The 72,089-nt window shown below is 34.0% G+C and overlaps 5 protein-coding genes and 1 non-coding gene across 34 annotated transcripts in view; 3 read left to right on the plus strand and 3 right to left on the minus strand.

The window, feature by feature from the left end:
* LOC108329631 (phosphoinositide phosphatase SAC8) overlaps positions 1-733 on the plus strand; it is a 7,678-nt gene extending 6,945 nt beyond the window's left edge. Inside the window, exons 19-20 of the mRNA XM_052872942.1 lie at positions 139-205; positions 299-733. Of these exons, the coding sequence (XP_052728902.1) occupies positions 139-205; positions 299-426 (195 nt within the window). The 3' untranslated portion in view covers positions 427-733. The remainder of the gene's footprint in view (positions 1-138; positions 206-298) is intronic.
* A 7,358-nt stretch (positions 734-8,091) lies between these two features.
* On the minus strand, positions 8,092-35,388 carry LOC108328939 (uncharacterized). 29 transcript variants are annotated; one of them, XM_052872943.1, is made up of 11 exons: positions 35,235-35,388; positions 33,643-33,829; positions 26,441-26,514; positions 25,247-25,404; positions 24,659-24,829; positions 24,429-24,523; positions 23,576-23,668; positions 19,829-19,896; positions 19,653-19,721; positions 17,415-17,481; positions 15,783-17,266 (listed from the first exon to the last, which is right to left on the minus strand). In XM_052872943.1, exons 5-11 carry the CDS (start codon positions 24,672-24,674, stop codon positions 17,258-17,260), a joined length of 417 nt encoding a protein of 138 aa, XP_052728903.1. In that variant the 5' UTR covers positions 24,675-24,829; positions 25,247-25,404; positions 26,441-26,514; positions 33,643-33,829; positions 35,235-35,388; the 3' UTR covers positions 15,783-17,257. The 29 variants fall into 29 exon arrangements, 5 of the variants coding, with proteins under 5 accessions (XP_052728906.1, XP_052728905.1, XP_052728903.1 ...); XM_052872946.1 differs by lacking the exons at positions 15,783-17,266; positions 17,415-17,481 and adding an exon at positions 8,092-8,412; XM_052872945.1 differs by lacking the exons at positions 15,783-17,266; positions 17,415-17,481 and adding an exon at positions 15,565-15,776.
* On the plus strand, positions 22,010-23,147 carry LOC108328938 (protein RESPONSE TO ABA AND SALT 1). Its single transcript, XM_017562848.2, has one exon. The coding sequence runs from the start codon at positions 22,019-22,021 to the stop codon at positions 22,712-22,714; it is 696 nt and encodes a 231-aa protein (XP_017418337.1). The 5' UTR covers positions 22,010-22,018; the 3' UTR covers positions 22,715-23,147.
* A 9,678-nt stretch (positions 35,389-45,066) lies between the features above and the next one.
* On the minus strand, positions 45,067-45,139 carry TRNAA-AGC (transfer RNA alanine (anticodon AGC)). Its single transcript has one exon. It is a non-coding gene; the product is annotated as a tRNA-Ala (tRNA).
* A 113-nt stretch (positions 45,140-45,252) lies between these two features.
* LOC108329385 (uncharacterized) lies at positions 45,253-58,489 on the plus strand. The gene is made up of 24 exons (XM_052872530.1): positions 45,253-45,458; positions 45,590-45,720; positions 46,547-46,631; positions 46,769-46,822; positions 47,153-47,244; positions 47,379-47,482; positions 47,897-47,972; positions 52,944-53,397; positions 53,964-54,302; positions 54,394-54,597; positions 54,705-54,803; positions 54,893-54,965; positions 55,131-55,258; positions 55,370-55,694; positions 55,750-55,988; positions 56,075-56,199; positions 56,341-56,458; positions 56,634-56,689; positions 56,792-56,885; positions 56,974-57,160; positions 57,253-57,333; positions 57,407-57,516; positions 57,601-57,663; positions 58,146-58,489. The coding sequence occupies exons 1-24, from the start codon at positions 45,411-45,413 to the stop codon at positions 58,251-58,253; spliced, it is 3,393 nt and encodes a 1,130-aa protein (XP_052728490.1). The 5' UTR covers positions 45,253-45,410; the 3' UTR covers positions 58,254-58,489.
* A 4,735-nt stretch (positions 58,490-63,224) lies between these two features.
* On the minus strand, positions 63,225-64,229 carry LOC108327317 (uncharacterized). Its single transcript, XM_017561034.1, has 2 exons — positions 63,821-64,229; positions 63,225-63,682 (listed from the first exon to the last, which is right to left on the minus strand). The coding sequence occupies exons 1-2, from the start codon at positions 64,227-64,229 to the stop codon at positions 63,225-63,227; spliced, it is 867 nt and encodes a 288-aa protein (XP_017416523.1).
* Between the last annotated feature and the right edge of the window lie 7,860 nt (positions 64,230-72,089).

Here is a 72,089-nt window from a genome sequence, read left to right on the forward strand (position 1 = left end):
ACTAATTAGTTATAGAAAGAATACACACTGCTAAATTCGACAAGCCATTTCAGCACATGTAAATTTAAATAGTTTTTACGGACAGAAAATTACATCACACTTCATTGACATGTTTTATGGAAAACTGTATACATGCAGTATCTCCCTGTTGCATCAGCTTTGATAATTGGAGGTTTGACAGCAACAACCTTCACTTTACAGCAAGGTATATAATTGTGTTTCTTGCATCTCACAAAAAGGGATGTTTGTTTCTTTTTCTTTTTTTCTCATTTTTCTAATTTTCATGTTTATTTTATAGCTGGCCGAAATACACACCACTATGTTTCTTCTGTACTCTGTGCTGGAATAACTGCTGGTGTTATGGCAATTGTCAAAGCTAATGGAAGACATCTATGCTCAAGACCACGTTTGTGTGGTCTCCTGTAATATAATTCACAAGCATTTGAACCGAGAGTAAAAATTTGTGTAGTCTCGTTCCAGAGATTGTACATATAATGTTTGTGTTGTTTAATATTTCGTTTTCAGACAGCAAATTGTTTTATGTGAAAACCAAAAAATAAAGTTTAGACATGTCTTAGGTTGGCAAAACCGAAAAAAGAGAGTATTGTTTTTCAAAGTTGAAAGATTTAAGGGGGTGTTATGAACATTAGTATTTACTTTCCACACAAGTAGCCCATATTAGTTATCAAATGGTATGGATGGATGTGAATTGGTTTGCCCACCTTTTAAACCATTTGTGTGTATATTATGTTAAGACTAGGACGATTTATAGTTGTATAGAATTATTAAATCATATTTATGTGGATAAATTTTAATGATAACGAATATAAATGTGTCCTATTACATAATATATTATATTGTTTGGGTTTCCTGATGGTATTCTATGAAATTAAAGTTGTGCCACATCTTCTAATTCTTTATGTCTCCAGCAAGAGGGTGTTGTACATCTTGATCATTAATTGTTAAATGTAGTATGCATTAAAGTAGTAATGGCATTAAGTTTGTACATAATATTAATTATATTAAGTTCAAATTTGTCCAAATAAACTTTGTATGTGTAATCAACTTCAGAAGTATTATTTTTATCAATAAGGAACCTTATGATCTCAATAATGTTTAAAAATCTACGTCAAGAATTATTGTACAAAGAAGAAAAATGCAACCTCCGCACTGGACATTAAATCAGAGGCTATATCAAAGAAAATTAATATAAAAGATGAATAATTATGTTATTAAGCATAAAGTGATTTTATCAGAGAAGGTTATATCAAGCAATAGTTAAATTCTTGATGATTTTATATGTAGGCCAAAACTTCCAAGTGTTCGTTATCCAAGCTTATAGAGATATATTATGTTCCATAGTTAAATCTCCAACCCTCAGTAAAGCATATAAAACACATCATCGACTAAGCTATAAGTTGTAGATAATTCCTCATACCCTTACACAGATGTTCAATCGGATCCTTAAAAAAGCGTGGTGAATTCAGAGAAGGGAGAAGATACAACCCAAAGGAATCCAAGGAGAAAAAGGAAAAAGTCATATGAAGAAGCTAGAATATTTCAAATCATAATCAAGATAAAGAAAAGAAGAGAAAGATCTTCAACAAAAAGAGCTTTGGGTATATAAAGGAAGAAATCCATGTTGGTTTTATGGCAACCACAATGTCTTATCAACATTTTGAAGACTTTGATGATGAGGTAGAATTTAATGATATTCATTCCATTACTCAAGAATATATTCAAGAATATTATGAAGTTATTTCCAATACTTCTAGAATAACTAATGCTTTGAAATGCCTTGTAAAGATTTAAAAAATGTGTCTAAAGAGCTAGAGCTTTTGAAAACTAAACTTGAAATACTAGATGATTTTATCAAGGAAAACCTTGAGCTCTTAGACAAAAATGAAAAACTAAGAAAAGAACAAGAGTCTGAAACAGAAACTTCATACTCAAAGCACAGAAGGTATGATGTATGAAACATTTACCTTCACTTAAAAAAGTGTTTTTAGTAGAAAACGTAAAGCATAACCTACTTAGAATTAATTAATTGTATGACAATAGGTATGATGTTTTCAATAAAGACCAGTGTGTAGTTAAAAATTGTAACGAGACTAAGTTATTTATTGTTAGCAATGTAAGTTTTATAAGATTGGCAAGAATGAGTTGTCAACTCAAAAAGTTGCATGCCTTATGACTATCAAGGAAAATCATTGAATTTTACATAGAAATTATGACCTTGGTAGTTTGAAGTTACTCTCAAAATAACAAAAGGACAACCTTGTAAGGGTTTTACTAGTAATGTCATTCAAAGACAATATTATTTGTAAAGTATGTGTAAAAGAATACGTACGAAAGAGATTTCCTAAAAAGAATGAGTACGAAAGAGATTCCTTAAAAAGATCAATCTACCTTGATATTCGAAATCAAGCAAAACAAATGTCAACAAAACATTAAATGATGAAAGCTAAATGTAGACTATATGAGAAGAGTTTGACCATTTCTAGAAAAATAACATATTGCTACTTGTAAGTCCACCAAAAGACAATTCAATAGTTCAAGCCAAATGACTATTCAAACAAGTTAGACGAATAGGTAAGGTATGAGAAACAAAGTTGTGTTAATGCATCCACACAATAAGAATAAAAAGTTTGATGAGTATGATGGGCGAACTAAGACTCTTCTTGGGTTTACAAATAAAACAAGTAGACAGTGCCATATAGGCGCATTAAATGAATTACGTCAAGGAGCTTCTAAAAAATTTTAAGCAAAGTCTATAGCACCATCTATGGTCAAATGGGTTCACTCCTCTATTTAATAATTTATAGGCCAAACATAATGTTCAATGTTTATTTATGTGTTTGTTTTCAATTTAACTTAAGAGAAGCATATCTTATTGCAATTTAATGCATCTTTCATTATTTAATATATACTACTAATCTTGGTCTATACTTTAAAGAATAAGAAACCTTTAAATTCCAGGGATAATATGACGTAAAATACATTGGAGACAAAATAGGAAGAGAAAACACGAGTGGAGAATGATATTTTTGGTAGAAACTTGGTATATTGGAGGAGAAAAAAATAAGACTTAAACAGATTAATCAAGAAGATTTTTATTCAATTGATTGATTTGAAACAATATATTAGTCTCTATATAGAAAGAACTTAAACCTTAAAGTAATGATTACAAATAGATATCTAAAATCTTCTAACAACTTCTAGTAGCACACTTAACATTCTATTATCAACACTCCCTTCACACTAATGAATGAATATTTATCATTCTTAGCATTCATGAGATCATGAAATCATTTAATGGGAATGCCTTTGATAATAGGGTGTTGCTGCTTCCACCACCACCCTATACTTCATCCACTTCCCCACATTATTTTAAATACAATTATATCTTTAAGTAAAAAAGATTTTTACTTTTACCCTATTTTAAATAATTTGAAATCCTAATTTTACTTTCCCAGCACCCACCCACGGAACTCTCTTCCCCTTTCCCCATTTCTGTTTCACCTCCCCAACTCCTGCACTTTCATTCATTTTTCTTCCCAGTTTTTTTTTTGTTTGAAAACTTCCATTGCCGCCGTGGTGTGAAGAAGCATCGTCGTCGTGGTGTGGAGGAACATCGAGGAGCGTCCAGACCATCAACCAACGTGAGGAAGTATACATCAACGGAGGTGACATCCTTCAACGGATGTCCTCTAATAAAACAAACCCTAAAATAAAAAACATAACCTTTAAACGGAGGTGACATCTTCAACGGATGTCAACATCCGTTTAAGATAAAACGGATGTCGACATCCGTTTTTCCTTAAACAGATGTTGACATCCGTTGAAGGATGTCACCTCCGTTTAAAGGTTACGTTTTTTATTTTAGGGTTTTATTTCAAGGTTTATTCGAATACGCACCTGGAGGAAGCACGACACGCACTGCACCACGAGAAGGAGACTGCTTAATAATCCTTGCTTCATATAAACTTCTTTCACAAGATCACCATGGAGGAATACACTTTTGATATCTGATTGATGAAGTGGCCAATGACAAATTGTTGCCATTGCAAAGAAAATACGAATAATAGTCATCTTGGCCACGGCAGAGAAAGTATCACAATAATCAAGACCATAAACTTGAGTGTACTCTTTAACAACTAATCAGGCTTTGAGCCGATAAACTTCACCATCAAGGTCGACTTTAATTGCATACACCTATCGACAATCAATTGTTGTTTTGCCTAGTGGAAGGAGAACAAGCTCCCAAGTATTACTATGGTCAAGAAGAGCATGCATTTCTACAATCATGGCTTGTCTCCATCTAAGATGATCAAGTGTTTCATTCACATTTTTGGGTATAACCACAAAGGACACTAAGGATAAACGAGAATAATACGCAGGTGACAATCTATGATAGCTAAGAAAATTATAAATGGGATGTGAATTTCGAGTGGAACAATTACCATTTTTGAGAGCAATGGCCTAGCTTAAATCATCGTCACCAGGAGTTATGGTATGAACATTGGTAGACATGCAAAACTTCTTGGTTTCAGGAGAATAACACTAGTATCCTTTTTGAAACCATGAATAGACCAAGAAGACAAATTTGATAACACGAGGAAAAAGCTTGTCCAGCTTGGGAGACATGTCATTAACAAAACAAACACAACTAAAAACCTGAGGAGAGGTGTGAAAGAGAGAATCATTTGGAAAGAGAATGGAAAAATGGACTTTATGATTAAGATAGGAGGATGAAATCCTATTAATAAGATAACATTTAGTTAAGATGACATCACCCTAGTGATAGACAGGAATATGGACACAAGTACGAGCAGTTTCAACCAAGTATTCTTTCGACTATACCATTTTATTGTGGTGTATGAGGACAAACAAACAAATGTAGTATACCATGTGAACTCAAGACTACAGGAAAAGTGGATGAGAAGTACTCATTGGCATTGTTACTTCTTAAGATTTTGATTACTTGACCAAATTGATTCTTGATTTCATTCAAAAAGAATGTAAAACAAGGTAACAATTCAGAATAATCTTTCATAAGATAAACTCAAGTACATGTTGCATACTAATCAATGAACATAACAAAATACCTAAAACCAAAAAACGAGACACAACTAGGTCCCCAAATATCAGAATGGAAAATAGAGAAACTAAAATTACATTTTGATTCAGACCTTTAACGGAAGGTAGGCCTAACATGTTTTCCTAAGTGACATGACTCATATTCTAAGGTTTGAAGACACTAAGTTCAAGATACATTTTTTTTATTTTGACAAATAAGGATGGCCAAGCTGATCATGTAATATTTTAGGACTAGGAGCTGCAACATATGACACCCGTGGACGAGATCCAAAATGGTATAATTCTCCAACTTCATATCTGTCTCCCTAAACCACGCTCTTGTATAACTAAAGATTTGGTATTGAAATTTATTAAACAATTTAATATTTTGGCTAATTGCTTTAGGGAATTAATTTGAAAGGACAATTAGGGACAAAAAGGATAAATTTCAAATTTAGAGATGGAGACTGAGAGACTTGATCGACTCCCTTTGAGGAAGTTTTAGAGTCATCTGCAAAGTTATGCAATGAGGTTTTTCATGAAAGGGAAGGGTTGAAAGTGGAGGTATTACCTTAGATGTGATCAAAAGCTCTCAAGACAATTACCCATGAATTTTGACCTTCCATGAATTGAGAAATGTAATGTGTTGATGTACTTGGAGATTCAGATGTTTGTGCCAAGATGTTAGATTTTAATCGTACATACTCTTGGTATTCATCCTTTGTGAACTTGGAATTGGTAGTTTTAGCCTTAGAGATATTGGCTATTTTGGAAGGAAAGTCATGCAAGGAGTAGCAATTCTCTTGGGTGTGATCCATCCTTTTACAGTAAGTGCACTAAGGTCACCCCCGACCCCATGTCTTTCTCCTCTAGTGCCACGTCCTCCTCTTCCTCGTGTGGCAACCATGACAGAAGGTTCCACTAGTTCATGAGTTTTCTAAGTCATTTTAAGAGATGCAAGCTTGTTTGTCACATCATAGAGTCGTTGAATATCATTGACATAGATGCTTTGAACTTTCTTCTAAAAGGAGTAAAAAGTTTTGAAAGCTCTAAGGGACGTAAGAAATCTTTGTTCCATTGATTGCCATAACAAGGCACACAATTGGAAATATGCTACTATCCATTGTTCAACTTTTTCAGTAGGCACACAGTTCCATCTTGTTGAAGGTGATCATCATGTCCTAGGCCAAGAAACCACATTTTAATGGCAACAAACCAAGATAAATTTTTTTTCCATTTTGTTTTTAGAAGTAATTGAGGGACTTCCAGAGAACAAAATAACACTTCTAATCATCATTTTTTATAAAAAAAAACATTGAGGGAGCAAGGAAACAAAAAACGATAGGATTTGGAGGGTTTATAAAAGGAGGAAAGGAGTTAAAAATAAAATATAATAGTTGGGGGGTTTGTTAGAACCATTAGGAGGCAGGTTAGTTGTTTGTTCATATTAGAGGAAGTTTTTAAAAGGGGAGGGGATGTTTGGGGAAAACATATTGTTTTGTTTGTACCTTAGTAACAGGAATAGAGTATTCCTGTGTGAAGGGAGAGGGCTCCTTTGGAAGTGTTCGACTTGTATTCTTTATATTCTTTGTCGTTAAGAATAATAATACAAGGTTGTTTCAATGTTTTTTGTTTGTGTTTGGTGTTTCCTAGTGTATGTGTTTTAGATTTCTTAGAAATCTATCAAGTGGTCCAACATGCCGGATCTTTGATAGGGAAAATCATGGAAGGGAGAATGGGCACATTGGAGAGGTCTTTGGACGATTTGAGAGAGGAGACTAGAGAGAGATATCAAGAACTCATGGACATGATCAAAGCTTTCACAAAAAAAAAAAAGCAAAAATGGTAAATAAAGTTCTGAGGGTAGTCATGGGTCTATTAATGGAGATAGAAAAGGAAGAAAGTAGGAGTTGGAGGAAGAGATGGAAGAAGAAAAAGAGGAATTACAAAAATGTTGGATGAAGAAGATAAAGTTACCTACATTTGAAGGGTTGTTGATCCAATGGGTTGGATATCCAAGGAAGAGAAGATTTTCGAAATCTAGAATGTGTTAGCAAAAGAAAAGATGAGACTAGCCTTCGTTAGTATGGAGGGAAGAGCCAACCATTAGTTTCGATTATGGAAAGGGAACACCAAGAATCCTTCTTAGGAAGATCTAACAATATCTCTGATAAAAGGTTTAGAAGTAGAGATAGGAGCATTGTGTTTGAAAAACTAGTAACAATAAGGCAAAATGGATCAGTGGAGGATTACATTCAAGAATGCGATAGGCTAGTGACGTAAGCCATTGAGGTGTCAAAAGATCAGCTACTGGATTACTTTGTGCGGGTCTGCAAGGAAATATTAGGAGTCAAATCAGGCCCCATAATCGAGGAGATTTGTTAAAGGCTATGGAGATAGCCAAGGATGTGGAAGAGGTCACAACAGACCCTAAGCAGGACAAGGGAGGAACTAATAAGGGAACTCAAACTTCTGGAAGGTATCAAGGGGGTTTGGGGTTGTATCCAGAAAAGAAACATACAAAGGGACAAGGAGTGGACAAGACACTTCAAGTAATGTAACCACTGCAAGGAAGGAAGATGCTAACACTATGGTGAGTTCCAAGATTGGAAGTAATTCACCATAGGCTAACAAAAATAAAGGAATAAGGAATCTTCCATACCCATAATATATACAAAGAAGGGAAAAAGGAAGATGTTTCCACTCTGGTGGTCCTTACCACCCAAGCCACAAGTGTTCGGATAAGAATATTAGGGTTTTACTCATGGCTGAGGATGAGGAGGATGAAGGGGAATAGGAGAATGAAATGGAACAAAAGCAAATGGAACTGTTTGTGTTAGAAAAGTAGCCCCTAAATCTCAACCCAAGAAGGGGGTGAATTGGATTTTTAAAGAATCTTTAATCTTGAAATCACTAATCAAAGATGTGTGAATTAATCAAGTAACGAAATGTAAAAGAAAGACTAAAACACACAAAGATTTATACTGGTTCAGCTCTTATAAGAAGCATGCGTCCAGTCTTCCCTCAACAACCTTAGTTGCGGGGTAATTCATTAATCAAGATTTGAGTTCAAGAATACAATGACACTCAATTGATATCCTCACCACACTCAAATCCAATGCAAACAATACAAGAGAGAATAACACTCACTCTCTCTAACTTGGCCTACCCAGCATAGGTATAAAATCAAACACAATGTATAAGAACCTGTAAGAATTACACTCAAACAATGCAAATAGATCAGAACAAGTAACCTCCTTTGAGTCTTGATGAATTTCTTGTTTTCTTCTTCACCAATGTAGCTTGAAATCTCCAAGAGCTCTTCCTGAATACCTGTACTCAAACTCAGAAAATGTCAGTATATTGCCAATGAAAAACGTAATGACTAAGGTCTCCAATCTGATTTATATAGAAAATCAGATTTTGTTGCAATTTAATCGATTAGATTAATATCTTAATCGATTATGCATTTGTTTCTGTTTTAATCGATTATGTCGCTGATATAATTGATTAAAAGGACAATTATGCCTTACACTGCTTCTTTTAGCTTACCTAAAAGATTAGGTTGTTAGCATAATGGATTATGCCTAAGTTTCTGTTTTAATTGATTATACTACTTATGTAATCAATTAAAATGACATTATGCCTTGTTTTGCTTCTTTCACTTTCTCTATCAGATTAGGCTATCAACATAATCGATTATGCCTAAGTTTTTATTTTAATCGATTATAAGAGACAGTTTTGCCCTATTTTTGCTTTCTATGAGTTCTAACTTCTTTTAACAGATTAAATTACTTATGTAATCGATTAATACTACCAGAACTACATAATCTTGAATTGTTTAAGCCTATTTCATTCAACAACTCATGATCTACACATTTAATAAACTTGTTACTGTTTTAAACATATGTTTACCAATTGTGTTGTGCAAGAATGATTAGAACAATTTCTACTCATTATGAATTATTCATCATCAAAATCCAATTTGTTTGGAGTCTAATGATTCCCCTATCAATAGTCAATTTTTTCAGCAGGTGGCTGACACAGTCCAATACAATGAATTTGCAAGGATGGGTGAAAGGAAGACGCATGCTGGTGATGATTGATTGTGGGGCTATCCACAATTTCATTTCGACCAATTTGGTGTGGAGCTAGGCTTGGTAATGGAAGAAACATCTCCCTATAAAGTTTGCTTAGGATATGGTTTTAAGAAGAACATAATTGGATGTCACCACAACATCACAGTAATGTTGGATGGAAGGTCTGAAGGTAAATGAAAAGTTTTATTTGTTTAAGCTAGGTGGAGTGGATTTGATCTTAGGAGTAACCTGGTTGGCTTCATTAGGGGAGGTTAAAATTAATTGGAGAAACTTAACCAAGAGTTTTGATCATAGGGAGGAAGAGATCATGATCAAGGGTGACCTAACACTAACCAAGAAGGTGGTACCTCTCGAAGCATTGCTAAAGAAACAAAAATTGAAGTTGTATCTCTAGTATGGAGTTTGGGAAGAATTGAGGGGGAAGACATGGAAAAAAAAGTGGAATGTTTGTCCTCTGGGTAGTCGGCAAAGCTTAAGGGAATTTTGGAAGAATATGGATAAATCTTTAGAGACCTTACAACCTTACCACCCAAGAGAGATATGGATCACAAGATCCCAATAAAAGCAGGAATGGACCCAATCAATGTAAGGCTTGATAGGTATCCTCACCTCTTAAAGTCAGAAATAGAGAAACAAGTGGTTGAAATGCTTGGGGGATAATTAGGCCCAACAACAACCCCTATTCCAACCTTGTTATTCTAGTGAAAAAAAAAATATAGCAATTGAAGGTTTTGCATCGACTATAGAACCTTGAACAAGGCAACCATTCCGAAAAAATTCCTAATACCCATGATAGAGGAATTGCTGGATGAACTACAAGGGGCAAGTTTCTTCTCAAAGGTGGATTTAAGGGCAGGCTAACACCAAATAAGGATGAAGGAAAAAGACGTCCATAAGATAGCTTAATAGCTTATTTTGTCCACAGTTTAGCTTAAATTTCTCAATTACGTTCAACCTTTGAAAAAAGTGTTAAATGCGTCTTCATTTTGTAAATTTTGCATCAATGAAGTCCCTTTCGTTAAATACAAACAAACGGAGTTAAGGGATTAATGATGTGGGAGAAAACGGTGTTAACTTGTTATTTTGTAGATATATTTGTGCTGATGTGTTAGTGATTAGAGGTTGACGTGGAAAGTAATTCACCATTCACGCATCATGGTCTTGATTTCATCTTCTTTCACTTTCTCTACCAAAAAAAAGTATTCATTCTTGCTCTCGGCAACATCATCACAAACAGATTCATCACTCCTAGTAACACTCAGATTCATCACCCAGTATCACCACCTTCACTCATACCTTAGAAAATCTCCATCATCCTCGTATAATCACCTACACATTCAAACCCAGCCAAAATAGAGAAAACAAAAATAGAGAAACACCGAACAAAGAACCTCCTCCAAATCGAAAACCAAAACTCCATAATCGTTAATCGCAAAAACAAAACAAGATCAAAAACCCTAAAATGACCCAAGAGCATAAGAACAAAACTCTTGACCGAGAAATTCCCCAAATTAGAAACCACCTGTTAAACCCTCAAATTAGAAACCACCTGTTAAACCCCCCAAATTACAAAATTAAATCACAAGAATAGTAAAATCTCAAACGTAACAATCATCAAAGTCATCCTCTTCACGGCTCGACCTGTGTGAAGCGCAAGAAACAGAAGCTCCAATTCGAGCCCTAACTTGTAGAGAAGCACAAAATCCCAACTCGAGATCGAATCAAAGACTCAAGATTTCCCAAATTCAGAAACTCAATTTCGACAAAACCCCAATGTTGCCATTTTGAATGGCAATGATTCTTCCCCTACAATGAAACCACAGAACCAGAAGAATTTTTTGGGAAAGAAGAAGAATTCTTGCAAATCCCCAAATTGAAACCTTCAATCACAAGCCGGAGGCCACCACACCGCAAACGCAAGCCCGTTCTTCTCCTCCACAACGTCGCCATCAAACAGGGTTCTCGCAACGCGAAGACATTGACGACCATGGCCTGGCCGCAGCAGTGGCTTGCGGGGAGAGCATCATTGACGGTGCCGGTAACCTCGCCAGTTAGTGTCAGTGCTTACCTCAAGCGCGCATGGAGGGAGGAACGACATAGTGGTTGGCGGTGTCTCTGGCGACGATCGGTGCCGCCGACGATAGTTTTGGCTAGCCAGAGGGAGGCACGGCGACGTCGGAAGGCAGAGCTATCGCGAATGAAGGTGGGGAAGAACCTTCATTTCTGAAAAAGAAAAAAAAAGAGGGCTTGGGCCTGGTCCAAAAAATACTAAGTGCACCCCTAAATTTCATCTTTGCACCCATTTACTAACACATTAGCATAAATATACCTACAAAATAACATGTCTTCTACCATATCATCAATCCCTTAACTCCGTTTATTTGTATTTAACGGAAGGAACTTCATTGATGCAAAATTTACAAAATAAGGACGCATTTAAGACACTTTTCAAAGGTTGGACGTAATTGAGAAATTTGAACAAAACTGGGAAAAAAATAAGCTATTAAGCCAAAAAAAAAAAGATGGCAATTGAAGGTTTTGCATCAACTATAAAACCTTGAACAAGGCAACCATTCTAGACAAATTCCTAATACCCATGATAGAGGAATTGCTGGATGAACTTACAAGGGACAAGTTTCTTCTCAAAGGTGGATTTAAGGGTAGGCTAAAACCAAATAAGGATGAAGGAAAAAGACGTCCACAAGATAGCTTTTGGAACACACCAAGGCCACTATGAGTTCTTGGTCATGCCTTTTGGTGTTTCCAATGCACCAGCCACATTTTAGTGTGTGATGAATATAGTGTTGAAACAACCTTTAAGGAAGTGTGTCCTAGTATTTTTTGATGACATCTTAATATACAACAAAACTTGGGAAGAGCACAGGGAACACCTGAAATAGGTGTTAAACACCTTATGGCAGAAACAATTCTTTGTAAAATAGGAAGAGATGTAAGTTTGGCCAAAGACAAATTAGATACTTAGGCCATGTGATTTCAGGATAGGGGTGGCTGTGGATCAGGAAAAAGTAGAAGTAGTGCTGGAATGGCCAATCAGTAAAAGCTCTTAGGGGATTCCTTGGCCTTATGGGGTACTACAAGAGATTCATTCAAAATTATGGGAGAATAACTAGACCTTTAACAAATTTTTTATAGAAAGGTCAATTCAAATGGACTCTAAGAAGCACGGAGGTGATGTAGGAACTAAAGACAGCCATCACTACAACACCAGTTTTGGCACTACTAGACTTTACTAAGACGTTTAATGTAGAATTTGATGCTTCTAGAAGAGAGGTGGGAGTTGTGTTATCTCAAGGCAGGCGACTTATTGCTTATTTCAGCAAATCATTCTCTGAAGCTTTTCTTTCCAAGTCTATTTACGAGAAGGAGTTAAAGGCCTTGGTGTTGGCCATCCAGCATTGAAGACCATACCTCCTTGGCCAAAAGTTTTTGGTTCACACGGATCAGAGGAGCCTAATATACCTTCTAGAATAAAGAATAACTACTCAAAATCAACAAAACTAGCTGGCTAAACTGTTGGACTATGAATTTTAAATTGTTTACGGATCAGGGGCCCCAAATAAGGTGGTAGATGCTTTGTCCAGGAAGTTGGAAGAGAATGAGGAGGAGAAAAAGGAGTTGAGAGTGATTGCCAGACCTTTCTGGTAGGAGTTCCAGGAGATTTTGGAAGAAGTGGAAGGGGACTTGGTCCTACAAAAGATAAAAAAAATTACTGAGAACTCAAACTCCCATCCAACTTATACTTTGGAACATGATCACCTTCATTGTTAGATTACCGAAATCCAACGGGTTTGATGTTGTTTTAGTCGTGGTAGACATACTCAATAAATATGGGCATTTCATACCTATTAAGCATCCCTATTCAGCTAATTCTATAGCAGAAGTCTTTGTGATAGACACAGTTAAGTTACATGTGATACCTACATCTATAGTTAGCGACCGAGATCCCACTTTCATTAGTCTATTTTGGAAAGAGTTGTTCAGACTTCAAGGCACCAAGTTGTTAATGAGTATTGTCTACCATCTAGAAACATATGAGCAAATAGAAGTTCTCAATAGAATCCTAGAGACATACCTAAGGTATTTTAGTTCGGAGTAGCCCAAAAGTTGGAGTTATGTTCTTCCTTAGGCAAAATACTGGTATAACACTAGCTATCAAGGGTCAACTAGGTGCACTCCCTTTGAGGTGGTGTATGGGAGAGCCCCACTATCCTTATCTAGGTTTATGCTAAGAGAAATCGCAGTGGAGGCAGTGACACAAGAACTATAGAGTAGGGAAGAGGCCCTCAAGCAATTAAAATACCATTTAGAGAGGGCATAAGCCCAAATGGCAAAATTTACTGACAGGAAAAGGAGGCCAGCGACAATCAAGGAAGGGGATTGGGTATACTTGAAAATCAGACCCCATAGACAAGTATCCATGCCTACCAGATTGCACCCAAAGTTGTTTGTCAGGTATTATGGTCCTTTCCAAGTCACCAAGCAGGTAAGACCAATGGCATTCAGGGTATAGCTGCCATAAAGGATACACATGTATTTCATGTATCACAACTTAAACTATCAGTGGGAACTCAGCAAGTAGAAAGAGAATTGCTAGAGGATCTACAAGGAGGAGGCCTAGTCTATTGGCCCCTCAAAGTGTTGGACAAGAGAACAAAGCCAATTTAGGGAGAAGTTGTGCCACAAGTGCTCATTGAGTGGCCAGTAGGAGGTCTAGAAGCTGCAACATGGGAGGATGAGGTGACAATTATGGAGAAATTCACAAAAATTTCACCTTAAGGACAAGGTTGTTTCAGGACTAGCAGGTAATGATAGGATTTGGAGGGTTTATGAAAGGAGGAAAGGAGTTAAAATTAAATCATAATAGTTAGGGGGTTTGTTAGGACCGTTAAGAGGCAGGTTGGTTGTTTGTTCAGAGTAGGGGAAGATTTTAAAAAGGGAAGGGGATGTTTGGGGCAGACATGTTGTTTTGTTTGTACCTTAGTGACAGGTCCAGAGTATTCCTGTGTGAAGGGAGAGGGCTCCCTTGGAAGTGTTTGACATGTATTCTTTGTATTCGTTATCTTCAAGAATAATAATACAAGGTTGTTTCAGTGTTTTTGTGTTTTTGGTGTTTCCTAGTGTGTGTTCTAGATTTCTAGAAATCTATCAGAAAACCCTAGCGCTTTCCTTTAAGGGTAGCTTTGGACTTCATTGAAATGAAGTTTTGAGGATCAAAACAAAGAGAGAAGGGACTAGCGGCAGTTGTGGAGGTGGTGTGGTTACGTCCCAATGAGCAGAAGGCGACATGTGAATAATATGTGCCTTTAAGCAATGGACAAACACAATGTATGTGGCAACATGTGACAGAGAACTAGCCCTCGGCACAAGCAAGGTTGGTCGTTGCTTGGAGAGGTGATCTAATTTCGGTGGTCGCCAAACAAAACTACAATAGTAGATGGTGGCGAACAGCAACGGACAACAGTGGACTGGCGAAGAACAGTGGCTAATAGTGTTAGACATCTTCAACTGGCAGTGGACAACTGTGGCAGATCCTAAGCACCCAAAATAGGTGTTTACTCCATCCTGAAGACACCTATAGAATACAAGATTAAATCCAAGAGAAGACCACGATTCAAAGACCAAGCTCTAACACCGAGTATAAATATCAAGGCAAAAGAGAGCATACTATATGACACAATTTCTTTGTTTGGAAAAACTTGCTTGCATTCTACAACTCTCCTTTCTTAAATAGGTGGCATAACATATATTTACATTAATGTGAGAGATTCCAAGAGATATGCAATAAAGGGAGGGATTATATGATATTTCATATTTACAAGGAGTAACTATAGGGAATTCCTAACGACTATCTAAAAGGTATAAAATAATCTATTAGAGAAATAATCAATTTCATTTATACACATTAACACTATCATGTTGAACTAGATTATGAGAAATACTAATAATTGACTTATTATCACAATGGTAATTTGTTAGTTTTATACAACAAGTATCAACATAATAATTCATTTTTAGCACAATAAGAAAAAAATAGTTGCACTCATAATACAAAAACTTTAATTATGTTAATTTTGTTTAAACTCTCCACTAAAAGTTAATATAAAGAGTTTATGAGACTGATTAACATTATTCAATAGGTCTCTTGATGTATATGGATCTTGAATAATTGTGTATTCATGGACATAAGCATTAGGTGTCAAACCACCTTAAATTTATGTTTTTATATATACTCTAATTTGCTTCTACTTGGATATATTATTTTTCTATTGCGTGATGTAACATCCCAAAAATATAGCTTGAAAAATATTTAAAGGAGTCAACATATAACAATATGATAGGGCAGTTAAAAGATTTACAAATCGAGTTCTAGATAACCTAAAATACTAAAATATTTAAAACTTTACATTAAAACATAAAGTCAAATGTCAAATAGGATAATAAACCGAACGGTTCCAAAACTATAAGCCTAAATCGAACGGCTATACAGAATAATACTAATCCTCCTAACCGAACGGTCCTACGCTTCAACTTCAAGATTTTCTCCTTCCAGAGTTTCTTCTAACGAACCCGCATCCTCTTTTGCTCACATCCACAGGATGATCATTGCAACAGGAAGTATGACCAAACGGACAACAAAGACAAGACAGGAGAGTAAGGTAAGCTTGAGTAATTTAATTAATCATATTAATATAAACTAATTCATACACAACTATAGCATACAATCATCATACATATACATCCAAGTAAAGACCGAACATATACATACAATAATCGACCACTTTTTCTCTGACTGTTTGGACTGTATAAATTATGTAGCTACGACGTTTTTGCACCCGGATGGTATAGTAGCTGGGATGCCCTCAACAGCTGTCACCCGAGGTTAGTCCATTATACCTCGCCCAAGTTCACCTTATGGACTAGGCCCTCCTGCCATTCTCACACATGAGTTACTCTTCTCTACTTGAGAATGAGTAATCACAGAATATCAAGATAAACGCCAACTAAGCATAACCACATTCATACTTTACCATTCAATGACCAACCACAAGATATTCCTCCTTGGAATACTCCTTCATATCCATATTACTCAATTCATGTTACACTTTAAATACCATCATACTTAGCCTTCAATATAGTCAAACCGCACAATAAAATAAGATCCCAATCTTTGACAAAAACCGAAAGAGATATCATCATTCCTATGAATCACACCGAACAGAATAGTACTTTTTAGTGACCAACATGACCGATCGTTATAACCAGGCTGAACACTATAAATCAAACCGAATACTTATTGAGAGACTAAATGTTTTCTCGTTAATCAAAAGCTATGACTGAACGATCTTTACTAGATAGAACTCAGAATTTGTTGAATACTAAAAGCTTTTAACCGAAACCTAAGAGCTAGGACCGAACACTACGAGCTTAGGCTGAACACTCTTAGTTTCAAATACAAGTACATAATTGAGTATTATGACGAGATCGCTTGGTTCAAGACCGAGCTCTACTGAGACCGAACACTTGGTTCAAGACCAAGCACTACTAAACTTATACAAAATGAATAAATAGATTCTCCCGTACAACCACAAATACTTATTTACAACTGAGGATAAGTATAGTATCTAAGACTTAAGTCATATCGAGTATCTTAACTAAGCTGATTACTAAGAAGAAATAGGAAACTATACTTAAACCAAACGCACATTTTCAAGTATACTAATAGGAAACCAATCTGTCATTAACTGAAATTCTCTATAGAAGAAGAATCCAGTCCAGACCGAATGCCTAATGAAAAATTGAACAATCACGAATGACTCTCGACGACAATTACAGAATTACGCAGAACGCTGCAGACTTAAGATCAAACCTTATTCCTACCCAGTTCACACCATTTATAAATCATCAACACATACAGATTAATATGCAACAAACTCAATATTCAATATCAACTAAATAACCAAACCGAACATCATTCAAACATGCAACCATTCAAAATCAGAGAATCATAATTAAATTACAAGCTTCCCTTACCTTTTTTACAAGCTTCCCTTACCTTTCTAGAATGCCTATAACCCACCAAATAATAAGGAAAGATCAATTAAAAGACCATAATATGATCAGGATTTGTGAAAATGAAGTTGATGAACACATGCAACCATAACTTTGGCTTGCATATGCCCGAAACCAGTTTTCTTAGAAAGAGAAGGAACTTACCAGCTCAGAATCACAAATTGATCGGTGCAAAGTGAAGTCCTTGACACCAGGAGTACTTAGGCGTTGCCTGATTGATGATCGGAAGAAGAAAAGATAAGAGTTTGTAGAGAGAAGAAGAAGAAATTTAGAGAGAAGCTAGAGAGGAGGAGAAAATGAGATTTTCATAAAGTTGGAGAAGAGATGGTACATGTAGAAAGTAGATCGTGATTTGAAATTTTTCTTTAAATACTACCGTCAAAACTGAACAGTCTACTCTGCTGCTCACACATGTCTTCCACTTTCTGAAATTTCAAATTTTCTGTACCAACACCGGGCTTCCACTGCTGAATTTAAGGGTTCTGACACGTGATTTATAACCTCTAATCTTGTTCTCATCTATACTATGTGTTTCTAGTAAAAAATAATAACTATAGAGTATTCGATTCCTCAATAGAGATTGAAAAGGAATACACAAAAATAGTTTATATATTCATGTTTGTAATAAAAAAATATATTAGTGAAATCTTATGTTAAGTTTCTCAAAGAAGAATTCGTCACTTCGTAACAGTTGTAGGTTAACTAAATATTATTCTTGCCTACACGTTAGACAATCTATAACTTGCACAAAAAAAACTTTTAGTTTGAGCCCTTCCTTTCAAAACCAACCTATTATTTCACACTAGTGTAAAATAATTATTTTAAATTTAATATCAAATAACTATAATCATTTTCCTATAAATAACTTGAAGGGAAAAAGAGGAAAAGAACTGTTCATCCATCCTTGTATCCTTGTGTCGTGATCTGATCATTGCAAAGTGATAAAATAAAAAGTCATTTGGTTTATTCTCCGGCTAATATTCAACATGAATAGCCCACAGTCTGGAAGCAGATTATGCCCACAGAGAAGAGAAAAACACCAAAATAGAGAAATAAACCTAAAACCATATTTTTGTAACTGTGGGTCTTGCCCGAAGATTGTCAAATTAAACTACAAGAGATTAAGAAAAGTTTAAGAACAAATATAAATGTTATATGCGTAACATTATACTTTTAATATAATAACAATCTCTTAGAAAATATACAACAATAGTCTAACATTTGAATTTCATAATAAGTAACAAATCACAGTGCATTAGTGCTAAATAAAATTCAAATATAAAATGGTCAAATCATATATAATTTCATAAAAATATAGAGTCAATGAACAGCCAAGATTTCAAATTTGTTAACTCGTTTTCTTAACTTTCTTTAATTCCTTTCTAAATAAACCGTAAACTTGGAAGTGTTTACAAGTTAAGTTGAGAGTTTGATAAGTTTGGTCCTTCTTACATGTGTCTTTGCAGTTTTTGCATGTAATGATCTGGTCTTTCTTTTATTTAACTGTTTTTAACAATCTCTCAAAATGCAGTTATTCTCAAATGTCCATACGAAGTTCGATCTTTACAGAAAATGGTTAGTCTTTTACTCTCACAATGTCAAGAATTAAGGTTTAAATTGCAATAGAAAATATATCTACATTTAGTGTTTAATTGCATCTGCAACATAATCGGGTTTGCTTTCATAGATAACTGAGGGGGAAATTATTCCATTCGTGTGTCTTCCCCATATTGGAGCTTGAATTCAGCATATCTATGCACATGGAAATAGGAAGGACAAGTTTATATAACATCAAATTCGACCAGGCATATTTTACCTAGGCCCAATGGTTAGAATTCTCGATGTTTGAAAGCAGTGGAATCAAATTATTAGAAATACAGGATAAGACTGTCTGCAACAGTTTCAGAATGGATTCAATCTGCACCCAATGAGGGGAAGGGGTGAGCAGCCTTAACTGGAACTAAACTACAAAAAAGATTATCTCTGAAAAAAAAAATTACCCATGTAAGAGTAAAAATGTCCAAGTGTTTTTTTTTACTTGTTATGATGGAAACATGGCAATTATTTTTTAACCACCCTTGATCTTTTCATTATTTTCTCTAAAACTATGCAAGATCCGAAACTTGGTAAAAATTGGTTTCCAAATTAAACTTTCCAGAGTCTATTTGCAGTTTTGCAATCAAACACTCTGAAATTAAACTTTCATAGGTCTTCTCATTGGCTTGAACTCAGTATATATCTTATGCACTATCTAAAATATGTAACAAATATCTTTTCAGAAGTTTAATCTCAGAATATACAAAACAAATTTCAGAAAGACTAATACCGAAATACACAAATAGACTTTAAAATTTTAAATTTCGAAACAATGAAACCACTCACCTGAAACACCAGAGCACCAAGTTGCCATGATTTACGCAATCTGTTGGATGAGATAGTGTTAATTTTTTACTGCTCCAGAAAAACAATGTATCCATGAGGAAATTGGACTTTGTAATGGCTAAAACTAGTAATATCTGCACAGAGTAAGAGATAAGGAGGGAGACAACCGCCTATACCAATGCCTAGCCCTAAAGACAAATATAGACCAGACTTTCTGCAGAGAATCTCCTTTGATTAGACGGTCCTTGTAATAAAGGAGCGTAGTGTTAGTGTGGGCAATATGCAGAGTTTTTACCATTATTAAACTTAGTTTTAAGTAACAAACAACAGAGTCCATTTACTATTTTCGTGTGTTACCGCTACAGAAATAAAGTAGCTAGTCATGTGAAGTTATCTGAATGAAAGTTTGAATAAAAGTCATGTGATATTAATATGAAATTGTGATAAAAAACCGTATTTAACAAAAACAGTACAAGTGGTTCTACTGATGTGCATTAACATACATGTCAAAAGACACTGATTTGAATTAACAAAATGCAGAAGCAGAACTAATGTGCATGACAACTGTAGGAGTCATGATGCTGTGCAATTATACTTTAGGGCAGGTTAAATGATGTGCATTAACATATATGTAAGTGGATCAACAAAATGCAGAACTAACAATCATGACAACTTTTGGGGTCATAAAAATTCTCAATATGTAAAGTGGAGATGATTTGATAAAAATTCTTATTATTTCTCGAAGGTGTGAAAAGTACTATAATTAAATTACTGTATAACTTAATAACAAATTAGTCTCTAAATTTTACTACTTTAAATTGGTCCTTAAACTTTACAAGTTAATGACAAAATGGACCGAAAAAACTTCATGACAGGAAATAATCTTTGCTTTTCTCATATAAATATGGATTATGGATTGAATAAGAATTTCCGTTCTGGATCTCAACTCAATTATCCAATTTACACATTCAAGGGAGAAAATGACCATTTACTCTTTACGATATTAGCCATTCCAACATGTACAAGAAAACAGTCAACTAGGTCCCTAAATGTGAGTTAATATAGAATTTAAATGAAAGAAAAATTTGATTTTGTAATTGAATGCATAAGAGGCAACTGTTTTTACCTGAATATTATAGCTTAATGTGAGAGAAATCACATCCACAATATATATCACCAAATTATAATATATATATATATATATACACATAAAAATATAAGTGGATGTATATAGACTCTATCCTAATAAAATTGAATGGACCTATGTATCTGAATTGTATTCTATTTAGGATCAAACTGAGATTAAATTGTAAATTTTAGGGACCAATTCCAAGATTTACATATTTAAAGGTCAAATTGACCATTCATCTTGTTACCATCTAATGGTAAAATGGTTTGTCTGGTTACTAAAAGTGAATGACAGTTTCAAGTTACCCCTAAATGTTAAGAAATTTAAAAAAAAAAGTACGTAAAAGTAGCTTCTATTTTCACATTATTTTTGGTCCAAAACATGTATGATTAAATACAATTTAGTCCGTTATGATTAAATTGTATTTTAATAATAACATGCAGAAAAAAGGGTGAATTTGAAAGAAAACAACTATACTGGTAAACCTTTTGCTAATTTATTAAGAATTAGGTTTATATTGGAACCGTGGTTCACTTGCCTATTTTCATAAAGTGAAAATTCTGACTTAGGTAGTGCTGTGGTTGCAAAATAATTTGTATTCACCTCACAGCATGCCAGATCAAAAACCTGTGACACTTCACTATCTTACTTGGCTTCATTGCTGCAATTCTCTGTCTTACTTGTCATGAAATCAATAGTGTAAACTATGACGGAACCTTAAGGTAGCATGGCCTTTGCTGTGTCACCATGTCAATTGATTAATCCCACACCAAGTATGAATCCAAAACTCAAATCCCAAATCCCAAATACCAACACACTCACCATAATTGAGCACCTTCACAGGAACAACCAACCCCACAACTCACCAAAATCCCCCACCATGTTTCACCACACCTCTTTAGCATTAACACCTGCCTCCAAAACCAAGCATGTGGCGACAAATATCACCGAAACCAGTCCCAATACTATTCTTTCTACTATCTGTTTCCTTAACTTAATATCCCTCACTCTGTTTAGCTTCAAATGACTCTGTTTTTGCCCTTAGTCTTCCCTTCTAAGTACCATCACAGCAATGCTTCCGCCCTAAGCAAGCCAATAACTTCCCATAACCAATTGCATAAACCCCATTTTCACAAGAATCACGTCGAAGCACATGTTTTAAGCCCCCCCCCCCCCCCCCCCTATATATTCTCCATTATCATCCCTCTCTCTGTATCACTCACCCTTGAATAGATAGATGGCTGATGTAAATGCCGCTTCATTTGAGGCCTTTCTCCAAGGCTGGATGGTGCGCCAAAAAGCCTTCCTTGATGAGCTTCACTCAGCTCATCAACAGCATCAGGAGGGGAGGGGAGCAGATGTAAGGCCCTTGATCGACAGGGTCATTTCGCACTATGGTCAATACTTCGAAGAGAAATCAAAGATCGCACACCACGATGTTTTTCTTATTTTCTCACCACCATGGTTCAGTTCATTAGAACAATCCTTTCTTTGGGTTGGGGGGTTCAAGCCTGGAGTGGCTTTTCAGGTTGTGAACACAGCTTTGGGGGACTTGACACAAGACCAAAAGGAGAAGTTGACTGAACTGAAACAAGAGACCAAAGTGAAGGAGAGAACTCTCAATGATGACTTGGCCAAGCTTCAAGAGAGCGTAGCAGATCCTCCGCTGGTGGGCCTGGCCAGAAGCCAGGGCAGATTGTGTTTCAGCGGTTCCTTCGTGACAGACCAAGGTTCGGTCCCAAACACTTTCAAAGAGAAATTGGAGAATCTAGTGGCAAATGCAGATGCTTTGAGGACAGACACAGCTCTGAATATTTTGAAGATACTGAGACCTGCTCAGATTGTCAAATTCATGGCTTCTGCGGCTGAGCTTCAGATCAAGGTTAGGTCTTGGGGTTTGGACAAGGATTCCCAGAATGGAGGCGAAGACTGAAATAAGAAATGAAAATTTGAAGGCTTTTATGTAAGGGGTTTCTTTTTCTATCTGTTTCTGGCAACTGGTGGGTTAAGGGATAGATGCACAGGCATTAGCATTGTAGCATGTATCATGATAGATGTGTGCCTGTAATTCTGTTCCTCTCTACCTGGAGTTTCTTTTATTAGCGTCGAATAATGATGAACAAAATAAGGCCATGCAATGCATGCTTTATGTAGATGCTAAAGCATCAGCTTATGAGCATCAGTTTATGTTCATCAATACCTCTGGCAGAGGTAAGCACTGTAGATTGGTTGCTGCTATATTCACCATATAGTAGAAACCTAAGGGTTGTTTGTTTTCCTTTTTGTTTTTCTTTGTGTATTAAGTCCTGTTTTTCAGAGATGAACTTGATTGAATAAAATGTGAAACCCCGAAAATTACTTTTTAACTATCCCACGCACTTTGACATTGCACCAAAGTAGGTTTCTCCCTAAGGAGTCCTTTTTGGTTCTTTCCCCAGCAAACGGGGTCTGTTCACACAGCAAGAGCGCGACAATGTCTAACGCTTAAGCCGCAGTTTCAAACATTAAGAAAATGGAGATGCTAAAGCGGAAGTTTCAAACATTCAGAATCTACTAGCTATCCAAAGTGAAGAACAGGTAATCCTGCAGCCCATTATTCATAGCGATCCCCCAAACAAAAGAAAAAGAGTGGATGAGGACTGGAATATTATTCTAAAATAACTATTTTTCATTACACTGTTTTGTTATCTACACAAACATTTTTTATAATTATTGAATGCTTGTGCATTATTAGTTTATTATAAATACATAAACCAATTAAATATAATAATCCATAAAGGAAAAGATTTTATACTTTCACAAAACCACTAACTTCCCTGCCTGTGACCAAGGTGTTTCTGTCATATGTGCCTTCGAACGTGTACATAAGTTCTAAGTCAGAGAATACCTACAAAATTTGAGAAGAAAAGCAAAAAACATGTCTGATCGAGAACAGAATGACCCGAACTAGGCTTAATTAGTGTCTCAGTCCCAATAAAAAAATACCAATAGCATGTCTAGTAGTAATTGCATTTTGCAAGCTCGTGTTTATGTTTAATAATGGACTACCAGCTAGTAAAGCTTTCACTAACAAATCAACTAAAACAACGACTATAAGAGAGTTGTTTATGGTGTGATGAGGAACTTGAATACTGTGTAAAAATGTCATGATATGGAGATGCAGTTTTGCATGAATGAAGTCTGACATCATCGACAACGGCGGCCATAGCATGAGTATGATTTAGACCTTGGTATTTGTGTAGAACAAAATATAAATCAAGGAAACAGATCATCCTCATGTCTAATTGGCCTTCCATTTCCGTCTCCATCCAAAACTTATTGTACATTCATTGTTCAAGGTTATGTTAAGATAATTCTTTTCTCTTAAGTATTTAAAGAAGAAGATAAAATGAATTGATTTTTTATAAATTAAATTAACTTATAAAGCTTAGCTTTCGAATTAGTTAGATGTTAGAGTTTTTACAAAAAATTAGTGTACAAGAAAATTTTAGTTTATAAGAGAAGCTGATTCTTTAGCCTCAATAATTTTTTGGTGAGGAAATTAGAAATATATGTGCCAAAAACCCATTTTGAAACTACCGCATTTTAATCTAAATCCAGTAGGAGGTTCAAAAAATAATTTCAAACAAGAAATTAAGCATGAGAACCTTTGCCACTTGAAAATCAGCCAAAATTCCTTTGCCACCACAAGCAATTCTCTCCCCGAGGCAGCTATTTCTCTTTTCCTCAGGGTAATCCAAGACTGAAAGATGATTGACAATTTGTTATCAGTTATCTGTAACCCAACTAAGAACGATAACAAAGTAGCTTAGAGAAATTTTTTGTTTACTTGGTGATATTTTCTTCTATTTTGTGAGCTGAGATGGTTCGGAATTACCTTCCCAAGCTAGCATGAACTGGAGTCATTTTACCACTATCATACTACTTGCACAGACGCCAACCATCAAGAATCATTGCTTGAATGCTTCCTAGCATGTGAACAGGTGTCTGCTGACTGATTCGGAAAGCTGTTAATGATACTCCAAAATGTTTCTTATCCAAGAGGCACCTAGCAAATATTTTGTTGCACACACAATGCACTTTAGAATTATTTATTGCACTTTTGTGGTGAAAGCTTTTCTTGAAGTATACTTGCATGCTATCTAAGAATACTTGTGACATATCATAGATTCTAATTGATAAACCAAAAGGTTGCAAAGCAACCATGACTCGTGAAACAGCAAGTACCTGTTTTTGAGACAACTAAACAAATAAGCAATACGTAAATTAATAGACAAAATATAAGATTACAACCACGGAGTTACAAAAGGACACAGGACCCAAGATTGACTAATGCTCTACTACTTCTCAGATAATAGAAGTTTTGTAAACAACAAAAACATATACCATCATTTAGTTATGTATTAAATGATGAAATCATGTTCTTGAAACAACAGCAGAGACAATTATATCATGATAATTTTACCTTGTGTCCCGAAAAGAATTTACTCTTTTTATATTCTGTCATCATCAGGGACAAAGACTTTGCTCAAAACTAAGTCTCTATTATGTACAATCCGAAGTCCAATTTTATTCTCCATTTTTGTCACTGTTAAACCTGCCGCATCCCTTTTGACAATATATCTGAAATAACCGGTACCAGAAAAAAGGTAACAAAACGAGTATGTATAAAACTGGTGGAGGCGAACAGCAAGAAAATATAAAGCATGAGGGAATATGTATTTGAAAAATAATCTAAAGCCCTAAATGTCTCATTGCAAAGTTTTCTTATATTCTTCTCTTTGGTATGGTGCTAGTGATGTTAATATTTGCATTGGTTCTTTTTATGTTTCTTTACGGGGTGCGAGGCTAAGACTTTAAGACAATACATGAAATTTCATTGATGTTTGGATCTCCATGGCCTTTAGATGATGAGATACAATGATAATAGTTTATTTATAGGTGTTATAAATATCTTACTATAGGCCTTACCCTTGTCTACGTAATTCAATGTATCTAGAGCCTAGTTGAATCCTTGCTTCCCGAAGAACACACGATTACCGGTATAAAAAAAATTAGAAATTATTTCTTTTAGATTTACAGCATTATCTCATTTTCCTCTAACAATCAACAAATCTCGTTAGAATAGGATTAGGATGATTTTGATGTCATCTTAAGAAACAAATTTTAAATTTAACTCAATCTTACAACACCAGTATCGTAAGGTGAGATTTACATTAATTTATATAATACAAATATGTCTTATCCTTAATTGATGTAAAATTTCCAACATCATGGCTCCTTTTCCAATTATTCCACACTATTATCTAAAATTTAGCTTCTATAAACCAAAATCTAAAAAAAAATAACACATTGTCAAAAATAGTCTTTTATTTTTCCTTTCTACAAATAATAATTTGTTTCATTAAGTCATTTTTGTATGTGTTTTCATCATTCAAGCAAACAAAAAAAAAATTCTAAATCAAAGAGTTTTGATGTCAATAATAGAACAATAACCAACGAAATAAAATTATCTTAACTTGAGGCAAATATTTGTAATATGGAAAACTTAAAACCACAAGTCATAAACAATACATATCAACCAAAGCAAACCAAACACCAATGCTCACAAATAAAAAGGAAGATAAAATCCAAAAATAGACTTGTTAATGCAAACTACCTTTCTTCCTCTCCATACTTCCAATCAGCAATCCAACCCTTGAAAACGAACACAGTGACCCTTTTACAAATTTACTGCCCAAAAAATCAAGTCGATCAAATAATGAACGAATTAGTTGTATTTTCAAAATTTTCATTCTAGTGGGTATGCAAAAATCACAATAGCTTTTATTCTTCCCTCTTTCCCTAATTGTTGCAAGGATTTTAATAATGAGTCTCTCCCAAACACAACCTTAGTTTGATCCCTATCCATTTAACACTTAAATAAGTAAGACAAATAGACTTAACACATTTGTGCTTATTCTTCAAATTGGAAAGGAGTCCAAAATAATATGAAATAAGCAGGATGAATAATGTGATTCAACAACAGATGTTGCTAGCAATTGAAAGTTGTTTTACTGAATTAGTTAGATTCCATTTGAATTAGTTATGTTAGCAAAACAAGCTTTATGTTGTTAAATACAGTGAAAATTTATGTACGAGGTTAATTTTCCTTGTGTCTAAAACACATATAGGATAATATATTTATAATGAAGAATTATACAAGTATATATGGCAACTAAACATAAATATGGTAAATAGAAGATATTGTTAAAAAAATATCAACAATATTTATCGATATCAAACAATATCAAAAGTCTACACACGTAATTAGAGGAAAATCTTCCTAATTAAAAAAAATATGTATAGAATCTTCCTAATTAAAGAAAATATTTGTAGGATCTTGTAGTTTATTTTTCAATATATTGTTTCCTAATTTCCCTCTTTTTAGACAATTAGGCTGTTATAAATAGAGGTAAAGAGAATGTAATAGACATGAATGAAAATAATAAAATTCATTCTCTTTTCAATCTAGTATCAGAACTCCCGATCTTGGGAGCTCCGTTTCCACTGCAATAGTAGCCACTATCGTCGTTATTCGGCCACTACAGCTCTCTCCATAGTCATTGGGATCGTTGGTAGGGCAGAAAGGTGCACCCAACTTTGGCAAACACAACAATGAAAATTGCTCTAGGAAAGACGCTGCCACGTGTCACCACCGTCGTCGACACATGTAACCTATGCGCCTAGTTCCGATGGGACCCACCCACCATCGTCACAGAAAGAGTCATCGGGGCCTCCTGAGTCCGTTCCATGGTGGATGATGTCCCATTTGGCCCATATTTGAATAAATCTGAGTTTGAGTTTTTCTCCTTTTTCCTGTTGTAGCCCACACGTCGTCATCGTCTCGAATAGGGTCACCGGAGACACCTGATTGTGTCCAAGGGATGTCTGAGGTAAAAATTATTCCTTTGGATCCTAATGATCTTCCAAATGTGGTAGGTGTCTATCGGGTTGGATGGTCGGAATTTCTTACAATTGAGCCAATACATTTGAATGATTCTCAAGGGATGTTCAAGACTAGATCACATAAATCGAGGAGGATCAGGACCAAATGACACTAATTTTCCAATTTAGGGCAATGAAGATTCAATAATTATGACTTGGATGTGGAATTCCATGATTCTTGAGATAAGTTAAAATTATATGTTTCATTCTTCTGCCAAAGAGATATAGGATGATTTATAGAGTACTTTATCATTAAAAAAGGATTTTTGATGCATGCTATGAAATTGAAACTAGTATATTTAATAAAAAGCAGGACTCCCTTTCCGTGTCAAGATATCATGGAATCCTGAATGGACTTTGGATTGAATTAGGTCAATACCAAACAATAAAGATGAGTAAAACAAATGTTGTCGCACATGCTAAAGTTGTGGAAAGAGGGAGAATCTTTAAATTTTTCCATGACCTTAATCATGACTACGACCCAATCCGGGTACAAATCTTCGGAAGAGAAAAATTATTATCCCTATCAGAAGTATTTTTTATGGTAAGAGGGAAAGAAACTTGAAGAGCCGTCATGCTTGATGGGGGGATCTCCAATACAGGCTCTGCCATGACAACTGGAAAGGGACTCCACAAGGGAACAAATGTCGGGGGAAAGTTGTTTGAAAAAAATATTCATGGAGACTATTGTTCATACGGTAGAAGATTTGGACATACCAGGAAACATGCTTCAAACTCCATGGAAGAAATAATGTTCTTGAGTACATAGGAAACAACAAAGCATCTGCTAAAGATAGGTAAATCATACTGCCTTAGAACAGGAAGCCACCAATCAATCTAGTACTTCACCACCACCAAATCTTGATATGAAAGCTTATAAGTATGAACTCGAGTGCTTGAAAGCAATGGATGAATCAATGAGTAAGCCCTCTGAATCAAGCACTTTGTCCATGAAAGGTAAGATTTGTCTCAATATTGTTGGTCTTGTGTCTCAAGGTATTTGGATTCTTGATTCAGGAGCAACTGATCATATATATGACATCTTTTCGTCTATCTTTTGACTCATGGTGTAAGAAACAGAGAACTTATTACAGTTGCAAATGGTCAGGGTATATATGTGACTCTGGGAATATAATTTTGGACTCATTTATTGTATTAAAGTTTGTTTTACATGTTCCACAATTAGCCAATTGTCTTATCTCTATGCAAAAACTCAGGATTTAAATTGTTTAGCAACATTTTTCTCAACTTATTGTGTTTTTCAAGACCTTGTCACGCGGAAGACAATTTTAACTACCAAGGAGCAGAGTAGGTTGTATCTATCGGAGTCAAATGACCAAAGCAAAACAAAAATCATGAGTCAACAAGTTACATCTGAGACGTGGATAAATTATCAAATATGGTTACATCATAAAAGGCTCGGGCATCCTTCATCCAATCTTATCAAGTCCTTATTTCCTTAATTGTTTACCAAAGAGTCTGTTGAGTCTTTTAATTGTGATATTTGCAGTTGTCAAAACACCATTGTGCATCTTATTGTATTAGTAATAAAAAGTGTACTTCTCCATTTGATTTAATTCACTCTGACATTTTGAGACCTGTCGTAGAATTTTCTGGAGCCAAATGATTCGTTACCTTTATTATCGATTATACCCGTGTCACGTAGACATACTTTATAAAAATTAAATCAGAAGTTTTCCAAATCTTCATTACTTTTTCAGTCTTGTCCAAAATCAATTTGAAAAATTATCAAAAGAATCAGATCTAATAATGGTACTGAATATGTGATTCATGAATTTCTCAATTTTTTGTCTCATAATGGTATTGTTCATGAACTAACATGTGTAAACACCCCTCAACAAAATGGGAATGCAGAAAGAAAGAATCATCATCTTGAAGTAATTAGAGCTCTTCTTTTTCAAATGTTTGTTCCAAAAAATTATTGGGGAGATGTTAGGAGTTGGAAAGTTTGAGAGAAGGAAGAAAAGAGAGTAGAAGAATTCCTAACTGCTAAAGGCAGGAAGTATAGGTATAAAAGGAATAACGCATTATACTGTGATTAGTTAGAGAATTATATACTTTGTATAGACCGGTTTGTAAACCTGGTGAGGGGGGTTAGGCCCTCGACTTACACGTTATTTTCATTGCTCGTTACTGTGAATAATATACCCATTTTTGATTCAATTGTTCTTGGGTGAGTGCGTATCAGTGAGTGAGGGAGACGGTTAGGATTCTATTCAGATTCCTAACAGAGTGGTCCGACCTGTTGGATCCTTGTGGAGAGAGATCGGAGAAAATGCGGATGTTGGGGAATCGCAATCGTGACCACGAAGGTGGATCGGATGGGAGTCAAGCATCCGTGAACGACAACCGGAGGACGAGGCGAGAGGTGAGAATGGAGGACGCGAGACGGATCTGTAGGGAGGTTTGACACACACATACACATAGATCTTCACACTGGTAAGATATTGTCTGCTTTGGGCCAAGCTCTCACGGATTTGCTTTTGGTACCACTCCAAAAGGCCTCTTACCAATGGAGGTATCTTATGTGTATATAAACTCATGTCCATCTCTTATTTTATCCGATGTGGGACTTTGTTTGTACCCAACATCCTCCCCTCAAACAAAGGACTATGGTTCTCCTACCTCCACCTCCCCTATAGTGGAAGTCTTTTCTTATCTCGAGTACACCATGGTCAACACTTCTCTTTTACAATCCATGGTCAAACACTAAGCATCTCTTGCTCTCCATCTCTCATTATCTATCTGGCTATCTGCCACCGGCCACCTGCCAAGGCTTCACCTTATCATGGAGGGTCATACTCGTCTGAGCCCAGTTACCAGACCTGAACCATGGGCTCTGATACCATTTGTTGGGTCTATCGAGGAGGAGGTTCCCTGTGGGTTACACAAACACCAATAACATTTGTGCCAACTATATAAGGGATCGACACCACTCTTTACCCAAAACCTTAAGGCAATGGGTTAATGGGTCTTTCATCTTTATATACTGCTCTACTTTTTCATTTCTATCCAATGTGAGACTTGGACTCACACTTGGATACCCAACATCTCCCCCTCAAGGGTGAGTCCCTTCCACATAGGTACACTCCCCCTCCAGCGGAAGCATTCCCAACCAACCACAATTACGAGTAGCCCTTTCCAACCGCCGCATCTTAACGGAACTGGCTTACCTGGATACCCTTTGCCAGGAAGACTTTCGGTATAGGGATCATTATACTCGTCCGAGCTGGTCACTAAGACAAACCATCGGCTCTGATACCATTTGTAGGGAGGTTTGACACACTCACATACACATAGATCTCTATACTAGTAAGATATTGTCTGCTTTGGATCAACCCTCACGGATTTGCTTTTAGTATCACTCCAAAAGGCCTCTTACCAATGGAGGTATCTTATGTGTATATAAACTCATGTCCATCTCTTATTTTATCCGATGTGGGACTTTGTTTGTACCCAACATTCTCCCCTCAAACAAAGGACTGTGGTTCTCCTACCTCCACCTCCCCTACAGCGGAAGTCTTTTCTTATCTCGAGTACACCATTGTCAACACTTCTCTTTCACAATCCATGGTCAAACACTGAGCATCTCTTGCTCTCCATCTCTCATGATTTATCTGGCTATCTGCCACCGGCCACCTGCCAAGGCTTCACCTTATCATGAAGGGTCGTACTCGTCTGAGCCCAGTCACTAGACCGGAACCATGGGCTCTGATACCATTTGTAGGGAGGTTTGACACACACACATACACATAGATCTCCACACTGGTAAGATATTGTCCGATTTGGGCCAATCCCTCACGGATTTGCTTTTGATACCACTCCAAAAGGCCTCTTACCAGTGGAGGTATCTTATGTGTATATAAACTCATGTTCATCTCTTATTTTATCCAATGTGGGACTTTGTTTGTACCCAACAGGATCGAACGGAGGGACAATTCAATTGGAGAAAGAAGGTGGAACGTCCCGTATTTGAAGGAGTGGATCCGCTGAACTGGATCAACCGGGTGGAACGTTTCTTCGAATTACAGGGAGTGACGGAGGAAGAGAAGGTCAAAATCGCATATGTCAACATGGAAGGGAGCGCTGGCTAGTGGTATCGCTTCTAGCGGGAAAAGGCGACAAACCGCACTTAGGAAGGGCTAAAATGTGCGATGATCAGAAGATTTGGGGAAAGGAACCGGGGCTCGATATTTGAAAGCGTAGTGACGAACCGTCAGACTGGAACGATTGAGGAGTACATCCGAAACTTCGATATTTTGGTAGGGCAAACGAGCGGAGTGACGGTCTAAATCGGAGCACCGTTTGTGAGGAGCTGGCAGCGGAGTGACAGGAGAGATCTGTCAACGCCGGCAGAAGGCAGGAAGGCGAAGAAGGAGGAAGGGAACATGATGAGGAAGAGGAGCCCGAAGATCAAGCTTCACAGTTCCAACCTTGAGGGCAAGGTTGTTTTGCAGCGGGGTGTAAATGTTAGGATATAGGGTAAGAGGATATAATGGGTAATGGGTTTAGGATAGAAGGTGGAGAAATTGTATAAATAAGACCCAGTTATGTTGTCAGGGGCATCATTGAGTATTATTTTGTAAATCTGGACTTTGGCCAGAAGAAGGGGATTAGGCCTCCATTAGGGCTAAGAGGGGGATTAGACCTCCATTAGCGCTATCAGTATACATCGTTCTCAATTTCAATACAGAAACTCATTCTTTCATTGTTCTTTCTATCTTCTGAGTGTGTTCTTGTTAGGTTCCAAACCTAGGTACCTAACACTTTGGCTGCTCATTTCGGTTGGGACTTACACCAGTTGGATATGCAAAATGCATTTCTTCATGGAAATCTAGAAGAGGAAGTGTGCATGGAGATTCCTCAAGTTTTGAAGTGAAAAATGAAAGAAACAAGGTATGCCTCCTAAAGAAAGCATTTTATGGTCTTATGCAATCCCCTAGAGCATGGTTTGGAAGATTTACAAAAGCAATGATTTCCTTAGGATACAGACAAAGCCAAGGAGATCATACTTTATTCATAAAGCACTCTTAAACTCACTCTATTACTTGTCTATATGGATAATATGATTATGGCAGGAGATAATGAAACAGAAAAATTAGCGTTAAAAGAAAAATTGGCAGCCTAATTTGTACTCAAATATTTTCTTGGAATAGAGGTTGCGTATGCCAAGAATGAAATTTTCATCTCCCAAAGAAAATATGTACTTGATCTCCTCAAAGAAACTAGAAAGGTAGGATGTAGAACCTCAACAGTTCCTATAGAATAGAATCACATAATTGGAAATGAAGAAAGTGTTCTTGTAGAGAAGGTCCAATATCAGATATTGGTAGGAAAATTGATTTATCTATCACACACAAAACCAAACATTGTTTATGTTGTTAGTGTAGTGAGTCAATTTATGCATGAACCATGATAGATGGTTCCACTAATTCATAAACTTCCTTAGTTTGAGGCGTTGGGACTTCAACAAGGTGTCAAGCAATCCACGGGAGGGACCTCGTGACTTATCTCTGACATGATTAAAGACGCATGGGCATTGGACCTTTGATGTTGTGGTCCTCAAAGAACTGGCATCAGTTCCATTGTCAGGTTCAGTCAAAGTCTAATAATAAGAAAAACAATGTCCTCGAAGAGTACTTGAGCAAAATGAAACAAATCATTCAAATCCAAGGAAGGTAACTTACCCAACATGCTATTGTTTTCATTTGAGCTAAAAAAAGGTAGATACTTTCACTTCTGAGCTTCAGAGCCACACAATGCTATACTTATTGTTTAATCAAATATTTCAAATTTCAGGAACTATGAGTAAACTATCAGCAAAATGGTTACCAGACATAGATTTAGATTTACCAATAGTGAGCATTGCCAAGGAAGAATGAACCAAAGAGAAAGTTGAACAGCTTGCATCAACTCTAGCAACTTCTGCTACAGCAGCAGCATTTTCAGTTATGGAAAGACCAGGACAACCATAACCCTGAGAATCAGAGCGAGCTAGCCAAGAACACCTTTTTGCAGTGCTTTACATTTAACTAAGAGTCTAAGAAGAAATATACGAGAAACTTAGTAAATATAGATCTTTAATTGTCCACCAGCAATATGCAGGTCTACAAACTGTGGAATAACATGAAATGGGAATTCAGCCTCGTCCCAGAACTAACAAAAAATTATGACATTGAGAGTCATGAGAATTAAAAGAAAAGAATAACATCATTGCAGAATTTTTTCATACTATACAATGTATAATACCCTCCACTCCTCACCCTATAAAACCAGAGCAAACATCAAACTCGGTCATATAAAAATACAGCAGTCATCAGTTTGGTCCTATGATAATACACAAGAAAAGCTCTTTAGTTTCACTTTTTGAAAGTTAAATGAATTTTTCAATCTTAACTATTTAGCACTGTTACTTTGGTCCTGGAAATTTTCCACACACATAAGTTTAATATTTGTAAGGTAAAGAAATTAGAACCAACTGGTTACACTTCAACCAAACAATTTGTATGCATGAAACTTTCATATATCAAAGTAACACTACTTTTAGAGCAGAAACCAAATAAATTGTATATTTACTCATAGTTATGGTCGGATCGCCTTTATAGACATTTTTTAAGAAAAAAACTTGATTGCAGTTTTAAAATATCTTTTGTTATTTTCTCATAAAATTAATTTTGTTTCCAAGTAATCTATGTTCATCTATGCAAACTTTTATTATATGTATTATAAAAAGAATAATACTAATTACATGTTTGGATAATCTATACACCCATCCAAAAGTTAATCTATTGAGAAACAAAAGCAATACCATTATTCAAAATTATGTTCAATACCTGAAATTACATTCTAAAAGATTATCCAAAAATGCCCTAGAAATATTTAAAGAATGACACTTGAGTTTTTGTCAATTGTTCTCTTTGTGTACTTAAAGAATAATAAGAAGCATGCCTTGATCATTATGGGAGCAATTTCCTTTTCCCCCTATTCTCTCACTTTGTTCCTAAGGGTCTGTTCCTCCTGTTTCAACAAGTCATCATAATCAAAATATTCCTAAGCTGAAGCTGAACTCCAAAACAATATTCATCTCACACAAATCATATTTGATTAAAGTTACTTTAAAAATAATAAATAGTAATAATCACAAACATGAATTAAGTTGAATGATTCATGATTATAATATATAAATATCAATTAATGCTAATGTCAATTAATGCTAATTATCACAGTGAGGAAAATTAGAGACTGAAGTGGCATGTGAAAATGCCACAGAAACAAATTGCTGGTAAATTAAAATACAAAGGCACCCGGAACCAAAGAGAAGCATATTGATGATTAGAGACAAAGTGCGACAACATTTTCAAATCTTATGTGGATGTATTATGCATTATTATGTGGGAAAACAAATTAAACCAAAAGGAAAATAGGGATATTGGAATAGAAAATACCTAGGAACGAGTTCTGATGGAAGCGAAACTGCCCAAACTGAAATCGAGATGTTTGGGCGAAAGAAATTTCTCTGTAGAAATAAAAATAAAAAGTAAATTGATAAGGGAAATTGAGAAGCAGTTCACAACTTCGTCGCATTCACAAGTTTTTGGATAAGATCAATAACTGAATTAATTATTTTATCTTCCTGTATATACAATTTAATTTTGAACATATTAATAATTGAAATAAATATAATAAACATTATTAATTTTATGAATAAATTATTTTAGAAGTTACAGAGATGATAAGTTAATAATACTAATGAAACACATGGGATCAGTGTGGTGGATATTAATATACTATTTTATTACTTTTCTTTTACACTATTTTATTTTTTATTAAGTTAAAATTTAGTTGTTATGCAAATTTTCTTATTTTATATATTAGTGTGCATTTTAATTTTAAATTTTATATCTTTAAGTATATTTGTATTTATATAATTTATTCACTGTTATACTCTTTTGTGTAAATTTATATATTACTTGAAATTTAAATTTAAAATCAAATGAATTTAAGGTTAGTTGGAGAGAAGAAATAAAATGCTAGATACTTTGAAAATTATATAAAATAAATTAAAATTAGTGACAGAGGGTCAATTTAGACCTTTACTTAGAAGAAAATAAAGAAGTAAAAATAAATAAAATGATTTTTACATTAATTAAACAATATATTGAAAAGTATAATGCTTATAGAAAAGAATGAAATTATTTTTATGTGGTTAGCTACATAGAAATTAAACTTACATGTATATTATTCAAATAAATTAAATTGGTCATAGACATTATATATCATGTGGAGATAATAAAATTGAATTGGTGAGTAACTTTCACTTATCAATGTTCATATAATTATGAGAGAAATAACTTGTACCAATGAGGATATAGAAAAAATAGGGTTTTATAAATTAATACGAGAGATTGAGGCGCATTTGAATATATGACTTTTTTTTTTGTGAGTTGTTAGGGTCACCCAAAAAAATCTTATTGTGTTATATGTATATTTCTGGTTTTAAAAATGTTTTGGTGTTTGAGTGTAATATTTATTTATATATGTGTGCAACTTTTTACTCATTAGTTAAAGTCAACCATAATCTGATTGTACTATGTATGATATGTGTTTGTCTACAGAATAATGAGATTGAGGATCTCATTTAATTCATCAATCATTGATTCATATGTTTGTTTCTTATCTAAATGTGATGGTTAATATTTATTTTATTTTAAAGAGAGAAAAAATAAAAGTCATATATATATATATATATATATATATATATATATATATATATATATTTATATATGTGCACATATTTGCATATAAGAAAACATATTTACAAAGGTATTTCCTAAAACTTCTTTTACTATTTGACATAAAACATTGATTTAGAATTTTAAAAAGAGTTATTAAAACTTTAAAATTAGGTGTTTGTTATATTTGAATATATGTTTGCATGTTATAAACAATTTACTAAAACATGTAAACCTACAAAAATAATTTTATATATTTTTTATATATTTAAGGATTGTTTATGGTTAATAATTTTATGTAGAAATACGGATGAAATTCTTTAAAATTATACTTAATTTTGATTATCTTGAAGTGTAACCGAGTTTAAATCAATTATTTTAATTAAGATTTGTTTAATTGGGATAAAATGATTTTTAAATTAAATTACATACTAAAATAATTTTGGAGCTATTATAGTTATATGATGTAATGTTGAATCATTTAATGCTTTATAAATGATGCATGCATGACTAAATATCATATATTTTAATGGTTAAGAGAAATTAACACCATAAGCTTGAAAAAAAATGTTCTCGGGGATGAAGAAAAAAAAATGATAAAAGATAAATAATTTTAGTAGTTTATTGTTGAAATTGTCTAGCATGTAAATGGCTAACTCATCTACTTGGTGTTTCGTCTGATAAACTAGTCCAATACGAAGTATTTGATGAAATCATATTATGGACTCGTTTACCAAGACTCTTGTAAGTGATTCGTCTATTCAGACTTAATTAATAATTTTGTCTAACATGTATCATTTGGAGTACTTAGTATACATCTCATCTAACATGTTAAAAGGCCTTTAGGACCATGAGTTAGATTTTCTACACACAAAAATTATTGTTTTTGTTTATATTTTTTGTAAGATTCAAGGGACTTTTTGACACAAGATAACATTGAAGATAATGTTTTATTCTTCAAACTTAAAAGTAATCTTTAATCCCTTAAGTATATATGTAAAATCTCTGCACAAATTGCAGAAAAATTTGTCAACTAAAAGCCAATTTTGTCACTCTTTGAATTGATTAAGCAAAGTCCAAGCTTTACATTTTTGAAAAACGATCATCCAAAACTACTATAAAATATAAGTCTCACTACAATTTTCCTCATTAGTTGATCACTTTATCCATCCATCAGAACTCCCCTTCAAGTTTCAAGTTGTCTTCCACGTGGAAGACGAATATTTTTTATTCATTCTCTTATACTTACATAATTAGTTTTAGGTGTTGTTTTATTTTATTCAAAAAGAGATTATTTTTCCTCTTTTATTTTTTAGTTTCAATTATACTTTTAACATTGACTTATAATATTTTTTGGTAATTCAATATTAATCTTTATAATTAATTTTTTTGTCAATTTAGTTAATTATAATAATCTTTTGTGTGAGTGAAAAATAAATTTTCACATGTAGTATAAAAGAGCACTTAACATATATATATATATATATATATATATATATATATATATATATATATATATATATATGCGCTTGAAACAATTTAAGTGTTTATTCAATCTTAATTGTTAATAAAATTTTTGTCAGTTTGCTTAATTATAACAATATTTTGTGTGACTGAAAACTAAATTTTCACATGTAATATAAAAGAACACTTAACTTGTATATGTTTGAAACAATTTAAGTGTTAATAATATCTTACTTCAAGATACTTGAAACATGAGAGGAACTATATAAATTAATTTATGATTGTTTAGTTAATTCAAACTTGTATACTCAAGTTTGTTTACTAAAAGAACAGAAAAATATATTATTACTTTACTCATAAATGTTTATAATGAGTAAAATATAATGAGAATGTCACTTAGGCTTTGTTTACTTGAATGAATTTTGGGAAAAGAAATTGAATGAATTTGAGAAGATTTGAAGATAAATTTTTTTGTTGTTTATTTGAGTCGATTTGGAAGTAGGTAAGAGTAGATTTGGAAGTAATATTTTTAATTTGTCACATCAATCAAATCATTCATTAATTTTATCAAACGAGAGTCTTAACAAGTTAATTGAGATTTATTTAATTAATTAAAGGTCTTTATTTATAAATTAAAAGAATAATAATCATATAATAACCAATGAAAAATCTATTTATAAGAATCAACCTAATTTTACTTTTTTTTTATTTCTTTATATCATTTAGCGTTTTTAAAACTTTCATTCTTTAGTGTTTTTATATTTCTAACACTTCTGCATATTTTTATAAGTGTTGTACTAAGTAAATTTCTTAATAGAAATTGTTAGGAGCTGACTTGGAATAAAACCCTATCTATACTCTATTGGTTAATTTTCTATACAGTCGAATATCCAATTATGTCATGAGTGGAGTTTTGTAATGCATTAAAAGATTGACATTTATTTGTTTCTAATAATGACAATGATCATGAACTTATGTAATTCTTCTTCTTCGTATTGATTAATGTAACATCCCAAAATACAGTAATAACTATAATTTAGAATTAATTACAATTAACAGTAAAACAGTGCAGTCTTTACACTAAGGTACGAGGTTCAAAAAGCCGAACGGCTTAAAGTACAGAATTAATTACAACACAGCAGTATTTCAAAGTTCAGAGACGAACGGTTTTACAAACATCAACCGAACGTTCAAAAAGCTAAACAGAAATACTAAAGGCTAAAACTTAACGAGCGCTCTAGGGCTCGGCTTTAACCTCTACTTCAACCAGATTGGCGTCTTCCAAATTTTCTTCTTCCAGTGTTTCTTCAAGCAACGCCTCTCCGTCTGCTCACATCCACACGGATGATCATTGCATAGACATGACGGACGTACAGGTACGAACGACAACACAAGGAAAGAACACAGGGTAAGCTTATTGAATTTAATTCACAAGTCATTCATACAATTCAACATATCAACATTTATAAGAATATCACAATACATACACTCATTCCAAACTCTCATAAGACAGATCGTCCGGACTGTATGATTCTATGTATCTACAAGCGTTCTTGCACCCAAGTGATGTAGTAACTGGAAACGTCCATCAGCTGCCGCCCGAGGTTAGCCCTATCAGTCCAAAGTACTCAAAAGGACTAGGACCTCCTGCCGTTCCCACACATGACCTGCCCTCCTATATGTGAGGACGAGCACTCACGGAACATCAGGATGAACTGCCATCAGTAGCTTTACCATAGTCATACTATACAATTCCCAATATTCAATACAAGAGTCGTTCCTCCACGGAACGCTCGTCCAAATTCCACAACCATAGTTTCACCTCATATACTGTTCATCTTTTATAATCTTTCACTTTATTTTTGTTTTTGTCTTCCAGTACAAGTACATAAAATCACTAACGTTCAGCCCTCTTTATAACGAGGAAAAACGTGAGGAACGAGACCTAAGAATTTCCCCCGTTCCAAAACAGAATAGGACCGACTACAAGATAGATGGACGACCTGTATTAACATGGGTGTTCAACATGGTCGGTCGACACAGATGGACGACCTGTATTACAAGGTGACTCGACATCGTCGGTCGACACAGATGGATGATCTGCATTATCATGGGTGATCAACATGGTCGGTCGGTACAGATGAACGACCTGCATTAACAAGGGTGACTCGACATCGTCGGTCGACACAGATGGATGATCTGTATTATCATGGGTGATCAACATGGTCGGTCGACACACATGGTCGACATGTATTAACAAGGGTGCTCGACATGGTCGGTCGACACAGATGGATGATCTGTATTATCATGGGTGATCAACATGGTCGGTCGACACAGATGGTCGACCTGTATTAACAAGGGTGCTCGACATGGTCGGTCGACACAGATGGATGATTTGTATTATCATGGGTGATCAACATGGTCGGTCGGCACAGATGAACGGCCTGCATTAACAAGGGTGATCGACATGGTCGGTCGGCACAAATGGATGATCTGAGGTTCGGTTCGTGGAATATCAAGGTTGGTCAACTTGCCGGAAGGACCAGTTGGTAGAGTTTACGTACAAGAATCCAATGCTAGTAAACGACTGAGCACGGTAGAGAACACTATTGAAGTTAGACCAACACTATTTTTCATCAAGGGATTTTTCAAGAAAAGAGTAAAAGCGCTTGGTGTAAGACCGAGCACTACTCAATACGATTGCTATGTATAAGATCGACACTGCTCATTATGAGTTCTAAGTAGAAGACCGACACAGCTTATCCTCAACCAGAATTCTTCCCAAATGAAAGTATTCTAATTCAAAGAAGTTTACTAGAACACCAAACGGTCAGGAACCGTTTAATGTCGAACGTACATTATCATAGGAGAGTTTATATTCAAGTTTCACTTACATTCACTCATTTCTCAGCATGTATATTTCATATTCACCATATATCAACTCATACTTATGATCATATATCAAAATCAAATATCACAGGTCATGCTTCACGCAACTCTCAGAACATCCATACAGCACAAACAAAAGCATACGAATTAAATTTAATAAGCTTCCCTTACCTGGATCAATAGTGAACGAACGTCCTAACGTGAAAAAATCTGGATTCGCCCAACTATCACGTCTATCCTCAGATCACTCAACTCTTGCGAACTAAAACCATTTACAGAATCCAAATTTGATTCAGACAAAGAGAATGCAGGTAACCAGGTTTGGTTTTGCATGAAACCTAATAATGAACGACTAAGGGACGAACTTACCAGATTCAAAACTTGAACTTGTTCGGTTTGATGGAAAGCTTATGACGTCTGGATCTCTTCTACGGTCTCTGAAATTGGATCGGAGAAGAAGAAAGTGAGTTATGGTAGAGAGAAGATGGAGGTTTCTAGAGAGAAGGTAGAGAATTTGGAATCAGAAGTTTGGGGAAGAAGACGAAGCATGCAGAAGAGTGGGAAGAGTGTTTTTCAGAAAATCAATTTCTCTTCCCACGTAGGACGAGCGTCCATTCTCCTGCTGCCACTTGGATTCCACTAACGATTTCAAATGTTCCAAAGTGACACTTGGCAGTTGCATGCAGAGTGGGTGTGAGTGCGTTTTAATGGCACTGCACGTGTGGCGCGGGTGCATTTAATGGTGGTCAGAGTGTGGGGTCGGGTGCGTTTCTTAATACAAAGTCTGAATAGGGTTTGCGGGCATTAATAACATGATTTGACAGGTGGAAGCTGGTTAAGTTTTTCGAGACCTTACAATTAATTTGGTTAACTATTTTTTTTATTATGTAATGCTTATTTTGAGTTTCACCAACTCCCAACTTGATTTTGTAATTTTAATTGAGGATAGGATATAGTTTTTTAATTATGATTTGGGTAAAATAAACATTGATATCATGTACTCTTAGGAATATGGATACTATTTATAAAACAATTTTTTAACTCTAGCTTTAATGTTAATTTTTAACAAATTTCACCAAGAAGTTTAAATCTTCTTTCAATAATTTATACTTTATCCACTAAGAAATTTCTGGTAAATTAAATAAGAGGGTAAATTGAGTAATCGAAATCACTAAATAAAGATTAAAATGAATTGTCCATGAAATATTGGTGAAATTAATTCCTAAGTCTTTTACGTACTTTAAATACCTTTTTCTTTTATTATTATTGTCTTTTCAATTATGTGTCCTCTATCTTCATCTACATTTCATTATTTAAATCAAGTTTTTTTTTTATATTTTATTTTATGAAATTGCTATTAATGTCAAATTATAAATATCTTTATTTTTTAATTATATAATTATATAGTAACTTTATGTGATTTAATACTTTGACTTTTGTCTATAATAAACTATAGTACATTGTCAATTAGTCATAAGAAATATCCTAATACTTATGATTTTTTTTTTAAAAAAGTCACAATTTAATCATGTTCTTACATTTTGCTGGTTTTACAATTTGTTATCATAGTTGAATTTGGAGTTATCTCTATCAATGTATTTTTAGAGTTTTTTTAAATATTATTACAAACTTTGTTTTATCGATAAGGTTTAGGTTATTGTGTCTTATAAAAGAATTAAGCATAATAAATCCATAAATCCATGAAAGTCAATCAAAGTTAAAGTTCATATAAGCTACATATACTTTTCATTACACATTTTCACTACTCTTGAAAAAGAAAAGAGAAGAATGAAAAGAAATAGAAATAGAATCTCGAATGAGTTCAAAAGGCATTAACAATCTTAAACAATTAAATACCATTTTTCAAAGTCAATGGAAGATTAAACTTTTTTAATAAGAAGAAATTCATGCAAAGACTAACGACACATTTTTTTAGGTTATGCACAAGGTTTCATCACTTCACTTACCATAGAAGTGGTATAAAGATCCCACAAGTTGGAGAAGATATGAGTACAAAGGTCATGAAATCAAATCAAAGATACTCCTATGAAGTTTTATGGTTAAGACTCTATAAAAGAGTATTATTAAACCTACAAAAGAAATTGTTAGAACTATTGAAAATAATTTAAGGGTAAATTTTCATAGATAAAAATGGGTTAAATATGTTTTTCGTCCCTTAAGTATCACACGATTTTGGGTTTAGTCCCTACTCGAAACTTTGATCGCTTTTAGTCCTTATAGTTTTGAAACTATTACTACTAATCCCTAAAATTGGATGGCGTTAAATTGTCTTTGACGTGGCAAATGGCAAACCCACATTTCATGCCACCTCCCGTGCCACGTTTAGTGCTTCTTGAGGATTAAAGGTAAGCCCGAGCTTGAACAGAAGATTCAAAAAACTGAAGCACCAAGCACCCACCATGAATCTTCAACTACAAAGCGAAATTGAAGCAAACCCCAAAATTTCTCTCACCAGTCCACCCCTTAGGGCGCATAAAGTTTGGTACTTTAAGCTATTTCAACCAGGCCAAAGAGAAAAGTTGCACAAAACCCAGTTGGTACTTTAAGTTATTTCCAACCAAAAAGTTTGTTTTTTTGTGGATATCCGTGAAGGTTGAAGTTGAAGAGATAACAATAAGAAGAGATAGAAGAGGAGCATGCGATAATTATCACACCAAATCAAACCCACTGAGAGGAATTGTGAATGAAATGAGGGAGGTTTAACCAAAACGCTAAGAAATACCGTAGACACGTTGCTCGAAGTGGCTCCATCGAAACTTCATATGCATACATGCCCTTTGGGTGTTGGTGTAGACCCTTCTTCAGAAAATTGCCAAGGTGCCCATGGGAAAATTATGTGGGGTGCTCCAATGGCATCCTCATAGCTGAAGCTGAACCACTTTACATGTACAATCTATGGAATCCAACTCAGAGAAACGTTTCGACTTTCTTTATGGGAAAGGTTTTGGAAATGGCGACGAAGAGGTTTTGTGTTTGAATGCCGTTGACTTTCTATGGTTTGAAGAGAAACTGGTCCATTGATGAAGACAGAAAGAAGCACTAAACGTGGCACGGGAGGTGGCATGAAACGTGGGTTTGCCGTTTGCCACGTGAAAGACAATTTAACGCCATCCAATTTTAAGGATTAGTAGTAATAGTTTCAAAACTATAAGGATTAAAAGCCATCAAAGTTTCGAATAGGGACTAAACCCAAAATCGTGTGATACTTAAGGGACGAAAGACCCGATAAAAATAACAAAGTTAAATATTATATAATAAAATAATCCATAAATTTATCATTTTAAGATAATGGATAAAAACATTAATACAACATGTTTTGAATTAAAAAATATAACCTTTTTAGTTCTAAGTCAGCTTTATTATGAATGTGTAAACCATATTTTTACTCCTAATTTTGAATGTTTCCTTCTTTCTTATGAGATTATGATGATCTCTTCCTTAGAATATAAGTTAATGAAAATGTATGGTATACAAGACATTTTAATATTTAAGTCAATTGAATTATACATAAAATAATAAATGAATAGTACAAATATTTTAAAATATCCTTATATATATACCATTTAATAAATTTTTACCTATATAAACCTCTCCTTGGTATCCAATATTTGTCATAATAAATATACTCAAATTATTTATATAATGTTGTCCTTTTTGTTGAAGTAAGTTTGACTTGTACCACACGTTTTCTATATTGTTATCCCCATACAACAGATTTTAGGAGACTTTATAATTATATTATTTTATATAAAACCTTTTTTTATGGAGATTTGCCCTCTTATTTGACATAAGGTTACAACCTTCCACATTTTAAATTGTATTATCACATTTTGAGTAACAATTTTTCGGGTAAGTAGTTTTACTAAAAGTAAATTGAATTACTAGGCTTTAAATGTCAATTCCAGAAATAATTGAATCTGAATAAAATATAATAACATTTTATATCATTATAAAAAATCATATTCAACAAAAGTTAAATGTTAAATGGAGATGCGGGGTATCGATCCCCGTACCTCTCGCATGCTAAGCGAGCGCTCTACCATCTGAGCTAAAAGTAAATTGAATTACTAGGCTTTAAATGTCAATTCCAGAAATAATTGAATCTGAATAAAATATAATAACATTTTATATCATTATAAAAAATCATATTCAACAAAAATTAAATGTTAAATGGAGATGCGGGGTATCGATCCCCGTACCTCTCGCATGCTAAGCGAGCGCTCTACCATCTGAGCTACATCCCCATTTGAAATTTTATTTATTAAAAGTTTATATATAGACAAGTAAAAGTTTTGACTACCATAATTTAGAGAAGGTGTGAAACAACTCTTACATTGACCAATGACCGGCAGATGAGCTAAAGAATTTATTTTTTATAAAAAAAAGAAAAGTTTTGATTTTTGATGGGAAGAGAAAAATACCAAGCATTGGAATGATCATCAGTCCAAGGAAGGAAATCAAGCCGTGGAAGACAACCTACTCTCAGCAACAACAAGAACAACATCATCGGCAACTATGTTTGCCAAGAGGTTGATTGACAAGGCTCTGCTGCACCATTCCAACGTAAATTAAAAACTCGAATATAAAGATTCTTTCTTTCTCATCCAACTTTACTTTTCATTTCTTCTTCTGGGCTTCCTTTACTCTTCCATGTTGTGATTTTTTTTTCTGGGGTTGGGATGGTTTTGGTTCAGCATAAGTTGCGGCATGGTGGTTTGCAGGGAGGTGAGTTGGATCCCAGAATTGTGTTTCACTACGGCATTCCATCCACAGCTTCAGTTCTCGCCTTTGACCCCATTCAGCGACTTTTGGCTATTGGGACTTTGTCAGTTCTCTCTCCCTCTCTCTCTCTCAGTCTCTGATTTTTCTGTTGATTGCAATCTTTTTTACTAATTGGGTATGGTACTGTACCATTGAGTTACGATAATGTTAAATAAGTTTCCATTATCGTCGAGGAATGGTCCTACCTTACCCAAATAAAAGGATTATCTCTGGTAGATGATACAAGTGGTTGCTATAAGAAAAAAATATATATTTATGGTACTTAGTTGTCTAGTAATGGGGGGAGGGGTTAAAAGGGATAGTGGATTCAATAACATTTTAGAATAGTTTGATCTGGGTTATTCTAATTATCCGTGATAAGTAATATAAAGTTGATCTTTTGTCTTTTTCATTTATTCTATTGTGGTTAAGGAATTGCATTCTGAACTGTGCCCATGCATGACTATTTTTTTTTTGTCAAAGTGAATTCTGAAATTTAGGATAAAAAATCTCGTTGGGTTTTTCAAACTATCTTTGAAATGATTATCAGTTCTTTGTTAGGGTCTGCGGGAGGAATGGTGATGTAATGCCTAAATTCGCTTTTTGTATTGACATTTATTTTGGTTCTTTCAGTTAAAAGTGTGCGTAATGATAGTAAGAAGAAGAAACGGTCATTCTGATAAGAGAAAATCAAACTGACATAATTCTTGTACATGTTTAGCCAGAAAACATGGGAATGAGATGACTTTTTTCATAATGGACAGTGCATGATTCTTCAAATGTTATAATGATTTGACACCACATTTACCATGATTTAATTATAGCTGGCAAATAGATGTCATTATAGGATGTGAGTGTTTGATTGCTTATAGTAAGCAGTTTAATGGCAGGGATGGAAGACTTAAGGTGATAGGTGGTGATAACATAGAAGGACTTTTGGTTTCTCCTAAGCAATTGCCTTACAAATACTTGGAGGTAAGGGTCATTGAACTTCTCAAATTGACATGCAGTTAGATCTTGTTGGATTTCTTTGGTGCAAAATTGTCAATTTTTTTGCTAGCTAAGCTCATGTAAGTAGCATTTTGATCCTTTATTTCTTTTGGCACTCACAGTTCCTGCAAAACCAGGGGCATTTAGTTGGGGTCTTAAATGACAATGATATCCAGGTAATGTTTTTGTACATTTCACTATCTGCTTGTGTTGATACATTTTTTCTAACAACTTTCCCCCCAAATAGGCTAAGTATTGTGGTTTTATCAGTCCTTAACACCTATAATTGATATCTCTAAGTTTATGTGGTTGCTTTCCTTTTCTAGTTTCTTTTCTTACCTCTCATCATTAATTGTAGAATGGAAAGTAACGTGTGTGATTTTTCATCAAGCATTTTAGGATGTCAAGTTATGGTCTAAATCAGTGAAGTGATTGACTTAGAGTTCCTTTCTTATTATAGTTAAGGCTTAGAATGTCATTTTGTATTTTTCTTATGATTTTGGCAGGTTTGGAATCTTGAGAGCCGGAGCCTTGTTTGTTCTTTACAATGGGAGTCCGAGATTACTGCTTTTTCTGTAGTCAGCGGTTCACATTTCATGTATGTTTATGAAAAAATTATATGCAGTAAATCTCTATACTTTTGCCCTTGCTCTTAGTAGTCACTAGCTGCAAATAGTTGTGATTACATTTACATGGCACTTGATTAGTAATGTTACTTGTTATAATGTTCAGTTATGTTGGGGACCAGCATGGTTTATTTTCTGTGATAAAGTTTGAAGCTGAGGAAGGACAACTTTTGAAGTCATCATATAATTTGTCTGCAAAGTTTCTAAGGGGTATTTTGTTTTCATTTTTAGTTTTTTGCTCTTTTGTTTTGAATTTGATGATTGATAGGTAATACTGATGGACTTATTTGGTAAAAAATGGAAATAAAAAAAATTGAAGGACAATGATCATTGACCCATTTGATGAGGGGAATATGGTCACCACTAAGATAAACAATGTTGTGTCAAATTGCAATATTTATCTTACATAACCACTATGTTCAAATATCTTGAGTTGATTCATGCCTCTGTCTTCCAGTATTTAAATTTGTTGAAAGTTCTATATCAATTAGAGATAAGACCAGTTTAGAGTATATAAGTGGATGCAACCCTTTTTATAAATTGTTTTTGTGGGGTTGAGTTAGGTTTAAAGTCTACTTCTTAACAAAACTTATTTGATTCTCTTTGATTCATTCTCTTTGACAGAAGCTGCAGGCTTTCCAGATCCCAGTGTACAACCAATCATTGGAATTCTCTTACAACCTTCTTCATTTGGGAACAGGCAAGATAATAAATAGTTCATACAACATTTTAGCCTTGCATCTCTTTTTGGCAAATTTATCAATTGGAATTTTCACTTGACTGCTACTTATTGATTTACTCTAACAAGGCAAATTGAAAACTAGGATGCTGTAAAATTAGAGTTTAACTTTGTAGTTTAACATTGTTGGGTTTTAAAGTATAAGAGACAAAAGAATGAAAGGGAAACTGATGTCTTTTATTGAGCATAAACAATAAATATTTATACTACATAATTTGTAACTGATTTTGAAAAATATCTCCTAAACTAATTAATTAAAGGTTTAAACACTCAGATGGTTCTTGTATTTGTTAATCTCAAGTGGGTCCTCATTTTTTAAACTGTTAAAATTGGGTCCATATACTTGTAAAATTGAGCTAATTTTGTCCTCTCTGTTAAGTTTTGACAGACGGTGTTAATCTGTGATGACGTGTTTATGCTGATATACATTGTTTGATTATGTGGATTTTTTATTTAAATTAAAGGATTATGACATGACAAAATTGAAAAGGGAATTAGGGATTTAGAAACGACTGCGCGTTCTTCATCATTTGGAGATGGCTCTGTAATCGTTCATCTTCCATTTGGTTTTTCTTCCCATAGGGGCTTTTCCTTTGTAGAACACCATGGATTTCTTCACCCTAATAGCTCTGTTATCAGAAGAATAAACATAGTCAGGTGAACCAGTAGCTTTCTAGTACCCAGAAGCTGTGGTTTTGCTAGGTCTTCCTCCTCTGGCTTCTCTCTCTTGCCCAGGCGAAAAGAAAAACCATTGCTTCTGTATCTCCACGACAAAGCTCCTCCGCAAGTGCTGCAAACAACCATTTTACCAAAAATGAAAGAATCATATGCACAAAAAATTGCTTATTTATTTATTTGTTTATGAATCACATATTTGGGAGGTTCCATGGTTTCAGGGCATTGATATCAACAACTGGAATAACTCTATCTATGGCAACAGTAACAACATCAGCATTATTTCTTGAAGCTTCTAGCTTGTTGCGAAGGTAGAAGCCAGAATTCAAAAGCCAACAAGATTGGTGAAGATTACCCCTAGGGCATCAGGAATCAATTTTGCCCAACTTTGGAATTCAAAAGCTTCTTCCATCAAATCTATTAAAGAACAAAATTTCAAAATTATGTGGTTTATTGTTCAGGTTGAAGCATCAAATTCAAAGATATATATATCAATGAAAAACAAAAAAATACAACTCTCCACAGAAAAGGCCAAAATAAAAAAAATATATTGAATAACCAGATTCACTGACTCATGCATACACCAAATATCTGTTCCAAGCATGTGAATGAATAGTTTAATTTCAAATATTCTCTGAATAATCAGTAAAAGAAAGCATCTTTCGGAAAGGGTTAGAGAGATCGAAAACTAGAAGACAAAGGGAATTTCGATAGCAAAAAATCAAACTTCCCTTATTGAAGATAATTAAAAAGGTCTCAACTTTACATGTTCATCTCATAGACTCTCCAATAAGAAGAACTTGGAGTACATAACATGTCAGAAATTTTCCATGCTAGAAAAAAAAATGCGAGAACATTTCCCTTGACAAAACAAAAATTGAAGTACATTTTTTGCTTTTCCGCAAGAAAGCCTCCACAGGCTTCGGTGAATGCCAGAAATCACACAGTCCAAGTGATGGACACAAAGTCGGTTACCCCTCCAAGCTTTTGCAAAGAACGTCCAGAAGAACGAGCGATGGTTTCCAAATCTCTAATTTCCTTTTCAATTTTGCCATGTCATGATCCTTTAATTTAAATAAAAATTCCACATAATCAAACAATACATATCAGCATAAACACGTCATCACAATTTAACGCCGTCTGTCAAAACTTAATGGATACGGCAAAATTGGCTCAATTTTACAAGTATATGGACTCAATTTTGACAGTTTAAAAAACGAGGACTCACTTGAGATTTCCCAACAAATACGATGACCATCCGAGAGTTTAAACCTTAATTAAATAATGCATAAAATCCTCCTAAAAATTAGGATAGGAATATATTTTTATTTAACTGATTTGACTCTTTCAACCACATGCTGTTTGAGTCACAAAATTCCAACAAACTCCTTGACTCAAAGTCAGCATACACTAAGTTTTTTCGTCCTTGACCGTATCATCTAAAGTTCCTTCACTTTTGGAAGTTCCGATCACAATTTCTTGCTTAGTCTTCACGTCCTTACAATCTTCCGCAACCTGCTCATCTACTTGTAGTTGTTCTTTTGGCTTTTTCGCATTTTCAGCTTCTGCTTCGGGAAGAGTTGACTTAGGCTGCTCTTCTTCCTCTATTTTTTCTGGTTCATTTTGACTTTCACCAACTTTAACACCTACTAGCTCTACTTTCTTGTCATTCAGAGATGGAGTTTTTTTAGGTCCTCTGACATCCTGTAGTTTGTTTGTTGCTCTCCAAGATTTGTCTTTTGGAAAAGGCAACCTTGTTTGTTTTCCATATTGCAAAGTTGCCTATACGGGTGATTTCTCTTCCAATTCAGCCAGCCCTTGTACCTGCATGTTGTCTTCAACCTTGTGCACAACAAACTGCTCTTTATCAATCAAATTTAAGGCAAAGCTCTTGCCTTTCATTTGAACTCTGAATAATTCTTTATTATTTGAATCTTTAATCATGCAGGTTTTATCTTCAAATAGAACTTTATAGTCTTTCTCTAGAAGTTGGCCAACACTCAACAAGTTTTGGTCAATTTCAGGAACATATAGAACATCAATAATTAATTTCAAACCTCTGCAACCTTTGATCACGATGGTTCCTTTGCCCTTCACTGCTATTTTTGCTCTGTTTCCAATTCTGACATTTGTGTTGTAGGTTGCATCAAGATCTTTGAATAATTCTTGATCATAAGTCATGTGGTTCGTGCAACCACTATCAATTAGCCAACTTTCTGTTGATCTTGCAGTAGCAAAGCAAGAAACAACAAAAAGTTCTTCTTCTTCACCTTCTTCAACAACAGCTTGTACATTTTCTTGTGTTTTTGATGACTTGCAGATTTTCTCCACATGCCCTAATTGTCCACATTTATGGCATTTCACATTTGGCCTCCACCAACACTTCGTTTGTGGATGATTGTTTTTCTTACAAAAAGGACATGATGGAAAAACATGAGAGGATTTGCTATCATTTTTGTAGTTGAAAGTTCCTGACTTGCCCTTTTTTTCCAATAATTTAGCTGCCAAAGCCCCTTCAATATGACCTTCTCTCGTGAGTTTTCTTTGTTCTGGAGCCTAAAGTGCGGTCAAAAGTGCTACCAAGGTAATATTAAAAAGATCTTTTGAGTTCTCCAAGGAAGTCAATGTGGCTTCATATCTTTTTGGAATTGTTACAAGTATTTTTTGAACAATTCGAGAATCAGGAATCTCAGTGTCAAGAAGACGTATTTTGTTTGCAATGCTGAGAAGCTTGTCCTCATAATCTTTTATTGTCTCCGAATCTTTCATCTTCTGCATCTCAAGTTCTCGAACCAGATTCAAAGCTTGCATTCCTTTGATTCTCTCACTGCCTTCATACTCTTCCTTAAAAAACTTCCAGATTTCATGTGCCGTTTTCAACGTCATTATTTTGTTGAAAATGACTGGAGATATGCTGTGAACAAAATTGATTTGGCTTTGGACTTTCGAAGCCTCTTTTCTTTGTGATTTTTCATTTGAGCAACTGTAGGATTATCTGGCAAGGGAGGCACTTCATAGTCCTCTTCTACCGCTTCCCACACATCGTTAGCATCTAGATATGCTTCCATTTTGACAGCCCACACTTGATAGTTTAGTTCATCAAATACAGGCACATAAACAGTAGTAAAGGATGTTTGAGATTCCATCTTATGTGTGGTGGCTATTTTGTGGTTGTATGTGTTTGTGGGTTATATCACAGATCCCGTAAGATCCTTTATGCTCTTGATACCAATTGTTGGGTTTTAAAATATAAGAGACAAAAGAATGAAAGGGAAACTGATGTCTTTTATTGAGCATAAACAATAAATATTTATACTATAGAATTTGTGACTGATTTTGAGAAATATCTCCTAAACTAATTAATTAAATAATGCATAAAATCCTCCTAAAAATAGGATAGGAATATATTTTTATTTAACTGATTTGACTCTTTCAACCACATGCTGTTTGAGTCACAAAATTCCAACAAACATTCATATTTTTTTAGTTCTCACTGTCTTTATCATTTCAAATAATTTCTCAGATTTTCAAAATTATTTCAAACATTTGATGAAAAATGCAGAGCCATCCTCCTAAGCTGTTTGTGTAATTTGTCATACTAGTATATATTCTTAGAGACAACACTGCATGATTTCATGAGTATGTATTCTGTATCATATATGTAGCTAAATCTTAGAGCTCTGACTGAAATGATGGGTGAACATATTTCAAGACAGCAAATACTTCCACCAGTATTTGATAAAGTTGTGTGACTCTTGTCCTGATCTGCATGAATTGGGGTTGTTTGCTTGTGAAGAATTACTGATTGTTTCATAGGGACTTGAATATTGTGGGATGTCAAGTCCACATTGAATAGTATGAGATGCTCAGTGGAGTATTTAAGGTTTTGGTTCTCCCTCCTTAATAGTTTAAGTGCGGGTCCTCCAAGTGTTTGGATGCTTATCAGTTAATATCAAACCCGGTTGTTGATGTCTTGGAAAGGAACTGCCTACAGAGAGATTTGAAGTGGGAGGAGTTTGACTAGTGGAGAAGTTGAGTGAAGTGATAAACTCTTAGGGCAATGCTATGATTGGGTATTATGGAGTGCCTAAGTCCCAAAATAACTAGTATAAGATGTTTGGTGAAGTATTTAAGCATTTGATTTTCCATTTTAATAGCTAACGTTTAAGGGTGATTGTCTAAAATCTAATATTCCATGTTGAGTAAAAGAAGTTACATTTCAATCTGATGAAGAATGAATTCTTTTATATTTTGTAGACTCTTGATTGCATTTGAGGATGGGTTGCTTATTCTTTGGGATGTTTCTAAAGCTCGAATTGTGTTCCTTGGTGGTGGAAAAGATCTCCAATTGAAGGATGAGGATAGTAGCCCTTCTACTGAAACAGGGGCTAATCTTCCAGCTAATATTATGGAACAAAATCTGGGAGACAAAGAGATAACTGCTCTTTGCTGGGCATCTTCCACTGGGTCTATTCTTGCTGTGGGATACTTAGATGGAGATATACTTCTTTGGGACTTGTCATCATCAGCACCTTCTAAAGATCAACAAACTTCTTCTAAAAATGTTATTAAGCTGCAACTTTCGACTGCAGAAAGGAGACTCCCGGTCATTGTGTTACAATGGTCTGACAGCTATAAATCTCAAAGTGATAGTGCTGGGCAGTTGTTTGTCTATGGTGGTGACGAAATTGGATCTGAAGAAGTTCTGACAGTAAGTTACTTGTTTATCTGTTAATCATTTTATTTTAAATTGATTTCTATTGGTTTTATTGGCAATTGCTTCTGAATTATGATAAACTATACCAGTTATAAAACATGTGATACATTCAAAATTGGTCCAAGGTTGTGATTGAAACATTCTTGAATGTTGAATGTTTCATCATTCCTAAAATCTGAAATGTATTGAAGAAGTATTTTACTTGGACTTGCAGGATATAAAAAATAATTGAAAATTCCTTATGATGCTGTAAACCTGGTTGAGCACCATTGTGCTTTACAAACTTTAAGAAAACCTTGGTATTTAATGTAGGCTTATCGTCTGGTTACTAAATTGAGGATTTGAACTGATATTTTTTCATTGTTTTCTTCCCATATCTTTTGTTAGTTTAAATGGTAAGGTTTAAACCCTGGTTATTTTGAACAAATATGACGATACATTCTTGTCAGATTTCTAGTCACTTGTTACCATTGCCTGATGGCTAGCATTTCTTTTTGTTAAAATGTTTTCTTAGCATGTGTGTAATGTTCCCCATAAACTTTAGAATGCCTCTATTGCAGGTTTTAACTCTTGAATGGTCATCTGGGATGGAGTCTGTAAGATGCACTAATCGGGCAGACCTTACACTTAGTGGTTCTTTTGCAGACTTGACTTTACTGCCCAGTCCTGGAGCAAAGGGGCTGAACAGCAAAGATGAAGTTTTTGTACTAACAAACCCTGGACAACTGCATTTGTATAATAGTGATAGCCTGTCCACATTGACATCTCAGCAGAAAAGGATGCCATCTGTTCCTGCTGTGGAATTTCCAGTGCTAGTACCTATGGCTGATCCATCTTTGACTGTTGCAAAACTTGTCAGGTTACCCAGTAAGTCAAATTCATCAAAAATTCTCACTGAGGTAACTTTTTTTTCTTCCTGTAATTTGTCACTCCTTTCAGCTAATCTTTGTTTCTTATCTTTTTATCATCTACTTATTTCATTTATCTTAGGTTGCTTCAGCTTTGAGAACTGGCTTGAGGTCTGGATCTGCACCTTCAGATTGGCCCTTGACTGGGGGTGTTCCCAGTCAGTTGTCCACAACAAAAGGTGCTGAGGTTGAGTGTGTTTATTTTGTGGGTTATTCTAATGGATCAGTTCTTGTGTGTGATGCTACATATGCAGTATTATCTTATATTTGCAACATAGAGGGAGAGGTAAGCATTCCACAACTACTTTTTCCCAAAATAAATTCAAAGAAAAAATGTCCTTAGATTTCCTCATATAATTTGTTTTTTGTCCCCACTATCTCGTTGTTTGGTAGGTGAAAGGTACAAAAGTGGCCGGTTCAGATGCTCCAGTGACAAAATTGGACTTCTGCTCTGTTTCCTTACTGTTGGCCGTGGGCAATGAATGTGGTCTTGTCAGATATCTTTCTTAATATGTCAATCTATTTTAAATAATACAATATTTTTTCTGTGCTCAATTCTTTTGCTGTGATGACTTTAATAGGTTTGCATTTATGACCTCAAAGTCCACTCCAGTAGACAAAATTTCCAATTTGTCACACAATCAAAAAGTGAAGGTGATCCCTAGATATCTGTCACCATATTGGAAGTCCATCTTCTTTGTTTGAGTTTTAACCCTGCCCCCCTCACATGTTTCTTGTGTTCCAAAGATATCTATGCAGAATAAAGAAATTGTTAGGCCTTGACTCATTGTATCATGATTTGTGAAATATATTTTGCAGTTCATGATGTTCCTCAAGGAAAAGAAACTCGTTGTAGTGCTGTTTTTTCTCTTCTGGATTCTTCAGTACAAGCATTATCATTTGCAAATTCTGGAACCAAACTTGCTATTGGGTTTTCAAGTGGTCGGGTGGGTATTATCTGATTGCTTGTTAATTCTCTCATTGCGTTTGTTATTTAATCGTAAGGGATAGTGGGAGGTCTGTCAATTGATACATCTTGGTAAATTGCTTCTTTCCAGGTTGCAGTTTGTAATATGAATTCATTGTCAGTTTTGTTCTTGATTGATGGTGCACCTGGCTCTACCTCTCCCATTACTTCATTGGTTTGGAAACAAGAAGCATGTTTTCCAAGTTATGTGAACTTAAAGCAATCAGATGCAGCTTCAGGCAACTCTCTTGAAGAAATACTGTTTGTGTTATCCCAAGATTCAATAATTAACATAGTTGATGGTAATAATGGCAAAATGATCTCTAGCCGACCATTACATGTGAAGGAATCAACTGCAATTTCAATGTATGTTATAGGCAAGTACAAATTTCATGAAGAGCACAAAGCATATTTTCAGTTTTAATGCACTTGAAATATCATTGAAAATTCTGACAGATTTTTGTACCTCAGAAAGTAGCATCTCAACCTTTGAAGCATCAAATGACAAGCCGCAGAATGGACTCTCGAAGAATACTGCTGATAATAGCCCTGACGAGCAGGAACAACCCTTATCAGCTAGGGTAAATTCATCAGAGGCTGATCTTTCCTCTTCAGAAGCCTCACATTCTGGAGATTTAATGTTGGATCCACTTGTTCTGCTTTGCTGCGAGAATTCATTGCGCTTGTTCTCAGCAAAATCTTTGATAGAGGTTCTTTAGTTCATTATCACTTCACATTTGCATTCACTTCAAGTCTGTATGCGAATGAATTTGACGTTTATGATAATTCTTTACAGGGACATAAGAAACCAATTCATAAAGTGAAACATTCTAAATCTTCTTATTGGACTTCTATCTTAAAGAAAGATGATAAAGTTTGTGGGCTTCTATCATTGCTTCAGACCGGAGCATTTGAAATCAGGTTAAAGTGCTAGTATTTTTTGTTCTTTCTTCTGTTTCTGAAGAGTTGGGGAGTATTTTAAATAAGACAATGTGGATTCTAGCTAAACAAAATTTCTTTGAAATGATAAATTATTGGATTATTTTTCTCATCTTTGGATAGGTCTTTGCCAGATTTGCATTTGGTTGAAGAAAGCTCTTTATTGTCGATTTTAAGGTGGAATTATAAAGTGAATATGGATAAAACCATGTGTTCTGATGATTATGGACACATAGTGCTGGTACAATTCTCTCTAGAACTTTGAAATCGTCAAGAACTTCATCTATGTTTTTGCGCTGTATTTTTTTAGTGGATACTGTAAAACATATTTGAGTACTGAGGTGAAAGCATTTGAGTCAAATTTAATCTGCAAATTTTGGTCTTCAAATCACCCTTCTGATATTCATAACTTACAGGCTAACGGTTCTGAATTGGCATTAATCTCATTACTGGCTGGCGAAAGTGAATTCAGGTATCTTTGTTATCTTGTAATGAAGCAATAACATTGTGGACTTTTGGTTAAACTGTAGTTATAAGGAAGAAAAAGATCACTAACATTTCTATTCTGTTTTAGTAATTTGGAGCATCTGCCTTGTCTTCATGACAAAGTTCTGGCAGCCGCAGCTGATGCTGCCTTTAGATTCTCTACAACTCAGAAGAAGAAACAGGTTTGAGGTTCTTTGATTTGCCTTATTTTGGATCCTAATGTTCACACCATTAACAAATTTTTTAATTAGCTTAACCATTTTGGTGCAGACCATGGTGCCAGGGATTCTAGGTGGCATTGTCAAAGGACTTAAAGGAGGAAAACCCTCTCAAACAGATATGACTAAAAGTGCGGCCTCCAATTTTGGGAATTTGGAAGACATTTTCTTTAAGCCCCTGTTGCGTGATCCCCTTCCAACAGTGGATATCGCAGATAATAAAGTGGAACTTGATATAGGTTTACATTTTTCTTTAACTTGGTGTTTTTTGGGTTTCATAAGTTTGAATTGTCAAAAGCAAAACCTCAAAATATTCTGTATTTTCGCACAGATGATATTGAAATAGATGAGCCCAACCCGCCAATAACTAAGAGTTCTACTTCATCTCCTGATGTTAAAAAAAAGCAAAAAGGTAAATCACTTTCAAAACATGCATCATATTTTGACTACAAAGGTTAGTAACAGTTTCTTCCTTCTGCATGCAGATAAGTTACGAGATAGGGAGAAATTATTTGAAGGTGGCACCAATAAGGATGATGTTAAGCCAAGACTTAGAACACCTGAAGAAATTATGGCTGCTTATAGAAAAACTGGGGTAATGCTAAGCTATTCATCCTCTCTGTCTTTTAACACTATTGGTATCAACGAGTTAAATATATTAATCAATATCTGATTTCAGGATGCTTCTTCAGCTGCCGCCCAAGCAAGAAACAAGTTAATGGAGAGGCAGGAAAAATTAGAGGTAGAAAATTATCTCATCTCATCATGCTAACTTACAATCACATTCTGTTGCTGTCAGTTCTTCAACATAAACATGGAAGCACCCTCTTTGGTTTTTGTCCTCATATAAAGTTTGTTCATTTTTAGCCACTATATTTAACAAAAAACGATTTTTTTGTAAGAAAAAAACTATGTTGTTTTAATCCCTTAGTAGGATTAAAAACATGAATTTTGTAATTTTTAGGGGCTAAAAAATGTAGACACTAATACAAAAAAAATGTCATATTTCCAAAGACTAAACATTTTTTAGCCAACCATTTTTTTCATCTTTTACATTGAAGTTTCTGTTTGTCTACTTTTCAAGTATAATTGTTAAATATAAACATATTTCTTCATTCTCTAGTCTTTAGTGCAAAGGGGTCACCAATTTCTTATGCTTGAAGCATCGTTATCATGATTCATAAACTCTGCTAAAATGAAGTTTTACTGTTCAATTTGACTCAGAGAATCAGCCAACGCACTGCTGAACTGCAAAGTGGAGCTGAAGACTTTGCATCATTAGCAAATGAGCTTGTGAAGACCATGGAAAGGAGGAAATGGTGGCAAATATAGAAAAAGAAATTGTATATATTTATTTTCTTGTATATATTTGTGGCTGTTGGCGTTGTTTTTGTTTCATTTGTGGCATAGAATTAGCAAAAGGAAAACACATAACATCTGCAGAGTTTGTTGAGTATAAAAGGCAAGCCAAATAGTGGTCAGTGATTCTTTTTTTTACTACAAATATGTCACTATTTGTTTTCACAATTTGAGATATTTGAATAATATCAGTTTCATATTGTGTAATAGTCATAGATATAAAGAATTTATCGAGAAAAAAAAATTCACTTTTGAAAGTTTTATAAAATATGTATCATGTTGAGCTTAGGTTCTTTTAGTAAGTCATCTTTGTTGGAAAATGTAAATGACTGAAGTATGGATTTCTGAGAACAGTTAACAAAGATATTCGGATCATATGGTAAAGCATGATGTAACATGTTGCAAATTTTGTGAAAAAGAAAATTGTTTGTCAAAATTGGTATTTTAAGATTAATTAATATTAAAAGAATAATGTTCCTTTTTGTTCTAAAACAAATTTGTCATGATTATCTCTTTCCCAATGGCATGTCTATTCAGAATGCACTTGTGATATTGCTGCCTAATGAAAGTTAGGGCTGCATAAAACAAGGTTTCTTTCTTTTCAAATAATTGAACTTCATAAAACAATGATTTTTATTGAATCTATTATTTTAAAATATAATTATTTCGAATTTCATTTTAAATTATAAAATAAACTTTATATTGAATTTATTTTATTTTAAATTCTATAAATTTCTTTATCATTAATATTATCATCAGAATTAAATTATTATTTTTCAGTGGACTTTAATGTAGTGAATGAGATTTATAAGTGACAAGCAATGAATTGTAAATGACAACACAACATGAATAATTTTGCTTCTTGTCCTTTCTTGATTTTTTCTTTTAGTGTGTAAAAAGATAAAATTGTGCCTTCACTTGAATATAATGTTGACCTTATATTTATTTCTATATGAGTACACTTAAATATACTCCAAGCAAAAACCAAGGTCACAGAAGCATTAGTGCCACAGTAATAGCCATTACTGTGATTGGTTATCACTATTGTGAGTGTTTTTATGATATTTTCATTATCATTCTTCATTATTGAGATGAGTTTGTTTTCTTTTAATTTGTACTCTTTTATTTCGGATTTAGTATCTCTTAGGTCATCTAGTTTGTAAAATTTTTAGATGGTTCAATTTGAAATAATATCATGGATTTATTAATTTAGAAGCATTAAGAACTTATTGCTATGTTTAGATATCATAATATGTAATATATATATCAATCTTTAAAGTGAAATTAGTTGTGCAATTCAAAATATATGTTTATAGTATATTATAATGTGTTATTTTACTTCAGTGACGAAGACAATTTTTTTTAAGGAAAATTCTGATAAACTTTCTAACTCATGCTGTCAATAATGTACACAAAGACGATGTAGGGAGTGTAAGAACCTAGAAAATAAAGTATTAGAATAGATATGTGTATTAAAATAATAAGACGAACATTTTTATTTTAAAATAATCTTATGATATAAATAAAATTTTCTAAAGTTCGGTTCATTACCTAAAACACCTCTATCTCTCTAAAACACTATTTTCTTTTTTTTTCTCACCTACCCTTTCTCACTCTCAGTGTATCTATTTGACGATCAGGGAGTGCCTAGACGATCCTGGTGTCGAGGGCTACAATCTCTACCGGTCAATTTCCTGTTTTGAGCCGGTAAGTTGTTTTCCTCTTTCTCCATATGTTCTTGGATCGTGATCATGCAACGATTTCTGTTTGCATGTATCTAGTTGTTTTTATCTTCAATTTCTAGCTCAATCTAGGTTCTAAGGTTGGTTTTCCATCACCAATCGGTGATTTGTGGGGTTTTCTAGAGTTGCCTTGCGGTGCAAACAAACTGTTTGGGTTTATTTGAGTTGTGCTGTTGATCAGAGGTAAGGGAAGCTGGATTTTCTCTATAATTATTGAATGATTTCTGGCATGTGTAAGGTTATGTTAGTATTAGAATTATTGGACTGAAACTTGTATGGCTATGTTAGAATTCATGTATGCAATGTGGTTGTTTTGAGTGTGCATGTTTGAATTGTGAAAATGTACTAAATTGGATGATGTTTGGACTGTTTTAGATGCATGAGAAGTGTTAAATCTGTGTTAGTATTGGATGTTTATAAATAAAAAAAAGTGGTCTTAGTTTAAAGCTAATTTAAAGTGGGATAGTGAAAAGTTGATCTAAGAGTTAGAAACTAATTTGGTCAGTTGGGATAGGCTAAGGAAGGTATTTGAGACTTGTTAGGGTCAATAAGGTTCTTAAAACTGTGCCAAAAGTGGTAGATTGGTTTTTGGTTATATAAGTTGGTGATTAAGAGGTTTTGAAGTATGAATTGGTCCATAGTCACTACAAAATGATGGTAGGAAGGTTTAGGAACATTTAGTCAAGTCTAATTAGGTATATAATACAATTTAGGAGTGTTAGAAGTTGGGAAAAATAGTTAGAATTGGTAAAAGGGGTTTGAGTTGCATAATTCTGCAGAATTCGTGCTGCAGAATTATGCAAACTCGCTGAGCAAACAAATTCGCACAGCGAATGGTCAGGGTGAGTTGCTCTTTGTTTGAGCAATTCGCACAACGAGAAGATGCGCTATGCGAATGGTTGTGGCGAGTTGGTCTCTGTCTGACGATTTGCACAACGAATCATTTCGCTGAGCTACTGGTTGTGGCCTGGGGTCACAACCAAATTAATTCGAATAGCGAAAGGGGTCGCATAGCGAGTGTATGAGGGGTCTGGGCCACTGTTTAGACTTTCACATAACGAGTTGGGCCGCTATGCAAGGGGTTGAGGTCTGGAGCCACTGGAAGTTTATTCGCACAACGAGTTTGGGTCATTGTGCGAGAAACCTTTAGATTCGCTATGCGAGAGGGTGTGCTGAGCGAATGGTTTAGGTCTAGTTTACTCTTTCCTTTCTTTGTTCTTAAGTGGTTTGAATGATGATCTAATCCATTGAATGCTATGTATGAATTTGTATTGAATTATATGAGTATCAAAGGTATGAATTGGAATTCAAAGTGAAGGAAAGTATGATTTCAATGTGGTATAAGTGAGTTTCAAAGTGGAATCTCTTGGTGAGATACATGTATGTGTAGAATGAATACAAGGAGCTTAGTATTGGGAGTTATCCTAACACTCTAATGATCTTTCATTCTCACATAGAGAGGATTGATTCATGTGGTGAGAGTAGTAGGAGGTCCAGTGTTGGCGCTACTTGGAGGCCTATTGCGCGGTAACAGACTAACTGGTAGGGTGAAACTCATGGCAATGACTTTGCAAAGCAATAAAGGCCACCACAAGTGCACAACTCGTCATAGCTCGGTATTCATTCTAAGTCCGGACAGTCAAGTCTAGGTTATAACACGTTAATATGTTTGAAATGGTTTATCTTGTTTGACTAAATCTTGAGTATGTTGTATTTTAGGTAATTGTATGAATTCTTTTATATCTAGCTTACTTTTTTGCTTGTGATTGTGTTTTGTATGTTTGGTGTTCTTTCTTTGCATTGATCATCTTTTGGGTGTGAGCAGATGGAGATGAGATGCTTCTGGAGCAAGCTTTGGAGGGCGAGGATGCAGTTGCTTAGTGTAGTTAGAGTGTTTATTTTGGTGATAAATTTTGAAATACTCTCTTGTATATAAAGTTTTAAATTTTATGATTATTTTGGATGACAATAAAGTTAATACTTTATTTAGTAGTCTATAACTGTTCTATTATATTATTTCTGTGACTACTATAATATGGTTTAACATTATATTTTGGGATGTTACAGGGAGAGCATGAAGAATAACTTTTTTGAGTACTATATATATATATATATATATATATATATATATATATATATTAAGTTCTCATTTTTACTTTGAGGACTTCAGTAGTAAAAAAGTGAAATTTATTTAATTAACATGTTAATAGTGTGGTAAATAAATGAGTTTGTTTGTATTAAGTGTTGGGTACAAACAAAGTCTCACATCACATAAAATATGAAATACACATGGGTTTATATACACATAAGATACATCCCTTAGTAAGAAGCCTTTTGAAGTGGTACCAAAAGCAAATCCGTGAGGGCTTAGCCCAAAGCGGACAATATCTTACTAATGGGAAGATCTATGGATATGCATGTATATTGACCCTACACAACACCTAGTATCAGAGCATAAAATATGAAATACACATGGGATTGTTGTGGTTTTAAAGTATAGGAATAAAAGGGAAACTGATGATTTTATTAAGCATAAGCAGTAAATATTTATACTACATAATTTGTAACCAACATTGAAAAATATCTCCTAAACTAATTAATTAAATAATGCATAAAATCTTCCTAAGAAATATGATAAAAATATATTTTTATTTAACTGCTTTGACTCCTTCAACCAAATGTTGTTTGAGTCACAAAATCCCAACAATCTCCTCCTTGACTCAAAGTCAGCATATACTATGTTTTTTCGTCCTTGACCGTATCATATAAAGTTCTTTCACTTTTGGAAGTCTTGATCACAATTTTTTTCTTAGTCTTCACATCTTTACAATCTTTCTCAACTTCCTCATCTACTTGTGGTTGTTCTTTTGGCTTTTCCGTATTTTCAGCTTCTGCTTTGGAAAGAGTTGTCTTAGGATGCTTTTCTTCCTCTTATTTTTCTGGTTTAATTTGACTTTCACCAACTTTAACACCCACTAGCTCTACTTTCTTGCCCTTCAGAGATGGGTTTTTTTAGGTCCTTTGACATCTTGCAGTTTGTTTGTTGCTATCCAAGATTTGTCTTTTGGAAAAGGCAACCTTGTTTGTTTTTCATATTGCAAAGTTGCGCATAAGGGTGATTTCTCTTCTACTTTGGGAAGCCCTTGTACCTGCATATTGTCTTCAACCTTGTGCACAACAAATTTCTCTTCATCAATCAAATTCAAAGCAAAGCTCTTCCTTTCATTCGAACTCTGAATAATTCTTTATTATCTGAATCTTTAATCATGCAGGTTTTATCTTCAAATAAAACTTTATAGTCTTTCTCTAGAAGTTGGCCAACACTCAACAAGTTTTGATCAATTTTAAGAACGTATAGAACATTAGTAATTAATTTCAAACCTGTGCAACCTTTGATCGCGATGGTTCCTTTGCCCTTCACTGTTATTTTTGCTCTGTTTCCAATTCTGACATTTGTGTTGTAGGTTGCATCAAGATATTTGAACAATTCTTGATCGTTAATCATGTGGTTCGTGCAACCACTATCAATTAGCCAACTTTCTGTTGATCTTGCAGTGGCAAAGCAAGAAACAACAAAAAGATCTTCTTCTTCATCCTCTTCAATAAGAGCTTGTACATTCTCTTGTGTTTTTGATGACTTGTATATTTTCTCCACATGCCCTTATTGTCCACATTTATGGCATTTCACATCTGGCCTCCACCAACACTTCGTCTCTAGATGATTGTTTTTCTTACAAAAAGGACATGATGGAAAAACATGAGAGGATTTGCTATCATTTTTGTGGTTGAAAGACTTACCCTTGTTTTTCATAAATTTAGCTACTAAAACCCCTTCAATATGACCTTCTTCTCTCATGAGTCTTCTTTGTTTTGGAGCCTGAAGTGTAGTCAAAAGTTTTGCCAAGGTAATAGTAGAAAGATCTTTTGAGTTTTTCAAGGAAGTCAATGTGGCTTCATATCTTTCTAGAATTGTTACAAGTATTTGTTGAACAATTCGAGAATCAGAAATATCAGTGCCAAGAAGACGTATTTTGTTTGCAATGCCAAGAAGCTTGTTCGCATAATCTTTGATTGTCTCCGAATCTTTCATCCTTTGCATCTCAAGTTCTCGAATCAGATTCAAAGCTTGCATTCCTTTGATTCTCTCACTGCCTTCATACTCCTCCTTCAAAAACTTCCAGATTTCATATGTCATTTTCAACGTCATTATTTTGTTGAAAATGACTGGAGATACGGTTGTGAACATAATTGATTTGGCTTTGGATTTTCAAAGCCTCCTTTCTTTGTGATTTTTCATTTGAGCAACCATAAGATTATTTGGCAAGGGAGACACTTCGTAGTCCTCTTCTACCGCTTCCCACACATCGTTAGCATCTAAATATGCTTCTATTTTGACAGCCCACATTTGATAGTTTTGTCCATCAAATACAGGTATAGAAACGGTAGTAAAGGATGTTTGAGATTCCATCTTATGTGTGGTGGCTATTTTGTGGTTATAGGTGTTTGTGGGTTATATCACAAATCCCGTAAGATCCTTTTTACTCTGATACCAATTGTTGTGGTTTTAAAGTATAAGAGGCAAAAGAATAAAATGGAAACTGATGATTTTATTGAGCATAAGCAGTAAATATTTATACTACATAATTTGTAACCAACTTTGAAAAATATCTCCTAAACTAATTAATTAAATAATGCATAAAATCTTCCTAAGAAATAGGATAGAGATATATTTTTATTTAACTGTTTTGACTCCTTCAACCAAATGTTGTTTGAGTCACAAAATCTCAACATTAAGATGTTGAATATTATGTTTTAGGATTTTGGTAAGTTAAAGTTAGTGTCCCACTAATGAAAATTAAATAAATTTAATATCTGATATGAGCAAAATGAATTTGTGATATTATTCCTTTTGCAACACTAGTCATGAGTCAATAGGAAAATGAGTTATGGTTTGTGTTTGTTGAAAAATGTCATTTTTGGATTTGTGAAATGAGTATCATACTAGATGACGATTCTCTATTGTGAATATCTCTATTAAGATATTCACTCACATGATGACACATTAGAGAAGTTAAGTTTCAAATAATGTGTGATACATCCACTAATATAATGCGAGATTAATATTTACTTCATAAAAGCATTAAGTGAAATAAAATCATATTCTTCAACTCTATGACTCAATGTATATTTTGAGATAAACCTTTGTTTTTGTTATATAAGGTGAAGTTAACACCTCATAACATGAAAATTCTTCAAAATGTTGTTTTAATTCATTATTTTATAAGATTATCATATTATTCATTGTGTCACTACAATTGCACATCTCCAATACTAGTTTCAAGCACCCTTTTCAAGTTTCAAATGAAAATCATTCGCTCTACAAATTAATCAGAAACAATTTTGGCATATTTATTAAATAGTAAAACATATGAAAGAAAATTATTTTCTAAATGCACCATTGTGGCTTACAAATTATTTTTCTTATGTATCATGTGTCATTCAAAAATTCAATAAATAATGATTACGGTGAACAAACAATTGCAAACGGTTGAACATGTCTCTATAATACATCATAACTTTGACAATTAATAACACATATCCATGCATTCATGATCACCTTTTAAGTCTCTACATTTTGCTTTAACATTCTAGTTTATGTGAAACCGATGTGATGTGGAAGGTTGGGAGTTTAAAAAACAAGAGCTCTCCCCGTGCACCTCTTAATTCTCATCCTACAACTCCATAATTACCTTAATACCTTTCGGTCAACATCGTTCTAAGAGAATTAATGAAAGTTAATAATAATATTAATGATGACTTCTTTTTCACCAATCAATTCAATCAATTCAGCTATGTATACTTTCACCCCACATTTTGGAAACACACTTTGAATGTACCTGTTTTGTTATGCTTTATTTTCTATTTTTTTGTCTTTGCTTGAGTTTATTTCGCTTGTGGTCCCTATGGTTGTTGGTGGTTCCGATAGTGGTGGTCTTAGTGTGCTATAGGTGGTGGTCCCGGTGTGCTATTGGTGGTGGTGTTGTGTCAGTGTTATGTGTAGCTCAAAAGAATTCATTCGAGGTAAGTTTTTAGTTAGAAACCTTCGATTAAGGTATCGCCGACATTCAAACTCTAGTTGAGGCCTACCGCCTCGAACTACGGCGGGCCTTAACCGGTACTTGTACGCTGACAAAATCTTAACCAAACTTCATAATACAATTAAGGTCTCACCAAATTTCAAACTGGTTAAAACTTTGTCTGTGTTTCGAATTTCAGTTAGACTTTAACATTTAGAAGTAGTTTGTAAACTTTTTTTTCTAATGTATATATCACAACCTAACAGTGCACGTATCTTCATTCTTTATTAATAATTTGTTGATTATGATACAACAATTCAAAACTTGAATACTATTCCTATGATTAAATTAATTCATTGTACGTCACAACAAATACATTACAATATTAAGATGTCATAAATTCACTATAAATAATGATATATTTCATTTACATTATTTATTATTATGAATTATTCAATACAATCTCCTTTAAATAATTATTTTGAATTGCGTTTCATCATATAAAAATTCATCCATATCAATTTTTGTTCATTATTTTACTCAAAATTTGATGATTTAATTTTTATTAAATATAATTATGGTTACAACTTTTCAGGACATAATCATTAGCTATTTTATATAACACATAATTCAAAAGTTAAAAAAAAATTCTGAATTAGATAATCCAAAAATCACGTACATACTTTCAAATTGGTCAAACACATGCTTTCATTTCTACTATTGTTTGAATATTTTGAAACAAAAAACAATTTTTTTTTCAGCATTTGAAAAAAAAATGGTTACTTAACTAGTATCTAACTTCAACCTCTACAAAATCTTAATCTCTAATAATGTTTTTTTTATCTCCAATGTCTAATGCAAAAACTCAGGGAAACAATGAAGAGCATCGCTATGCTGAAAGAGTTATAAATCTGAGATGTGGAGTTTTTAAAAAATAGGTACGAGGAGAAAATATAAGAGTTCTACAAACATAGCACAACATGACACGTTCACCAGGGTTAGTACAAGTCATAGGCCAACTCAAATTAGAAAATACCAATATTAACTAATTTTTTGTGGATTTAGATGTGATTTCGAAATTCAAGGGATGTAAGAAATAAGATAAAAGTTCTTTATGTTCTAAATCATATTCGTTTATAGAATTTTTTTCTTTAATATTTATATTTTAAAATATTAATTTTTGTATTCATAATTATACTTTGAACTACTTATGATAAAGACCGAATGATCAACTTATAAGAGAATTAAGCTTAACATAGATTAAGAAAAAACATAATTATAATTAATTGAAAAATAACTATATCGTGTTAATTTAAAATTTATTTCAAATTTTATAAATACAAATTTAAGATAAAAAATATGTAATAACATATTTAATATGTATTTATTGTTATACTGTTTTTAATATCAGAATATTTTTTATAATAAATCTTTGATTAATAAACTTTAAGACAAACGATAATAAAGACGAACATTTAAATTTTAAAAATAAACACGTAATAAACTGATGATCTCGATCGTATAACAAAATAATTTTTAATTTTCATAAATTTTCATTTAATTTTCATCATCCAATAGCCAAATCTTATATAGAATCTCACTAACTAATAAATAAACATCATTCTATTGAGAGTCGCGTTACTAAAACATAAATTACTTTATTTATAGGTATAATAAATATTTTTATATTTCCTTTCTAAAAATACTAAATAGTATTTTGCAAATGTCATAAATATAGTATTTTGGATAAGAAATTTGCAATGATACCTTCCCTAATAAAGTGGAACATAAACACGATTTCAGGCATATGTTTTGATTCCGACCAATATTTATGAAATGCAAATAAGAACGGTATAAACAAATGACAAATATGTTCTATTTCCGTCCAATGTTTATAAAATGAAGATAATAAAACTGTAAACAATCACAATAACGTCACGTGTGGCACGTGGATGTTTGTGTGAGGAAATTAGGTTTCACACTGCTACATGAATATGATAACACACCACCGACCCATGAACCAAAGAATACTGATTCTCATTCCAAATCCAGTCACCTTTTTGCTTTGTGCCATCAAATCAAGCACAAACGAACACAGCATATCACTCTTTAAGACTAAATAAAATATGAGTTATATTTCACTTTATTTATGTATAAGAAATGAGATCAGAGATGATTTATATGATTTTATGTATGATTCTATTTTAGAAAATCTGAAAAGACGATTAAATTAAAAATATTAATGTATTTATCCATGCAGAGTTACATTTATAAACTTAGAAATAATTATTATTTCCTCTATTATTATAAATAATGGATAGAAGATGTTGAGGAGTAATTATAACGTCTCATTTTAATAGTAAAATATTACTAAAATAAATATTATATATATGATAAACTAACTAATATAAGAAACAAACTTATGAAAGATAATATCTACATCTGTAGATTCGTCCGACTTCTTTACTGAATCTCATTGATCACCTATCGCTGAAGTAACTGAAACTAATGTTTCCTAAGCTCACACCAATCAGGTGATCATCGCAAAAGAGAAAACATACAAGGATAGACAACAGAAAAGCAAGGGTAAGCTAGTTTAAACAAAGATTAATCATACATCAGTCTATTTAACTTCATACAATCATATTATTCATTCACATCACATAAACTCTTCACACATAATACCACACTGACTTTGATTGTCTGGACTTAGAATGATTGTCGAGCTATGGCGGGTCGTGCACTCATGGTGGCTTCTACTGCTTTGCAAAGCCATTGCCAATGGGTTTCACCCTACCACACTCACGAGGTTAGTCCGTTATCACTCGCCTTGGGTCATACTGGAAGCACCCAAGACTAGTACCTCATGCTACTCCTCACGACATGGATCAATCCTCTCTACTTGAGAATGAAAGACCATTGGAGTTCCAGGATAACCCCCAAGACTGAGCTCTTGCATTTATTCTAAACATACTTGAATCTGAACAAGAGAATTCACTTTGGATCACAACATGAGGCACCACCATGTAATCTTCCTGTGAGATCCATGGAATTACGTCCATAACATAGGGCACCACCATGTAATCTCCCTTTGAGATCCATGGAATTACGTCCATCAACCATACTTTGAACTTTACACTTTGAAATCACCAACTTACACTTTGAAATACAACATACATCAATAACCCATGATATTACATAACACAACTTCAACTTACTTCATACAACACTCAATGTTTCATTTAGAACAACTTAAGATCACAAGAAAAGGGAACTAGAACAAAACCCCTCGCACAACGCACACATTTGCATAGCGAAACTAGAGGCTTCTTGCACAGCGACTTAACTCGCTGTGCGAATCCTCAGACAAAGACCCAACCCTCTAAACCATTCGCATAGCGGTTAGACTCGCTATGCGAATAAACCACGACTTGAATCAAACCCAGACCCCTCGCATAGCGTCCCAGCTCGCTATTGCAAGAACCTCAGACAGTGGCTCATGCTCCTCAAGCACTCGCAAAGCGAAACCCATTCGTTGTTCGAATAAAAAGAATAATAACCCCATACCCCAACCAGTAGCATAGCGACTTGATTCGTTATGTGAATCATCAAACATAAAGCAACATTCTCAATCCATTCGCACATCGCACCCACTCGCTGTGTGAATGCCTTGGCAGAGAGCATCTCGCCAAGGTGACTCGCTATGCGAATCCATTCGCACAGCGAGTCTGCATAATCTGCAGAACGAAATTCTGCAGAATTATGCAACTCAACCACAACTTACCAATTCTAATCAATTTTCCCAACTTCTAACACTCCTAGATTGTTGTACAAACTTAATTAGACTAGACTAAGTGATTCTAAACATTCCTAACATCAATCTAAAGTGTTTATGCACCAAATCCTACTCTAGAACCTAAATTTCATCAACTTAGAGACTCAAATCCAATTTTACCACTTTGAACTTGTTTTTGACCATTTTGATGACTCAAACAAGTCACATATGACTTATCTAGACTGCTCCAACAGACCCTAACAACACTTGACCTCAAATACTCAAATTCATTACCTCATTTCCTCCAAATTGACTTTAAACAAGCACCATTCACTTCACTTCCTATCTCATTACTATCACAACAGATTACTCACAACCAGTACCTCCAACATGCACAATTATAACAATTAGATCCATCCAAACCAGTTCATAATCATCATTTTACAGTTTACAGAATTTGGCGTTCAATTAACACACAATTAAATCTACTCAACAACTAATGTTTAACTTAAACAACACCATAACACAAATTTTATCATACACATGCCAAACTACTAATTAAATTAATAATCTAGCTTCCCTTACCTCAGCTCAAGTTCTACACCGATTACAGAACCCCGACTAAAGCTTGCACCACAAGAAAACTCAACAGGAACCTACAACTCACCAATTGGTGATAGGAAAACAACCTTAGAACCTAATTTGGGTTAGAAATTGAAGAAGACAACAACTCAACACATGCAACCAGAACTCTTTGCATGATTACGGTTAAAGACATACGAGAAAAGAGGAGAAACAACTTACCGACTCAGAACAAGAAATTGATCGGTCAAGATTGTTGCCCTTGACGCCAAGATCGTCTAGGCACTTCCTGATCGTCGAACAGATAACTCAGTAGAGAGAAAATCTAGAGAGAAGGCAGAGAACTCTAGGAAAGTAGTTTCTAGAGAGATGGTACGTTTTAAAATAATGAAACTCGTTTATAACAAAACTATTTATAATAAGACCGTTTAATATTAAAATAATCGAGTCTCACTATTTTTAGACTACCACTACTTTTAAAACACCATTTTCTGGGGTTTTACAGTAATATAGAACAAATTTTAGGATTTATTCTCTTAAATGAGTCTTGAATCCAATTCTAAAATTCAAATAGATTAACCAAATTAATTATGTACAATAGATTACATGGAAACATATAATTCATTATTTGCAACTTCAATAATAAAGAAACAACATAAATAAGAAATAAATGGAGAATAACATATCACAAATCACCTTATTAAAACTCACTATTTTCTACACTAATTAATCTTCTCTTCTACTAGCCTTCAATTTCACTTAAACAAACATATATTTACTCTTCTCTAATATATAATTTATTTTCATTTGTATTTTTTTACAATAAAAAATTAAATATTTGGTTAGATTTTTTCAATTCATAAATAACTGAATCTAAATGTCTCATATATTAGATTTTTTTTCCACAAATGATTCCTTGAATATATATATATATATATATATATATATATATATATATAGTTTGGTAAATAAAAAATAAATAACAGTAATATCTTCTTTAATGATTAAAACAGAATATAATATAAACTTAATAGAATAACATATTGTGGATATGAGATAATAAAATCAAATAATAATAATACTAGAGTGTAATTAAAAAAATAGCATAATATAACTTAATTTTAAAATTCTTTTACAAACTTCAAAATTATAATTTAACTAAACAATAGAAAATTATATTTTATTTATTTAGTTGATGTTCTAAATTCGCGATACATAAGAAACTATATTATAGTTATTAAAATACTTTCTTTTAAAAATAATTTAATAATAGTTATTTAATTTTATATTTCAATCAATAGTATAGTTTAAATTTACTTGTCGAAATTATTTTATATAAAGATATAATACAATCTGCAGAATAAAAAATATATTACATATTCATTTTTGCATAATATTTTATATATATGTATATACATATAAATTCTGTTTTTGTTATTATTTCTCAATCTTTTGTACGCCAATAAAGAATAAGACAACGGTGCAACAAACTATGAAATATAATATAATACAAACTTTTATTTCTTGCTTATCCTATCCAATTGCAAGAAAAGTTTATATTATTATTATTATTATTATATTTTATTGTTTTCTAAAATAATATATAATTGTATACTGTATATATTTATTTATT

This window comes from Vigna angularis, chromosome 2 (genome assembly GCF_016808095.1).
Source record: "Vigna angularis cultivar LongXiaoDou No.4 chromosome 2, ASM1680809v1, whole genome shotgun sequence".
Classification (NCBI taxonomy): Eukaryota; Viridiplantae; Streptophyta; class Magnoliopsida; order Fabales; family Fabaceae; genus Vigna; species Vigna angularis.

Excerpts from the sequence above, each read along its gene's own strand:
- LOC108328938 (XM_017562848.2), top strand. The coding sequence starts at position 22,019 with ATGGCTGATGTAAATGCCGCTTCATTTGAGGCCTTTCTCCAAGGCTGG.
- LOC108327317 (XM_017561034.1), bottom strand. The coding sequence starts at position 64,229 with ATGACGTTGAAAATGACATATGAAATCTGGAAGTTTTTGAAGGAGGAG. Across the intron at positions 63,683-63,820 it reads TAAATTTATGAAAAACAAGG|GGCATGTGGAGAAAATATAC; the intron begins GTAAGTCTTTCA and ends GTGGACAATAAG.
- LOC108328939 (XM_052872943.1), bottom strand. Across the intron at positions 23,669-24,428 it reads CTGATTTTCAAGTGGCAAAG|GTATTCTCTGACTTAGAACT; the intron begins GTTCTCATGCTT and ends CAAATTTTGTAG. Across the intron at positions 19,722-19,828 it reads GTCTTTAGGGCTAGGCATTG|TAAAAAATTAACACTATCTC; the intron begins GTATAGGCGGTT and ends TTTCTGGAGCAG.
- LOC108329385 (XM_052872530.1), top strand. The coding sequence starts at position 45,411 with ATGTTTGCCAAGAGGTTGATTGACAAGGCTCTGCTGCACCATTCCAAC. Across the intron at positions 56,690-56,791 it reads GCTGGCGAAAGTGAATTCAG|TAATTTGGAGCATCTGCCTT; the intron begins GTATCTTTGTTA and ends ATTCTGTTTTAG. Across the intron at positions 57,664-58,145 it reads AGAGGCAGGAAAAATTAGAG|AGAATCAGCCAACGCACTGC; the intron begins GTAGAAAATTAT and ends AATTTGACTCAG.